A 55,375-nucleotide genomic window follows, 5' to 3' on the forward strand; every position below is an offset into this window, starting at 1 on the left:
AACACTGGAGGTTTTTAAGAAGAGACTGGACAGCCATTTGCCTGAAATAGTATAGGGTTTCCTGCCTGAGCAGGGGGTTGAACTAGATGACCTCCAAGGTCCCTTCCAACTTATTATTATTATTATTATTATTATTATTATTATTATTATTATTATTATTATTATTATTATTATTATTATTATTATTATTATTATTAATAATAATAATAATAATAATAATAATAATAATAATAATAATAATAATTTCTGGGGGCAAGCTATTCCACTGGTTGATTGTCCTCACTGTCAGGAAGTTTGACAATTTGATCTCTAGTTCCTCTGCCTCTTCGAAATCCTGCCTGTACTTCTGGTAATTCTGCATTCAATTGGGCGTATCTTTCTTTTTCTCCCTTGCCTTTCGCTTCCCTCCTTTCCTCAGCTGAATTTTATTTGTTTGCGGTCACAGACCAAAGTACAAATACAACAAGGAAAAACATGGAAAAAGTAAAATCATAAACAATTGGACACCAGAAGCCTTGGCTGGGGGGAATTACTACGTTCTTCTGTAATAGTTACAACTCTTAAAAAATTTTTTAGAGACCTGGGAAGTAATATATGAGGAGCCATCCCCTAAACAATATAAGACCAAATTACTAGCATTGGGACCAGAGGAGTCTATTTTAAGGAGAGACAGTAATTTAGTTCTGCCTGCGTTATACATAGGGCAGTAAAAAAAGACATGGTCCAGAGTTTCAACCTCAGCCCTATCACAGGGGCATAATCACTCGCTAATCAGGAGCCCCTTAAATCGCCCGTCAAGTAGTGCTGAAGGCAAGACATTAAAACAGGCTAGAGAGAAGACTCTCCTATACTTGGGGATAGTTAGAGTATAGAAGTATGAAGCCATCCTCATTCCATAATTATTAGATTAGATCAGAGGGGAGCAGGTTTTGTTAGCTCTGGCTCTTAAATATTGCAAATCTATGTCTACAAGCCATTGGACTACCCTAGATTGGGCATCCTTAAGGCCATAACCTCCCAAGGCATCACCCCAAAAACCTAGCAAGTGGAGTTTCTTCGTCAGCTCCCTCTCCCAATGAGAAATATGAGGGTCAGCAAACACCAGGAAGAGGTAGCTACCAGGGACAGCTGAGAAGAGCACCCGAAACCACCATTTAAAGGTGTTGATCCACGCCATGCATTCGATTGATCGAATGCCCAGTTCCAGGTACATCAGAGCAAAGCCAACACAGGGAGGGAGACCCAGAAGTTTCCTAAGAAAAGCAGCCTGGGTTCTTTCAATACAATCCTTGAAGCCCCATATCCACATGGGAATTCCATAAAGAGTTTGGGCCAAGGTTTTGGCTTTATATATACACAGAGCAGAAGGGATGAGCTGGCCTCCTTGGTTAAAGAAAAATCTTAGAATCTGCTGATGGCTACAGGAAGCCGAATTCACCACCTGGGTTTGATGTCTGGTCCAAGCGCTGGTATTCTGAAATTGAATACCTAGATACTTGAAGTGGAAGACATGACTAACAGCATTACCATTAATAGCCCAGTTGTATAGCTTCCGGGCTCTAGAAAACACCAATACTTTAGATTTGTCATAATTAATGGCCAAGTGGTTCTCGGCACAGTAGGACCCAAATGCAGCAAGTAATCTTTTCAGTCCTAGTCTTGATAGTGATAGAAGGACCGCATCATCAGCATATAGGAGAAGCGGGATCTTTGTAATTGACAGCTTTGGGGCATGGGACTCAACACGTCCAATGTAAGAGGCCAAATCAGATAAGAATAAATTAAACAAAAGAGGGGCCAGCACACAACCCTGCCTTACTCCGCTCTTAATCGGGATAGGATTTGATAGTTCTCCCTGCAAGCCGCACCTGACCTGGCTGGAGATCTGATTATACAAGGATCTAATTAGGAAAAAGAGACGTCTATCAATGGAACTTTTGCTCAATTTTAACCACAGCAGTTCCCTAGAGACTGAGTCAAACGCTGCTTTTAAATCAATGAAAGCAGTAAAAAGTTTGCCACCTGGTGTGATAGTGTATTTATCAACCAGGTGTGCTAGGACAAAGCAGTGGTCCAATGTGGCACAGCAATTTGATCTCTAGTTCCTCTGCCTCTTCGAAATCCTGCCTGTACTTATGGTAATTCTTGATCCACATACTGCTGGAGTCTAGCTTGTAGGATTTTAAGCATAACTTTACTAGCATGTGAAATGAGTGCAATGGTGCGTTAGTTTGAACATTCTTTGGCACTGCCTTTCTTTGGAATTGGAATGTAAAATGATCTTTTCCAATCCTGTGGCCACAGTTGAGTTTTCCAAATTTGCTGGCAAATTGAGTGTAGCACTTTTACTGCATCGTCTTTTAAGATTTTGAATAGCTCAGCTGGAATACTGTCACCTCCACTAGCTTTGTTGTTGCTCAGTTTTTCTAAGGCCAACTTCACTTCACATTCTAGGATGTCTGGCTTGAGGTCAGTGACCACCTCATCGTGGTTATCAGGGACGTTAAGCTCATTCTTGTATAGTTCTTCTGTGTAATTTTGCCACCTCTTCTTAATCTCTTCTGCCTCTGTTAGGTCCCTGCCATTTTGGTCCTTTATCATGCCCATTTTTGTATGAAATGTTCCCTTCATCTCTCCAATTTTCTTGAAGAGATCTCTGGTCCTCCCTATTCTATTGTTTTCTTCTATTTCTTTGCACTGTTCATTCAAGAAGGCATTCTTATCTCTTCTAGCTATTCTCTGGAATTCTGCATTCAATTGGGCATATCTTTCTGGGAAAGATTGAGGGCAATAGAAGAAGGGGACGACAGAGAATGAGGTGGCTGGATGGAGTCACTGAAGCAGTAGGCATGAGCCTAAATGGACTCCAGAAGATGGTACAGGAAGGCCTGGAGGAATGTTGTCCATAGGGTCGCGATGGGTCGGACACGACTTTGCAGCTAACAACAAAATACAATATATTAGTATTTGATTATTTTTTCTACAACTTTCATGACTCTATTTGCCAAATATATAAATCAATGGATTACATTGTTTTTTCAATGTCCAAACTCCTCTTTTTATTTCCTATCTTCTGTACTCTGTAATCATCTTGAAATAACAAGCATGCTTCAGTTAATTACTCAAAAAAAATAGCAATCTTCTGGGATTGAAGAAAAAAAAGAGAAGGATATAAATGCTGATTCTTCTTTCTAAATTCTTCAGTATTGCATCGACAGTTTCTCTTATGATTTTATTAGGGAAAAAACCCCAACTTTGCTCATCAAAGCGAAAAATAACCACTATCTATTTCTTTTTTTTATAAGTTTATTATCTCAAATGTGATCAACAGATATGTAAACTCTAAGAACTGATAGCTGAAAGGAAAGTGAGATTTCAGATTAATAGAGGCAATATTTTGCTCAAATAACTAATGAAAAAAGAAAAAAGCATTGGGAGAGACAGATGAAAAAGAACAGAGATGAATGAAGGTAAGATATTATATAACAAACAATTCAGTTTGTTAGCATTGAATCTATATAAACAAACATATTATATATAGCTTAACCTAAATTTAAATGGTAGAGGACAGGAAGGCCTGGAGGAACGTTGTCCATAGGGTCGCGATGGGTCGGACACGACTTCGCAGCTAACAACAACAACAAAATTTAAAACTTGTTAATTTGCTATTATCTTCTATCTTGTCAATGTACTGTTTACATACATTCATGTCGATTGTCCAGAAGGTACACTGGAACCTATTGATAGATCTCCAAGTGTCCAGTAAAAGGTTAAGGCTGAGAATTGTTTAACAATAACAACAACAGAATGACTTCCCCTAAACTATGTTGTTGAAACAAGGGAAATGTGGCATAATTAAGAAAGTTGTAGCAAGGAAAGACTGAGCAGTCCCACTCAGATTTTGCACTCAGATCAAAAACCCTGGGCTCAGACGTCTTGAATTCTACTTCTGCACCTCACTCTGGCTGTGTAATTGCACAAGTCAACTGTCTTTTTTTTTATTTCCATTTATATCCCGCCCTCCTCCAAAGACTCAGGGCGGCTTACAAGCTTAGCAGTAGCCTTCATTCTATGTATATGCTTGCTTATTAGGGCTTTCACACACACCCCAAGCGGCATTATTACAAAGTCAGCTTAATTGCCCCCAACAATCTGGGTCCTCATTTTACCTACCTCGGAAGGATGGAAGGCTGAGTCAACCTTGAGCCTGGTGGGATGCGAACCTGCACTAATTGCAGGCAGCTGGTGTTACTTAAGGAGGCATTAGCCCACTGCTTACATCTTAACACTGCACATGACAAAGGAGATGGCTCTTTCTTGCTTTTATCTCTCTCTTTATGTATATTAATCAGGTCTGTAAAATAAAATTACTTCTCTGTGGGGGGGGGGTCTGACTGCTGAGGTACCGAGGTACTGAATAGATATGGTTTTGCCTATTGCCAATCTCTCTTTGATTTTACCTATTGCCAATCTCTCTTTAGCCTCCATTGCCTCTTTTCTCACTCAGTGCCAAATGGTGTTGTCTTGAGAGTACACATGCAGTAGTGATCAGAAAAATGAGGGGTTAAGTGCACTGTCTTTCCTGACTTTCCTCCTTTGCTGGCATCAGATGGTGGAAAATGTATGCAGCAGAGATGGCTTTGTCCATCATCTCTAAACTCCTTCCTTGTTTTCCAGTACAGTACAGTACAGTAACCTGAGCTGAATAGATTTTTCTTTTTTTAAAAAAAGTCTGGAATCAAGAAGGGAGCTGTATAATGTACCTTACACTCGAGATTTCGCTCTGCTTTTCCTTTTTCTATGTAGCAATAAATGCCCATTTAGGATTCCTCCGTGCTCCCTGTTCAGTGAAGGGGAAGGAATGTTTTGTTGTTGTTATTTAAATTTGTTACAGCTGCCCATTTTAGTAGACTCTTTGCAGCTTGCAAAATCCAATTTGTTTGCTTCTTTATTTGAACTATTTCTACAGCTGTCCATCTCATGCTACAGTGACTGTAGCTGGCAAACAAGAATTAAAACTGAAACAAAACCTCAGTTTAAATCACAGATACTGTACAAATAGCAAAATAAGTGTAACCATGTAGCGCGGCTGCATCAGGATATTTTGTGCAGTTGTGTGATTGTGACACTTCAAAAAGGATATAGTGGTGCTAGAGATGGTTCAGAGGAGGATAACTAGGTTGATCAAGGACTGAACGGCTTCCCTCTAGAACAGTTGTGGCATTTGGGCTTTTAAATCTATAAACGAGGCAAATGAGAGGGGTATGACTGAGCTGTACAGCCCTATGCATGTAATAAAAGTTGCAGGTGGAAGTATTAGCAATTTATATTATTTCAGTATTGTATAGAATGGGAGTGAAGGGTCTTTTTTACTTCATATTTGTTGATAGTTCAGGTTCAGGGCCTGGGACATTGACTAATGTCCTTTGAATTATAGTATTGATAAGGTGGGGGGGAAGCGATGTTCCTTGTGTATTCTCTGGTTCCAAGATCAACAGAAGTGAAGACATTCATGGATCAAATTAATTCTGCCCTAAGAGAATGATGTGAAAATGTCCTTTGGTTCACAGAGGTGGAATGGATATGAAATCCAATATACTGTGTTCCAGATATAGAAGTTATTCACATTAGGCACAATTATTCCAGCCTTCCCAAAACAGCTAATAATTCTAACGAATGCAGTCCCAACACATCTGGTTAGCACCAAATTAGGGAAGTCTAAGTACTGCAGACTTAATGCAGCATCCATAGACAATGTGTGCACTCCTTCAGTGCACAAATAAAAACCAATGCGTAGGAGGAATATTAATAAAATTGTTTTACGTGAATGAAATTAACACATTATAGAGAAATTAGTGGCAGAATAAGGGATCAATCACCATTTTTATCTGGTGAAAAAAATTATTTCCTATTCCTAAATATGGCGATTATTTGAGTATGAAAATAAAATTGAACTATTGTATTACTATGTTTCTCAAGAGGCTATTTTCTTTCAGCTGGGGTACATTTATGCAAGTTTATGAGTGTTTTATATAGATATCTTAGAATGGGGGTGAACCATACGTTTAAATAACACAAAGTTCTCCTGAGAAATGCATTCTAGAAAGCTGAGGACATGGTAAACTAGATATCACTGAAGGAACATTACAGTGGAATTGGTGGCCAGATGATGCATCTTGGCTGCAAAATCTCTCCGGAGAAAAGAGAAATTGTGAGATTGCTCACATGTACTCCAGACAGCTGTCTCATAAGCAGACTGCCAGAACTGAGGTTTTTGCACAGCAGCTAAGAGTTGAAGGACACCAATTAAGCTCATAGTTGTAATGTAGCCTATATGGACATAATGTTCCGCTAAGCCTTATTTCTTAATCACTTTTGGAATTTTTTTTACAGCTTTCCAAATATTAAGAACCTTTAGAACAGCATGTTCAATCTATGGCATTCACTGGCTAAGTATCTTCATTCTTTCATGAAATAACTTTTAAATACTCGAGGGCATTTTCTTTTAATAAACAGCAAAGGAGTTGCTTCACTTGAAGGAATGTCTTCCTTTACAATTAAATGCAAATGTGGGAAACCACTTGCCTGAATGATGATATATATGCTGCACCTTCTTATAGCTAAATTTCTCCAGATTTCTTTTTCCATTTGATTTCTCTTTCATCAAACTGAATGGGAATAAGCAGACAGGCACCTATGTCTTCACACAAACTTTTTTGCACAGCACCTATGTCTCTACACAAACTTCACTATTCAGTGGCACCAGTTTTCTCTATTTTGCTCACAATCATTTGTAAAAATAGCAGTCCTGAATTCCGCTTTTTTTTAAAAAAAATAATAAGCTCACTTCTTTTTTATCTTAGGTGAACATGGCAAAAATCTCCTATGGGAAAATAAAAGTTCTGTGTCTGAATTCATCCTTCTGGGTTTCTCAACCAAGCCGCAAACGCAACGATTCCTTTTTGCTACCTTCTTAATCCTGTATCTGATGATTGTGCTGGGCAACGGTCTCATTATCATCCTCATTAGAGTAGACACTCGTCTCCACACACCCATGTACTTCTTCTTGGCCAACCTCTCCTTCTTGGACATCAGCTACAGTTCAACCACAATGCCGCAGATGTTAATACATCTCCTTTCAAAAAGAAAAAAACATCTCCTTTGCAGGCTGTACTGCCCAAATGTACATCTTCCTGTCTTTGGGGATAACTGAATGTGTTCTCTATGCCGTGATGGCTTATGATCGATACGTAGCCATCTGCCACCCGTTACACTACACTAACGTGATGAGTAAGTCAATTTGTGTTAAGATGGTAGCCGGATCCTGGGCCTGTGGCTTCCTCTTTGCCACGATGCACACTGGCTTCACTATGCACTTGCCTTACTGTGGCCCAAATGAGATCAACCACTTCTTTTGTGAAGTGCCAGCTATCTTGGAATTAGCTTGTGCTGACACACGTGTTAATGAAGTGGTGGACTTTGTGTTGGGGGTGATCTTGCTCATGACCCCACTTTCTTTGATTGTGACCTCTTACATGTTCATCCTGGGTGCTATCCTGAAGATCCGCTCCGCAAAAGGGAAGTTGAAAGCTTTCTCCACTTGCACCTCACACATCACAGTGGTGACTCTCTTCTATGGTGCTGCCATGTTCATGTACATGCGCCCAGCTTCCAGCTATAAGCCGGAAAGAGACAAGAAGTTTTCTCTCTTTTACAACGTGGTATCTGCTCTTTTGAACCCATGTATTTACTCTCTAAGAAATAAAGAGGTCAAAGGAGCTCTGTGCAAATGGGTTTGCATTCAATAAATGAACATGTATATTATTTATTAACAGAGGAAATGTAAACAAGAGGACTATTTTATAACCATGCTATAATTTATGCAGAATACATGAATGATTCCCCAGCTCACAAGGACACTCCATTTGTCTATCTATATATTGGGCTAGACATAAGAAAATAATTTTCCAGACAGACCTTCTAGCATATTTCTATAATATTCACTTGTATGTTCATGTTCGCTGGAAGAGTGTGAGTTCTAGTTCCATTTTCGGCATGAAGCCAGCTGGGTGACATTGGGCCAGTCCTGATACTGAAAATATTGCCAAGAAAACTTCTGTGACTTTTCCAGGCATTCACCAAGAATCAATACTGATTCAAAGGCACCCCAACATTTTAAAGGTAAAATGTTCTATTGTGTGAAAGTAAATATTATAACCTTATAATTGCTACAGAGCAGATCAGTTTGTTCCTAAGAAGATAGAGGGACTGATTTCCTCAGAGACTTTAGCTAGAAAGTCAAGAAAGAAAATGGAACAAAATAAAAACTAGGATCTATGTTTGATTTTTTTTAAAAAAAGACACATCCCAAATTCTAAAAACTGGGTCAAAATGGCTTTGTTAGAATGGATCGTGGTAGGCGTCCAGGTTACCTGAAGAGCTGCCTCACCCCAATGGGACTGGCCTGCCGCACTCGTTCTGGCAGAAGAGGCCTACTGTGGAGCCCATTGGCCAAAGAATTTCAGCTGCTGGGGTCCAGGAGAAAAGCCTTTTCTGCCAGGGCTCCCGCCCTCTGGACCATCTTGCAACCAGAGGTGAGATCTTTCCTCACCCTCCTGGCCCTCAGGAAGAGCCTTAAAACCTGGTTCTTCCATCAGGTGTGAGGCCCTGAGGGAGAAGGTCTAGGCCGGAGGTGGCCAGTGCAATGACAGAGAAGGTACCACCATCGCTCCATTCCAAACCCTTGCTCTTTTAGACTCTTCTGCCATTTTAATCTCTTTCAATGTTTATAACTGTTTTTATATCTCAGTGTTTCATCATACTGTAAGCCATTCAGTTGCCTCCAACTGCCAGATGGGCAGGATGTAATTTGAATAAATAAAAAAATAATGGGAATGATAAATCAGTTGCAATCCCATCTATAGCGCTATGATGTCTGAGTTATTTTACCGATTATTGTTTATGTTCCCGTCATGCAAATCAATAAATTAATCAATTAACCTCTTTGAAATGGGCTGTTGGTGCAGGAGATTGGAGTCAGAATGCCTGGAATATTAGATATGACCCTTTCCAGTCTAATCATCAAAGGTGATGGTTTGCTGTACACTTAGTCCTCTACTTACAGCCATTCAGTTAGTGACTGGTCGAAGTTACATCTTTGGAAAAAGTGATTTATGACCAGTTTTCATACTTATGATTGTTGTAGCATTCCCACGGTCATGTGATCAAAATTTGGGTGCGTGGTGAATTTATCATGGGTGCACTGTTCCAGGGTCATGTGATCACCATTTTGCCCCCCCCCCCCAGCTGGCTTCTGACAAGCAAAATCATTGGGGGAAGCTAGATTCCCTCAACGACTGCATGATTACACTTAACAACTGCAGTGATTTGCTTAATGACGGTGGCAAAAAAGGTCATATAGTGGGGCAAAACTCACTTTACAACTGCCTTGCTTAGCAGTGGAAATTTTGGGTTCAACTATATTTATACGTCAAGGACTATCTGTAGTTCATTGTCACTGTACTTCTCAACATCTCATGGGCAATTACTCGCTTTAGTGAGTCCCAAATTAAAGCCTCGGGAATAGTGAGTGAAGTCCCCAAAGTTTGATACCTTGGAAGATTTTTTCTCGTCCTGGAGGTGTGAGCCTGAGGCAATAATTAATCAGCCATTCTTTCAAAACAAAACACTTACTTGCCATAGCTTGTTCAATATAACAGAAGTTACTGCACAGAGGAAAGTTATTTTATTGTATGAGTGCAGCTAAAAATGAAGCACCAGGAGAAACCCTGAAAATCATGCATGAAAGTAGTATATACTACCTAGCAGGTAATGATAGGTTTGGGATTGGGATTGGGTTGTTGTGAAGAATATTTGAATTTCTCATAATCATCAGACATCCTTTTAGCCCCAATTTCTTCAGGGAAAAGATTATAATAGAAAGGTGGATGATTAAATTCAGAGGTAAGGAAGCCAGTGTGGACATGAGACACAAACCTGATGCTGAGAATTAATAATTGGAGTTCTGTGGAACAAAATGTCTTCTGTGCATTTCCAGAAGACAAACCTACATCTTTCATTGCATTCATCAATAATGAAAGAGCATCTCTTCAGCTCTGCAATTTTCTCTCAAGAAATGGGTAGAATTTAAAGCCAAGGTATTTTTTTTCCTAATACTGAAGAACTGTTTTTTTTAAACGTATTTCTTAGTGGAAGATACCTCAGCAAAGGATTCAAAGAAGTTCTGACAGCAGGTGTGTGAACTCTGTGTGTGTTTCTCTGTGTGTGTTCATGTATGTGTGTGTGTGTGTGTGTGTGTGTGTGTGTGTGTGTGATTCCTATCCAACTATTACCAGCTTTGATTTTGGTTTTCATCTCAACCACTAGCTTTCTAGCTTTAATTCCAATACAGTATTTGCTGTTATGTTTTCAGGAGAACCCGTAATGGAAATAATGAACAGAACTTTGTGGACTGAATTCATTCTTCTTGGACTTCTGAGTCACACGGTGACACACACAGTTTTCTTTGGGGTGATTCTATTGACTTTTTTGGTTGCTTTACTGGGAAACAGTCTTTTCTTTTTTGTAATCATCACAGGTTCATATTCCAGGGCCCCTATGTACTTTTTCCTCAGCCAGCTCTCATTCATAGACATCTGCCAGACGTCTAGCATTGTCCCCAAAATGTCCATGGATTTTTGGAACAAGGGCAATACAATTTCTTTGGCTGGATGTGGGACTCAGATTTTTTTCACCCTCATGATGGGAGGAGCAGAGTGCCTCCTACTGACTGTCATGTCTTATGACAGGTATGTGGCCATCTGCAAACCTTTGCACTATCCAGTTCTCATGAACAGAAGGGTTTGTGTGACCATGTCAGGTGGAGTCTGGTTTGGGGCTGTTTTTCATTCACTTGTGCACACCTTTTGTGTGCTCCAGCTGCCTTTCTGTGAGTCTAATCGAGTGAATCAGTTCTTCTGCACAGTCCAAGCTCTGCTGAAATTATCTTGTTCTGAAACATCCAACTATGAAAATTGGTTGTTCCTAACTGGCAGTATATTACTCTTTGGTCCCTTCTCCATCATCCTGGCTTCCTACATCGCTATTCTTTTGACAGTCCTGGGAATGCAATCAGTGGAAGGAAGGCATAAAGCATTTGGCACTTGTCTCTCTCACCTCTGTGTGGTGGGGCTCTTCTATGGGGCAGCAAGCTTTAAATATATGAGACCCAGATCTTACCGAACACCAGAACAGGATAAGGTGGCCTCTTTGTTTTGTGACATTGTGACTCCCATGCTGAATCCCTTGATATACAGTCTGAGGAACCGTGATGTGCTAGTAGAACTGAGAAAACACATTCTGAAATGTAAGTTGCATTTTTAACCCACCTAACAAGGCCACATCAGAGCCAATCAATAATTATGTGGAAGAGAACAAAAACAAGGAGAAAAATATTATGTAACAGTCATGAGTAGTGTTGAAAGAAAAGTCGTCATCATGGTTCAATCCAAGCCAGGAATGAACAACATGGCAATAGGAAGAAGGTTGCAGTTTATTGAGGAGGAGAGCCAGACAGGAATATGGCTCTGGAAGAAAAGAGAGAGAGCACATGTAGGGAGTGGGTTTTTCTACCCTCTGGAGCCTTTTGTTTGGAGTTGTTCCTGTGGCATGAACTTTGACCTCAGTCTGAGTGTGCCCTTTAGCATCTGTGGGTTAATCCTATTATGTTCTGTCTTACAGTTTGGGTGGGGTATGTAGATTTTAGGTGTCTTTGTCTTCCTAAGGTTCTAGCTGGGGCCTCCAACCTTCCTGGATTATTTACATCTGCATTTCTACAGAGCTGGTTTCTGCTTGAGGGAGGGAGACTTGGGGCAATTAAGAAAAACTAGGCATCCTTTTCTGCCTCTTTAATATTTCCTTCTCTTGGGGGGGTGGCTTCTCACAGTAGCAACTACTAATAGTCTAATCCCCTATGAAATCATTAAAGCTATTCAATTTAGTGGCTATTGCATCTTGTGATAGTGGAATTCATACTGAAATTACAGTATATGCTAAACTATACGAAGTTGGGACGCCTTTAATTCATCTTATATTATTCTGTTCATATTTTAAAAATGGGAGACAAAAGTCTCCATACAATACATAACTTTACATTTCACCAACACTCTGAGTCATGGAAGATCATTAGATGATTCTATCTCAGCCCAAAGTACATGGAATCTTAAGCTCTTATAAAGCAAGAATGTTCCTATCTTGCTTTCTGGAAAATATGAGAGTGTGTGGTTTCCTAAAATTAAAATTATTCAAGATGTCTAACTAGTTTATATTTTAAAATCCCTATGTATTGCTTAAATGTGCTTTGTAATGTCTGTGTAAGGATGCTGTCATGGCTCTGCTCTCCAAAGGTGGCCCCATAAATTCTATCAAATCAACCAGTGCAACAAGCAAGTTGACAGAGGAAATATGATTGAATTGTGGAGCGGTATATGGTCTTCTGTTAATACATCTTCTATCTTGGGAAGGACAGTGTGATAGTAGGGAATACCAGTCTACTCCCAAATACTTCCCTTGGGACCCAACAGCCTCCCTTTCTCACTCCACTTTTAGATAGTGTTGAAAAAAATTAAACAAGTGTTTAAAATGCTACAGACCAAACAGCTGGTAGTGCTGTATTTCTTTGCAGCAATATTGTGGCCTCCACAAATGCTCCACCAACATGGCAGTGTCTAAAGTAATGTTTTGGGGTAGTCTATCCCTTCCCATAAAGGGGTGGTGGTGGTGCAATGGCTCAGTGGTTAAAGACACTGAGCTTGTCAGCTGGAAAGCTCACAGTCTGGGTTGGAGACATGAGTGCCGCTTAATGGGGTGAGTTCCCATTCTTTGTCCCAGCTCCTGCCCAACTAGCAGTTTGAAAGCGTGCAAATGTGAGTAGATTAATAGGTACCACTTCAGTGGGAAGGTAATAGCATTCCATGCGCCTTGGTGTATAGTCATGCTAGTCACATGACACAGAAAGTGTCTTCGTACAACACTGCCTCCCTCAGCTAAGAAATGGAGATGAGTACCACGCCTCAGAGTGGGACAAGACTTTCTGGAAGTGGCAAGAGCTGTCCCATGGTATAGGTTGGATCCAACATCCATTTGCCAAAGCTGATTGGCTGATGTGCCACGAGGATTAACCCCCATAGGAAAAGGAACAGCAGACTGCTGACAAGCAGGACAATCATGAACAATGTCCTGGGCATGCGAAAAAAGAATATGAAATTGCTTTACAAGAGATTTTGCTGACTGATGAAAGAAGGAATAACTATCAATTGGATTGGAAAAAAGAGAAGCAACATTCCGTAATGCATTATCGGCTACGGCATTCCCTTGGGTGAGAGCTTTATCAGAAGGAGAATGGCTTCGAATGTGTTCAACATAAAGAGGACAAGGGCGCTGTTCTAAGAGATGTTTAAGTGTAAGAAACAAAGATAACAAGTTAATGTCCAATTGGCAGCACAATATGCATAGGGCAAAGTTTGCATCACAAGATAAACATACTGAGTATCTACCACAAGGTTAATAGCGACAGAAGAAAAATGTTGCAATGCAAGAATCACTGCTGCAAGTTCTGAACGTTGTGCAGACACTTGGTAAGAAGTAAATTTAGTATGCCAGTGATTTAAGGAGAACCACGCATCTACTCCTCGAGTTGGAGAGCCATCAGTAAAGACAGTAAGTGTGTTAGCCACAGGCGTCCAAGAAAAAATAGAAGCAAACGGAGGGCTAAGCGTTGCTGTAATAGTGATACGGGGATCTTTGGGCAAAGAATATTCAACACTACCCACATAATTGGCAAGAGCTATCTGATAAGAATCAGACACAGTGAGTAAATGATCATGCTCTAATTTAGTTCTCGTGAAAGAAATAGAAACCAAATCATTGCCTGTTAATGCTAAAGCTCGCCGGCATCACTTAATAATTAGATCCTCTAAAGCAGATTGATATGGATAAATATTGCGTGGAGGGGTGGCAGACAAATGCACCCACTCATGAATATTAATCCTTCTATCAGAACATGGGGTATACAAACATCCTGTAGGTAAGGGGGATGTTGGAATAAGAGCAAGCTGAAGACAAGAGGTAGCACAGGGCAGGCGATCAACAAACCTCCCTTTAAGCTTGGCAAACAATGTAGCCAAACAATCTCGTTGTTTGTCAGAGAGATAAACCAGATCTCCTGGCTGCTTAGGACCCTTAAATAATTGAAAGAGAGGAAGCATTTCCCCTGTGGTGATAGAAAAGAAGGGGTGAGCCCAATTTATAATACCAAGCAATTTCTGCCACTGTACCAATGTATAAGATGATAAAACCTTCAGGTCAGGCAAGACAGGAATGGAAGAATCATGTAACAAACGATGTCCAAGGTATAGATAAGGCTCAACAAGTTGAATCATTTCCTTTGCTATATACAGCCCCCTTTTCGCAACAACAGCCCTCAATGCAGCTTCAGCATTATCAAACTGCTGTTTAATGGCCTTTGACAATCTTTCTACAAAATCTGCGTATGGTTCATTAGCAGCCTGCCATATGCTGGAGAAACTTACTTTGCTTTCTCCAGTCTGGGGAACCTTCAGAAAAGCACGAAAGGCACATTCTGATACCATTGCCAAGGTGGCTTGCGGTAAAGCAAGCTGAGTTGGTATGGTAGCAAAGGGTGCAAACCCTGCTAACTGCTCAGCGGTGTATGCCCCCCCCCAGCCAAGGCAGCAGCTTGAGCATGACGAATGTACTCATTCTCCCAGACTACATATTGCATTGATGTTAACATCATGCGACATAACTGCTTCCAATCTTCTGGTATTATAATATATCCATTCTTAATTCCTTCTAGAAGACCTTTTGTGAAATTACTAGTTAAACCATACTCAGTGATAGCCTTTTTAAGTTCCCTCAGAATCTGATAAGGTAACTCTTCCCATTCTGCTATCTGCTGCCCCTCTCTATATTGAACAGTGCAAACAGCCAAAAGCTCAGCGAGTTCTGCACTAGATAAAGATGGATCCTTTTTACAGGATTCCACCATTTTTTGAAAAGAAGACCTTGCAGGACAAGGTTGACCAGTATCTGTGGGAGCACTGGGACTAATATAAGCCTCAGGGGCTGCTGGTGGACAAATAACTGGTGCGCCAGTTGCGGCCCTATCTGGACTGAGATGCCCTACGCACAGTCACTCATGCGCTCGTGACCTCCCGGTTAGACTACTGCAATGCCCTCTACATGGGGCTGCCCTTGAGGACCACTCAGAGGCTTCAACTGATGCAGAATGCAGCTGCGCGAGTTGTGATGGGAGCTTCCCGATACTCCCGTGTAACACCTCTTCTCCGCGAGCTGCATTGGCTTCCAGTTGCCCTCCGGGTGAGATTCAAGGTGCTGGTAATGACCTATAAAGCCCTAAATGGCTTGGGTCTGGACTATCTAAGGGAACACCTGCTGCCGGCATCATCTTCCCATCATCCTGTGCGCTCCCACAGGGAGGGCCTTCTCAGGGTACCGCCGGTTAATGATTGCCGACGGGTTATTCCCAGGGGAAGGGCGTTCTCTGTGGGTGTGCCTGCCCTATGGAACCAACTACCTATGGAACTTAGGACTGCCCCCGACCGTCGCTCATTTCACCGGGACCTGAAAACCTGGCTCTTCGAGCTGTTTGGCCCAGACTGAGGGGTTTTTAATTTTAATTGGGTTTTAGATTTACTTTTGGGGCTTGTATTTAATTAATTGTTTTAATTGATTTTAATTTTTGTATTTTATGGTTTTAACTGCCCTGTAAACTGCCCTGAGTCCTACGGGAATAGGGCAGTATACAAATTCAATAAATAAATAAACAAAATAACTGGAGAAGTATAAGTCGGAGTAGGAGGTGGTGACACTAATGATACTACATTGTTGCCAAATTTTTCTATAGCATACTGACATAAATGCCAGAGATGTAGAATTTCAACAGCAGCCCTAGGCTCTGCATGTAAAGTAGTTCCAATTTTTTCCCAATCTGTTAATTTTAAAGATCCCTTTTCTGGGTACCATAAACACTGAGCAGAAACCTCCTGAACCAGCCGGGAAAGGCTTCGCTGAGATACCTCATGACTGTCCTTTTTTAATAAAAACCCAAGGTCCTCAACATGCTTCCTTTGCAATTCAGAAAGCGAAGACCCCATACTTACAGAAACCCAAATAGAGGGTTGACGGTGCACCAAGTCCTTGCCGGACAAAGTATTGGGTCCCTGTTCAGGCGCCACGTGTAGTATGAAAGGAGACTCACACGAATCTTGAGCAGCTGTCTTCTTTATTGGTTAACATTCACATATATATATATATATATATATATATATATATATATATATATATATATATATATATATATATATATATATATATATATATATATGTCTTAAACAATAGCTTTAGCGGTTAAACATTAGCAGTTTACATGCCATCCTGAAACTGGTTGTTTTTCCTTATCAATTGCTTATCCCTTTCAATAAATACAAGGATTAATACATGATCCAGTTTCCTGCATTCCATAAGCTTATCTTTCTAATTTAAGATCTTATTTTTCGCATGTTGTCTCAAGCACACTTTGTACACTTCCTCTGTAGTCCTTGTCTGAGGTTCGCCATCCAAGACAGGAACATACAGAACGTATACTTCAAGATGGACTCAGAAAACATGCCTACATAAATTATTCTTCAATAAACAAGTAAATCCTTCAACAATAAATTATTCTTTTATGCATTGTGGATATTGACTGCTGCCCTTATGGCAGACGTCATGGAAGTGTCAATCCAACCATGTGGCTGACTCGTGTGTTCACCAGCAAAATAGATCCTCTCTTCATTCTGGGCCAATATCTGAGAATAATGGGTAGACTGGTATGGGGTGTACGCGCTGAATGCTCCCCTAGAATATGGATCAAGGTTCCATTTTTGCACCACGTATTTTCCACAGACTGATTTGAGATAATTTTTAGGTACTTGATGGATTTCCACAAGATCATCCATCACCACATCAACACACTTTTCATCACTGAGTGCAGTATAGAAATCAGAGTCAGAATACCAAACATAGGATGCTAGAAGGACACCTATTCCATGAGGGAAGTCATGATTTGGATAGTAAATCACTCGTGATGGGAGATCTGTGATTGATCTCCCTCCTTGGATCCCATCATTCTCCCAAAATTTCTCAGTGCAAACCAAGGCAATTTTAGTAGCACTTGCATAAGTCAAAGATCGCAGTGCACGGGTCTTGGGAGTGGAAAGAGGTGGCACAAACTTGATGAGTCGTGTGGCTGGTGCTGTAGCTGTGATGAGGACATAATCAGCAACCAGAGATGCAGAGCCAGTCAACCATTTGTAGAAGATTCTCACTTTGTTGTTTGTGCGAAGTATCTTCTCCACAGTGCAATTGAAATGGACAATTCTAACCATTTCCTGGAAGAAACTTTGAGGAAGTTGATCAAATCCATCAACAATTTCATCAAAACTGAGTTTGAGAGAAGGAAAAAACAAATACAAGTTATTTCTAAGTTATCTCAAAAAAGTGTGCCTTGTTCTTATTTCATTCTTTGACAAAGTGACTAAATTAGTAGACCAAAGAAATGCTATGGACATAGTATACTTAGATTTCAGTAAGGCATTTGACAAAGTAGTACATAACCTGCTGCTTAGTAAGCTAGAAAAAGGTGGGATAGACAACATCATCATTAGATGCAATTCTAGCTGGCTGACAAATGGTACTCAATGGGTATTCCTCAATGGTACTACATCCACATGGAGAGAAGCAAGCAGTGGGGTACCACAAGGCTCCGTCTTAGGCCCAATACTCTTCAATACCTTCATAAATGACTTAGATGAGGGAATAGCTAATACAATCCTACATTGTATAAACAGAGGCATAGAATCAAGGCCATGCAAAGTATCGTACCACTTTATAAAATTCTAGTAAGACCACATCTGGAATACTGCAACCAATTTTGTTTACCATACTATAAAAAAGATGTTGAGACTTTGGAAAAAGTTCAGAGAAGAGCAACTAAAATGATCAAAGGCCTGGAGAGGAAAACATACGAAGAATGGTTGCAGGACTTGGGTTTGGCTAGTGCAGGGGTCGGCAACCTAAAAAAGAAAAAGAGCCACTGGGAACCGGTTCCATCACAAATTAAAAAAAGAGGGAGCCGCGTGCGTGTGTCCATGCACGCGCATGCGCAAAAAGGTTTTTTGCGCATGCGCGGACGCACGCGGCTGCCATTTTTTTAAAAATGAGATGGAACCGGTTCCCGGTTGCCCGACGGCGACGGCCCGTCTGCAAAGCTGCCGCTTTCGGCAGCTTTGCAGACGGGCCCGTGACAGCTTCCTCAAAGAGCGGCGCCCCTGCCCATTCCGAGAGGTGCGCGCGCACCTCTCCGAACGACCGGAGGTGCGCGCGTACCTCCGTGCGAAGGGGCAGCGGCGCCGCTCTTTGAGGAAGCTGCCGAAAGCGGCAGCTTCCTCAAAGAGCGGCACCGCTGCCCGTTCGCGCGGAGGTACGCGCGCACCTCCCCAAAGGTTTGGGTTGGTGCGCGCGCAACTCCGGTCGTTCGGAGAGGTGCGCGCGCACCTCTCGGAATGGGCAGGGGCGCCGCTCTTTGAGGAAGCTGCCGCGGCCCGTCTGCTAAGCTGCCGCTTTCGGCAGCTTCACAAGACGGGCCACGGCAGCTTCCTGAAAGAGCGGCAGCGCTGCCCATTCGCGCGGAGGTACGCGCGCACCTCCCCAAAGGTTTGGGGAGGTGCGCGCGCAACTCCGGTCGTTCGGAGAGGTGCGCGCGCACCTCTCGGAATGGGCAGGGGCGCCGCTCTTTGAGGAAGCTGCCGCGGCCCATCTGCTAAGCTGCCGCTTTCGGCAGCTTCACAAGACGGGCCGCGGCAGCTTCCTGAAAGAGCGGCACCTCTGCCCATTCGCGCGGAGGTACGCGCGCACCTCCCCAAAGGTTTGGGGAGGTGCGCGCGCAACTCTGGTCGTTCGGAGAGGTGCGCGCGCACCTCTTGGAATGGGCAGGGGCGCCGCTCTTTGAGGAAGCTGCCGCGGCCCGTCTGCTAAGCTGCCGCTTTCGGCAGCTTCACAAGACGGGCCGCGGCAGCTTCCTGAAAGAGCGGCACCACTGCCCATTCGCGCGGAGGTACGCGCGCACCTCTCCAAAGGTTTGGGGAGGTGCGCGCGCACCTCCGCCCATTCGGGGAGGTGCGCGCGCACCTCTCCAAACGGGCGGTGCCACTCTCCATTTGGAGAGGTGCGCGCGCACCACTGCCCGTTGGAAGAGGTGCGCGCGCACCGGGCGGCTGGGAGCCGCAAGAGATGGCTCAAAGAGCCGCATGCGGCTCCGGAGCCGCAGGTTGCCGACCTGTGGGCTAGTGTAAAGAAAAGAAGACACAGGGGTGACATGATAGTAGTATTCCAGTATTTGAGGGGCTGCCACAAAGAAGAGGGGGTCAAATTATTCACCAAAATACCAGAGGGCAGGACAAGAAACAATGGTTAGAAACTGATCAAAGCGAGAAGCAACCTAGAATTAAGGAGAAACTTCCTAACAATGAGGACAATTAACCAGTGGAAATCATGGGCACTCCATCACTGGAAGTTTTTAAGAAGAGACTAGAGCTAGACAGTCACTTGTCTGAAATAGTATAGGTTCTCTTGCTTGAGTGGGGGACTGGAATAGAAGACTTCCAACATCCCTTCCAGCTCTATTCTATTCTATTCTATTCTATTCTATTCTATTCTATTCTATTCTATTCTATTCTATTCTATTCTATTCTATTCTATTATTCTATTCTATTCTATTCTATTCTATTCTATTCTATTCTATTCTATTCTATTCTATTCTATTCTATTCTATTCTATTCTATTTTCTGTTCCATTCCATTCCATTCCTATTCTATTCTATTCCATTCCATTCCATTCCATTCCATTTCTATTCTATTCTATTCTATTCTATTCTATTCTATTCTATTCTATTCTATTCTATTCTATTCTATTCTATTCTATTCTATTCTATTCTATTCTATTCTATTCTATTCTATTCTATTCTATTCCATTCCATTTCTATTCTATTCTATTCTATTCTATTCTATTCTATTCTATTCTATTCTATTCTATTCTATTCTATTCTATTGCAGTCCAACATCAATTATTTTAGCCCATCTACTTGAGATCAAAGATTAGTTAATTTCTTTTTCAGTTCAGTAATATTTTAACTGTCATAGTTGCCAAGAAGATATCAAATATAATTTATAATCTAAAAAAGTTAGAGGAGACAAAATTTAACAATCAAAATAAATAACAAGAAATGCACTAAAATAATAATAATACAAGAAATAAACTATTTTTAAAAGTAGCCTTTGGTTTCCCCCCCCCACACACACACACACCATCTCATTTACCTGTTATTCGCAAAGATTAAATGATCCATAACAGAAGGAAGGAATGAGTAATGAAATCCACTTTCTTCATTCAGGAAGTCACCAATCATCTCAACAGCTCCTTTGCTCAAATTTCCTTCCTTAATGAGATATTCCTAAAATACAAAGAATATTTGATGGGGGAAATACTGAATTTTGCCATTCATGAATACACAGTAGAATTCTTCTTTGATTGCATGGACCTAATGCTAAGGCAGATGACCTTAGGAAGTTGAAAACTGAAGTTCCTGGAAAAGCACAGTAGGCAGGTGAAGGAGGCAAACAGCATGGCAATACGTCCATAGGCCACCACAGTGATAGCCAGCCATAACACATGTATCAAAGGTGACACACTATGATGCTTTGGGTGACATGCCAAGGTTCATCAACATCCAACAACAACTATTCTCGAAAGCAGGCCCCATTCTCACAGGATTTTGGGGAACCTTAGAGGTCACGCAAGAGGACTATGCTCCATTTGGAGCCTCTGAAAATCATGTGAGAACGGGCAGGATTTCTCATGGGTTTAGGAGGCTGTGGAAGAGCCTTCATTGAAGACACTTTACAAATGAAGCCTTATGCAACCCAGACAGTGGTGAGATTCAGCCGGTTTGCACCACTTCGGCACAACCGGTAGCTAACCCAAGCCCAGAACGGACTTCCGGAAGCGGCATCCACACAGAGAACCAGTTGTTTGCATATCTGAATCCCATCACTAGACCCAGAGCAACCTCAAGTAGATGGCAGGGTCTACCAACAGAAAGAAAACACCACCTGTGGCAGATGCTGAAAAGTGCAGATCACAGGCACAATCCCCAAGAGCTCATGCCTCAAAATAATAAGAAGCTGTATTGCCAATTCCTCTCTCCCCCCTACAACAGCAGGGAGAAAGGAATTAAATTCTCTTTCTACAAAACCAGTTATGTCGTTAATTGTAGGAGAACAACAGGCAGAATGGGTGAGTGGGGTGGGGTGGGGTGGTTGGAGTTATGTGCATCATCAGCTCAGAGTCATTAGGTTCCCACACGTGGTCCAAATTCATCCCCTTCTGAAAACTCCGCTGACCCTTGACTTGCACCAATGTGATGCTGAGACTTGGCTGACTAGATTCTTGGGAATAATAATAATAATAATAACAACAACAACAACAACAACAACAACAACAATATTGGAAGGGACCTTGGAGGACATCTAGGCCAACCCCTTGCTTAGGCAGGAAACCCTATACCAGGGGTAAGCAACCTTGGCTCTTTTATGACTCGTGGACTTCAGTTCCCAGCATTCTTGAACCAGCCATGCTGGCTCAGGAATTCTGGGAGTTGAAGTCCACAAGTCATAAAAGAGCCAAGGTTGCCTACCCCTGCCCTATACCATTTCAGACAAATGGCTGTCCAATCTTTAAAAAAAAAACTTCCAACTTCTGGAGGTAAGTCATTCCACTCATTAATTGTTTTAACTGTCAGGAAATTTCTCCTTAGTTCTAGGTTGCTTCTCTCCTTGATTAGTTTCCATCTCTTGCTTCTTGTCCTGCCTTCAGGAGCTTTGGAGAATAGCTTGACTCCCTCTTCTTTGTGGCAGCCCCTGAGATATTGCAACACTGCTATCCTTCACCCCTCGTCTTTCTCTTCATTAAACTAGACCTACCCAATTCAGGTAACTGTTCCTTACATGATTTAGCCTCCAGTCCCCTAATCATCTTAGTTGCTTTTCTCTGTACTCTTTCTAGAGTCTCAATATCTTTTTTACATCTTCTATGCTGCAGTTTAAATAGATGGTCCTGATCCTTTGCACTTGACATTAATATAGGATGATGCATAGTGAGTAAAGGAGGAATGCAGGTGTCATTTTTTTATTTTTTTAGTAAAATCATTGTACAATTCTGACACCTGCAGGTTATTTTTCCCTTTGCTTTTTTCCATTGGTAAATTCAACCAGGCAATTCTCTACCATTTTGACCAGTTCTGACCGTGGTCATAATAAAATGCATATGCGTCTGATGTAAATTTCTCCAAACATATTTTTCTTTTCTTTGGAATTTTGATAAACATGGCTAGGCTTGGCAAATCATTTTCTTCAATCTGTTTTGTACATTGCTTCTTAATAAATCCTCTTTTCTGCAAGTTTTCTCTGATAGATTTTTTTAAAAAATTGGCAAACTACATTGCAAACTTGAAAAAGCAGGGACATTAGCCAAGTTGCAGTTCATTCATTAAGGTAAAGGTAAAGGTTCCCCCGCACATGCGTGCTAGTCGTTTCCGACTCCAGGGGCCAGTGCTCATCTCCGTTTCAAAGCCGAAGAGCCAGCGCTTGTCCGAGGATGACTCCGTGGTCATGTGGCCGGCATGACTAGAAGCCAAAGGCTCACGGAACGCTGTTACCTTCCCACCATAGTGGTCCCTATTTTTCTACTTGCATTTTTACGTGCTTTCGAACTGCTAGGTTGGCAGAAGCTGGGACGAGTAACAGGCGCTCACTCATTCATTAGACTGGTTCAAAACTGCATTGTCAGCCAAATGTGACCTTTCCCCTTATCATTAGTGTTGAAAAGCTATAGCAAGCTATTAATATGGTTCACTCCCCTTTAATTTCCCTAGACCGCTGATGTTATTTTTATAATCATATTATTGGAAACAACATAATCATCTGAAGAAGATAGTGAGACCTTTAATTTTGTGAGAAGAATGAATGACACTGTCAGGTTTACCTTTGTCGAAAACGAATCGTATTTTTTCTTCAGAAGGGTACAGTTGTCTGTGACCTGAGCAAGGGAATACATAGAGTTAGTTGCAACTTCCTTCCAGGTGAAACAGTCTTTGTATTTGTCTTGAATTAAGTTGGTCTCCCCATATAAATGAAACAAAAAATAAATAAATCTCCTGTTTTGCTTGTGTGTAATTTGTATCAACTGCTTGAATGTTCTCCTTTGCTCATTAAGTGGGCCTGCTCCAGTGGTGGGATTCAAATAAGTGAGCAACAGGTTCTCTGTGTGGATGCCACTTCTGGAAGTCCATTCTGGGCCTGGGCAACAAAAAATTAGCTACCGGTTCTGCCAAAGTGATGCAAACTGGCTTAAGCCTACCACTGGCCTGGTCCCATCTCTATAAATATTGGTGGGGTTCTGTATTTATAGAGAGACAGCAGCTCCGATCATGCCTTGCTCGAACAAGCACGAAGCCGAAGACACCATATTTGTTAAGTATTTTAGAATACCTTGCTAGGCCCCAAACATGGGACAAATCTTATTTCCTGTTTCAGTCTAACCCAAGGCCATCCACAGGCTGTAGTCACGACAGCTCATATTTGTGTAAATTTTTTTGGATTGCTAACAATCCCTTTAATTCTTTGTTAGCAATCCAAAAAATTTACACACAGACACACACACACACGTGTGTGTCTGTGTGTGTGTGTGTGTGTGTGTGTTTTTGTAGATTTTCGGTCTTGGTGTATTCGGGTCTTTTCCCATTGAAGATTGAGGGTGTCTTGGCGACATTTCGACGAAGTCCCACTCATCATCTTCAGGCTGGTCTCTTCGGCTTTGTGCTTGTGCGAGCAAAGCGTGATCGGAGCTGCCGTCTCTCTATAAATATTGGTGGGGTTGTGCGTGGTGCTGGCTTTGTTGCTGTAAGCAGGTTGGTTGGCTGTGTTGTTACATCCTGATTGGATGATACACAAAGAAGGAATACCACTCAGACCCATAGGCAGCTCCATACGCTGACTACTAGACCTACTAGACCAAACCAACAGGGACCTACTCACTCTTCACCTCAAACTCAGCAACAAAATCCACCCAGCACTCTGGGACAAATCCAAACAATTAGCCCTCTGGAGAGCCGAAACAGAAACCTCCCACAAGACAGACACACACACCAACAAACTCAACAGACTAGAAAAAGGCCAGAAGCCCAACCCCCCCCACAGCAACTCATGAAACAAACAGTACATAACGTATCAGACAGGACCCTCACCATAGCAGAAACCAATGTCCTTTCCAAAGGATTCAACTTTGCAGTCGCCCCCAAACGCATCCCCACTGAAAACATCATATGCGAAGTTGAAGCCTCCCTAACCAAAATCAACCCAGATGAAGCCAGTAAAATCAGACTCGAAGTCACCAACGTCCTCTGCTCCAGCAATCCACCTAGAAGCAACTTACATAAAGAAGAACAAAGAGCACTCACCAACCTGAGGAAAGACAACAACATAATCATTCTCCCAGCAGACAAACGAAACGTCACTGTGGTGATGAACACATCTGACTACCAAGCCAAACTAGCCAACCTACTCCAAGACCCCGCTTACAAACCTCTAAACACAGACCCCACCACCTACCTGGAAAAAACCACCAAATCCAAAATAAAAGCCTCTTCTATCAGTGAAGAGATCCAGCAAAGAATCATCCCCAGAGAGAAATCATCCAGATGCCCCAAGCTCTATGGCCTCCCCAAGATACACAAAGAAGGAATACCACTCAGACCCATAGTCAGCTCCATAGGGTCACCTCTACAGAATCTTGCCAAATTCCTTGCCAAACAACTTCAGCCCTACACAAAATCCATCACCTCAAACGTACAAAACTCCTTCCACTTCATAGAAACAATAAAGAAACAAAACCTGCAACCCAGCGACCTACTCGTGAGCTTTGATGTCATATCCCTCTTCATCCAAGTGCCTATTAAAGAAGCCTTGACAGCTACCCAAAACAAATACAACCCCCCTAAGCACATCCTAGATCGGACCAACCACTGCCTAACCAACACATACTTCAGCCACAATTGACAAAGATACAAACAGATAGAAGGAGCACCCATGGGATCACCTCTCTCACTCGCAAACCTATACATGGAACACTTTGAAACCAACGCCTTAGACAAGTCTGAACACAAACACAAACTCTGGCTTAGATATGTAGATGACACTTTCGTAATTTGGCCACATGGGAAAGAAAAACTGGACAACTTCCTCACACATCTCAACAGCCTACACCCCAAAATACAATTTACTATGGAAATAGAAGCTAACAAGCAACTCCCCTTTCTGGACGTCCTAATCTACAAAAAACCCAATGGTTCCCTAGGACACACCATCTACCGGGGAAAAAACCACACCAACTGCACAATGCACAATCCTACCACCACCCGGCACAGATCAACTCCCTAGCCAAGACCCTCATCTCCAGAGCCAAACGCCTAGCCGACAAAGACCACATGAAAACCGAATTACACACTCACACAAACGTATTAATTTGCAACGGATTCCAAAGAAACACAATTACCAACCTAATCCAAAGGGAGACACCCCCCAAGAACCAAGACACAGAACAGGACAACGGCATCGCCCTCCTCCCCTACATTAAAGGCGCCACAGATAAAATCAGCAAAATTCTCCACAAACACAATATCAAGACAGCCTTCGGCACCGTGAGTATGGTGAGTATGGGAGTGAGTATGGATATGGTTTCTTATAAGGAATTACCGGTACTTAGATTGCAAGGGAATGATTGGCAACTTAAATCATTAGATGAGTTAAGACAAGAAAACATAAGTTACTCTTGGTTTCAATATACCCAATTGAAAGTTAGGTGGAAGTCAGATCAAAAGGTTGACATCACAATTATAGATCAAAATTTAGTAAAACAAATTAGAGATTTAAATAGTGCACATATAAAGAGGATATATAATGCTTTAATTGAATTGGATTCGGAAACGGAATTGGTTAAAGACTGTATGATAATGTGGGCACAAAATATTCAGGAACCAATTTCGTTGGACACCTGGGAGATAATTTGGGTCAGAAATGTTAAATTTACTCAGGTTCAAAACTTAAGAGAAAATTTTTATAAAATGTTTTATAGATGGCATCTGGATCCCAAGAAGTTGTCCAACATGTATCCTAATTTACAGTCTAAATGTTGGAGATGTGGTAGTTTAGAATCTACCTATTTTCACATGTGGTAGAGGACAGGAAGGCCTGGAAGAACATTGTCCATAGGGTCGCAATGGGTCGGACACGACTTCGCAACTAACAACAACAACAACAACAATTTTCACATGTGGTGGACTTGTAGAAATATAAAAGCTTTTTGGATCAAAATTTGGTGGAACATTCAAAAGATTTTTAAGAGAAAGATAAAGTTTTCACAATTGTTTTTATTGGGTATTGTTGTAGATTGTGATGTTAAAGAAACTAATTTGATGTTGAATATGATAACAGCAGCACGGTTACTGGCGGGACAATATTGGAAGAAGGATAGTTTGCCTACTATAGAAGAATGGGTGTTTAAAGTTTCGAATCTTGCAGAAATGTCTAAGATTTCAGCTTATTTGAAAGATCATTCACAGGAAAGATATATTTCAGTTTGGAGGAGATGGATAGATTATATTCAGAACAAATATGGGACTAAAAAGTTTCATTTAGCTTATGAGTAGATTTTAGTGGGATATTGTTATTGGTACTTTGTAGTTATATTAAAGGAGAGCACATTATGAATTTGGTTAATTGTATATTATGCATAATTTTTATTTAGAATATGATTATTATAACTATAATCCTGTATTTAGCTCTGGGAAGTGGGGGGGGAAGTGGGCGGGTTTGGGGTGGGGGAGATTTGGGGATATATTGTAAAACTTTGTTTTTGTAAAACTCTTTAATAAAAAAAAAAGACAGCCTTCGGCACCGACCAAAAAATAGCCAACATCTTAAGAAACCCCAAAGACAAGATCCAGCTTGAAAACCAAGGACTCTATGAAATAACATGCAAAATCTGCCCAGCCACATACATTGGACAAACTAATAGGAGAATAAATGCACGCATCGCAGAACACAAGAACGCAGTCAGAAAAGAAGAAAAAAACTTCCTGCCTTTTCCAGCACCTTAAAGCAACAGGACATGAAATTGACTTTGAAGGAACGAAATTAATCTCGAAAACTGAACACTAAAACGAGAATAATTATGGAAGCCATCGAAATAGAGAACACCCCCACAACATGAATAAACGTGATGATACCTGCCGCCTACCAGACATCTGGAAACTAGCCCTAGTCAACAAACGAGTCCCAGCCACAAAAACCGTCACTGGACCCACAACAACACAGGACACCACCACCAATCATCCTCACCAGACTCAAACCCAAACCCAACCCATAGACGAAATGCAACCACCATCCAGAAGCCAAACCACGGCGGCATCTCCAGCTGTTGCACACACACCCAACCCCTACACAAAGCAAACTGACACACGCCATGAACACAAGGCCAGATCGCAAACTGGAAGCCAAACCAAAGCCCGGGATGTTACACCACAGCCTTCTGCTCAGGACATTACATCACAGAACTCAGGAGGTTACAATGCTAAAGCTCAGGATGTCACAACACAGCCAACCACCCAGGATGTTGCAGCCCAGAACAAAGGATATCACTACACTAGAGCTCAGGATGTCACAAATCAGCCCATCACTCAAGTCGTTACAACACTCAAGTCGTTACAAGACTCAAATTGTTACAACACTCAAGTCGTTACAACACAAAAGACTAATAGGCACACAGCCATCACCTCAGCCACACAGGATGTTACAAAACAACCGACTCAGCTACAAACAATAACTCCATCATCCAATCAGGATGCAACCCAGTGACCTACTCGTGAGCTTCAATGTCATTTCCCTCTTCACCCAAGTGCCTATTAAAGAAGCCTTGACAGCTATCCAAAACAAATACAACCCCCTAAGCACATCCTAGATCTGACCAAACACTGCCTAACTGACACATACTTCAGCCACAATGAACAAAGATACAAACAGATAGAAGGAACACCCATGGGATCACCTCTCTCACTCATCATCGCAAACCTATACATGGAACACTTTGAAACCAATGCCTTAGACAAATCTGAACACAAACCCAAACTCTGACTTAGATATGTAGATGACGCTTTCGTAATTTGGCCACATGGAAAAGAAAAACTGGACAACTTCCTCACACATCTCAACAGCCTACACCCCAAAATACAATTTACTATGGAAATAGAAGCTAACAACCAACTCCCCTTTCTGGATGTCCTAATCTACAAAAACCCCAATGGTTTTCCTAGGACACACCATCTACCGGAAAAAAACACACACCAACCACTACTTAAACGCACAATCCCACCACCACCCGGCAGAGATCAATGTTCTGTACCAGCCTGCTACCGGCCCTGCAGAAAAGGCAGGGACAACCCCTTTTACAAGAAGGCAAGAGGCTGGAACTAAGCCTGCCAAATTTATGGATACAAAAGCAAACAGAACAAGACACGAACCATGAAACAGGAGCTATTCAAGCGGTTGCCTTCAGCAAACCAGCCCTCACACGCATTCCCCTTTTATACAGTTCAGGGCGTGGCTTCTCTCTGCCTCCTTCCGAGGTGCCCCAATGCCTTCCTCTTTTTACTCCTGATTGACTGCCTCCTGCGTCGGGCGTCCTTAAACAGGGCCAGCTGTGGGTCATCTTCATCCACGCTGTCAGGCTCACACAGCTGGGTCTGTGTCGTGACCAGGTGGGAGGGGCCTGGCTGAGGGCTCTCATCAGCAAGCTCTCCAACCCCCTCAGCAACCTCTTCAACACCCCCCTCCTCCTCCTCCTCTGAATCGTCCGACCCAACTGCCGAACCCACAGGCTGACCCTGAATCACAACAATCAACTCCGTAGCCAAGACCCTCATTTCCAGAACCAAACGCCTAGCCAACAAAGACCACCTGAAAACTGAATTACACACTCTCACAAACGTATTAATTTCCAACGGATTCCAAAGAAACACAATTACCAACCTAATCCAAAGGGAGACACCCCCCCAAGAACCAAGACACAGAACAGGACAACGGCATCGCCCTCCTCCCCTATATTAAAGGCGCCACAGATAAAATCAGCAAAATTCTCCACAAACACAATATCAAGACAGCCTTCGGCACCGACCAAAAAATAGCCAACATCTTAAGAAACCCCAAAGACAAGATCCAGCTTGAAAACCAAGGACTCTATGAAATAACATGCAAAATCTGTCCAGCCACATACATTGGACAAACTAATAGAAGAATAAATGCACGCATCGCAGAACACAAGAACGCAGTCAGAAAAGAAGAAAAAACTTCCTGCCTTTTCCAGCACCTTAAAGCAACAGGACATGAAATTGACTTTGAAGGAATGAAATTAATCTCGAAAACTGAACACTACAACAAGAGAATAATTATGGAAGCCATCGAAATAGAGAAACACCCCCACAACATGAATAAATGTGATGATACCTCCCGCCTACCAGACACCCTCAATCTTACACGGGAAAAGACCCGAATACGCCAAGACCTACATACCTGTACCCAGGAAAATCTACAAAAACAAATATCTTACCTCTACGGGGAGGAAACCTTCCGGCTGACCAGGACCTACGAGAAACTGGAAGTCCAAAGAGCCACCATCTTATGTGACCTCACATTCCTACGCAACTGCCAAGACAAAAACGTGATCCCCACATGCTTCCAACTAAAATTCCATTCTAAAACCTCAGCTGCTGAAAGGCTCCTGAAAAGAACTGAATTAGCCCTAATCAGAAACAAACTCCACAGGAAAAGATTCCTACTAGACCAAACCAACAGGGACCTACTCACTCTTCACCTCAAACTCAGCAACAAAATCCACCCAGCACTCTGGGACAAATCCAAACAACTAGCCCTCTGGAGAGCCGAAACAGAAACCTCCCACAAGACAGACACACACACCAACAAACTCCACAGACTAGAAAAATGCCAGAAGCCCAACCCCCCTCCACAGCAACTCATGAAACAAACAGTACATAACATATCAGATAGGACCCTCACCATAGCAGAAACCAATGTCCTTTCCAAAGGATTCAACTTTGCAGTCGCCCCCAAACACATCCCCACTGAAAACATCATATGCGAAGTTGAAGCCTCCCTAACCAAAATCAACCCAGATGAAGCCAGTAAAATCAGACTCGAAGTCACCAACGTCCTCTGCTCCAGCAATCCACCTAGAAGCAACTTACATAAAGAAGAACAAAGAGCACTCACCAACCTGAGGAAAGACAACAACATAATCATTCTCCCAGCAGACAAATGAAACGTCACTGTGGTGATGAACACATCTGACTACCAAGCCAAACTAGCCAACCTACTCCAAGACCCCGCTTACAAACCTCTAAACACAGACCCCACCACCTACCTGGAAAAAACCACCAAATCCAAAATAAAAGCCTCTTCTATCAGTGAAGAGATCCAGCAAAGAATCATCCCCAGAGAGAAATCATCCAGATGCCCCAAGCTCTATGGCCTCCCCAAGATACACAAAGAAGGAATACCACTCAGACCCATAGTCAGCTCCATAGGGTCACCTCTACAGAATCTTGCCAAATTCCTTGCCAAACAACTTCAGCCCTACACAAAATCCATCACCTCACACGTACAAAACTCCTTCCACTTCATAGAAACAATAAAGAAACAAAACCTGCAACCCAGCGACCTACTCGTGAGCTTTGATGTCATATCCCTCTTCATCCAAGTGCCTATTAAAGAAGCCTTGACAGCTACCCAAAACAAATACAACCCCCCTAAGCACATCCTAGATCGGACCAACCACTGCCTAACCAACACATACTTCAGCCACAATGGACAAAGATACAAACAGATAGAAGGAGCACCCATGGGATCACCTCTCTCACTCGCAAACCTATACATGGAACACTTTGAAACCAACGCCTTAGACAAGTCTGAACACAAACACAAACTCTGGCTTAGATATGTAGATGACACTTTCGTAATTTGGCCACATGGGAAAGAAAAACTGGACAACTTCCTCACACATCTCAACAGCCTACACCCCAAAATACAATTTACTATGGAAATAGAAGCTAACAAGCAACTCCCCTTTCTGGACGTCCTAATCTACAAAAAACCCAATGGTTCCCTAGGACACACCATCTACCGGGGGGAAAAACACACCAACCGCTACTTAAACGCACATTCCCACCACCACCCGGCACAGATCAACTCCGTAGCCAAGACTCTCATCTCCAGAACCAAACGCCTAGCCGACAAAGATCACCTGAAAACCGAATTACACACTCTCACAAACGTATTAATTTGCAATGGATTCCAAAGAAACACAATTACTAACCTAATCCAAATGGAGACACCCCCCAAGAACCAAGACACAGAACAGGACAACGGCATCACCCTCCTCCCCTACATTAAAGGCGCCATAGATAAAATCAGCCAAATTCTCCACAAACACAATATCAAGACAGCCTTCGGCACCGACCAAAAAATAGCCAACATCTTAAGAAACCCAAAGACAAGATCCAGCTTGAAAACCAAGGAGTCTATGAAATAACATGCAAAATCTGTCCAGCCACATACATTGGACAAACTAATAGAAGAATAAATGCACGCATCGCAGAACACAAGAACGCAGTCAGAAAAGAAGAAAAAACTTCCTGCCTTTTCCAGCACCTTAAAGCAACAGGACATGAAATTGACTTTGAAGGAACGAAATTAATCTCGAAAACTGAACACTACAACAAGAGAATAATTATAGAAGCCATCGAAATAGAGGAACACCCCCACAACATGAATAAACGTGATGATACCTGCCGCCTACCAGACATCTGGAAACTAGCCCTAGTCAACAAACGAGTCCCAGCCACGAAAACCGTCACTGGACCCACAACAACACAGGACACCACCACCAATCATCCTCACCAGACTCAAACCCAAACCCAACCCATAGACGAAATGCAACCACCATCCAGAAGCCAAACCACGGTGGCATCTCCAGCTGTTGCACACACACCCAACCCCCACACAAAGCAAACTGACACATGCCATGAACACAAGGCCAGACCGCAAACTGGAAGCCAAACCAAAGCCCGGGATGTTACACCACAGCCTTCTGCTCAGGACATTACATCACAGAACTCAGGAGGTTACAATGCTAAAGCTCGGGATGTCACAACACAGCCAACCACCCAGGATGTTGCAGCCCAGAACAAAGGATATCACTACACTAAAGCTCAGGATGTCACCAATCAGCCCATCACTCAAGTCGTTACAACACTCAAGTCGTTACAACACTCAAATCGTTACAACACTCAAGTCGTTACAATACAAAAGACTAATAGGCACACATCCACACAGGATGTTACAAAACAACCGACTCAGCTGCAAACAATAACTCCATCATCCAATCAGGATGTAACAACACAGCCAACCAACACATACACATACACATACACATACACATACGCATACGCATACGCATACGCATACGCATACACATACACATACACACACACATACACACACACACACACACACATACACATACACATACACATACACATACGCATACGCATACACATACACATACACACACATACACACACACACACACACACATACACATACACATACACATACACATACACATATAATTATCTTTATTTGTATATGGTATGCATGTGAATTTTGCTTATTTTACTGTGTAATATGATGATCAAGTAATCCATTTAGTTCTTCAGTTAGAGGCATGGCTTTATACATTAAACATGAGATATGGATAAGGATTCCATACATAAATGTAAATCAAACTTAGCTGGAGGAACCTAGTTGTAAACTTTGGACATATGTTCTAACTCATTGTATATATTTTTTCTTATATTAAAGTACTCTAGTTTATGAAAAAATCAGGAGCACTGGAACCTATCAAAATCTTTCTTGGTATATATAATAAAGTGCCTGAATATATGGCATTTTCAATTTTATGCATTGCATTTAATATAGATGGATTTTTGTATAAGTGCACTTTGATAAAATTATATCTATTAATCTCTTTAATTAGTTATTTAATATGCGAAGTGATTCTAGATGGCTTAAAATTAAGATCATAATATAAAACTATTAAAACTAAAAAAATCCTTAAACTATTAAAATTATGAAAAACTAGACTGAATTGTGTGACTGTTATTTAATGTGCACTTTTCTGTATTTTATGTCATTTGGATTTAACATATTTTGTATGTGATATAAAGTGCTTTATGCACATTATTTCAGTAAGTATTATAGCAGCCTTTCCCATCCCTGATATTATTCTACAACTCTCATAATACCAACTAGAACTATACTAGTACATTAGATTTGTCTGCTTGTACATCCAGTCTACTTCTTAAAACTACCTTGTTCAGCGTCTCCTCAAATAGCTGGTTTGCAGACTTTCCCCGCTCATTGGGGTTAAGTTGATATCCAAAGATTTCATTATTGTCAAGTGCCATTTTTTGTCTGACATTTTGAATTAAATACCAGGCGTTCTTATCAGTCTGATTGAATGGGTGTAGACGAAGTTTAAACTTGTCAATGTATTCACGTACAATTCTGTGAAGGGAAAGAAAAAACCAGATTTATTTGCGAGCTTATTTCTTTATCACAGCAAGCAAAAAACACAAATTTATCAGATTAAGAGTTGTTCTACTCTGGCCTTGTCTGGTTCTCAATAACCACCAAGGACAATTGTCTGTCCCTACCATAGTTCTCCTGGAATTGCACCTTAGAGACACTGCCCATGATCCAGGAAATAGCTTGTAATCCTGATGACTACTTGCTTTGATAGCAAGGCAAGACTGCATAACCCCCACTGTAAAATTATATTTTAAAAAAAGTTTCACACCTCAGTTTTCCATCACAGAAACAGTCTTTATAGGAGACTATGTATCTATCCATATTTTAGTACAGAAGTTTGCAGTAATAGCACAGTTTCCAAAATGACACAGTTCTAGTCCTACTCTCTGGAACTCTCCACCACCATCCAAAATTTAGCTGACCTTGACACAGCAGGCATTTCCGAAAGCTTTAAAAATGTGGCCATTTCCCCAGGTTTAGGAAATAAATGCCCTTGAAATTGGCTACAGCTACCACTATGTAGAGATTTATTATGGCTATTGTTATCAGGTGTCTTTCAATGAGTTTTACTTTTATATGGACCACCCAGAAATGATGTGGCAAGATGTACTAGTGCAGGGGTGTCAAACTCAATTTCATTGAGGGCCGCATCAGCATTGCGGTTGCCCTCAGGGGGCCGGGTGGGTATGGCCAGGGTGGGCGTGGCCTACTGGGTGGGCGTGGGTAGAGTGTGTATGGCCTACTGGGTGGGCGTGGCCAGCTCTACGTCATTCGCATCAAGGGTGCCTATTGGGGCCTGGGCAGGAGTGGGACAGATCTGAGGGTCTCTGGCAGAAGGAAGGTCTCTGGGCCAGGGCCAAGGCAGCGGGGGCCGTTCCCTCACTGTTTCCAGGATGGCTTCGCGGGCCACATGAAACCACTTCGCGGGCCGGATCCAGCCCCCGGGCCTTGTTGTTGACATGTCTGTACTAGTGCAAACTTTCTGGATAGTTTTCAGAGTCAAGTCCTTATCAACACAACTGTTGTCCTCTTCCAGTAAGCATCTTAACAGTTATCAACTTTCTAACAATATGCCTAGCATTTCAGGAAGGCAACAAATTATTAAATGTGAATGAGTTTGCCTCTTACATCAGATGATGGATGGAGAAAGACCTTTCAATCAATCTTACCTGTGTTTTGTGGGCAATCGCATTGGCCCCACATCTACATACCAGCCTCCTTCTCGGTGGGTCTTTATGCGTCCTCCCACACGGTTACTGGCTTCCAAGATCACAACCTAGGAGAAAAGAGTGCTGATGGGGAATGGATTGTTCTAATTTCTCTCTCTTCTCATAATGGTTTGGTGATCTGTACTTAGGTGTGCCTCCTCCAAATTTCCCTTCGATTTCACATGAACATTGATTTACCTTTACAAACCCTGCATCCCACATCCTTATTGCCTGGCTGGAGCTACAGTATATTCTCTGTTGGCTATTAATATATTACAGCAATTATTATAAACTTTGGTCCTTTTATTCCTCCTCCTCCTTTTCCTCTTCCTCCTCTTCCTCCTCCTCCTCTCTTCTCTCAAAGCCTGCTTGGACGAGTCCCTACAGTTTTATTTTCAGGAGTGACTTGCCATTGCCTCTTTCCTGGGTCTGAGAAAGAGTGACTGGCCCAGGGTCATCCAGCTGGCTTTGAGCCTAAGGCAGGACAAGAACTCACAGTCTCCTGTTGCCTTAATGTCTCCTGTTGCCTTAATTTATTTTATTTATTTATTTATTTGATTTATATACCACCCTTCTCCTGAAGGACTCAGGGCGGTGTACAGGGCAATAAAAATAAGAATACATTAGTTAAAATAATATTAAAACCCAAATCCATCAGGCCAGGCCGGCTTGTTCAAATAGATAAGTTTTTAGATCACGCCGGAAGGAGCGAAGGTCAGGGGCCATCCGGAGTTCAGCCGGTAAGCGGTTCCAAAGGATTGGTGCACCCACCGAGAATGCTCTCCCCCTGGGGGTCACCAGCCGACATTCTCTGACCGGTGGTACTCTGAGGAGGCCCTCTCTGTGTGAATGTACAGGACGGAGGGAAGTTGACGCCGGCAGTAGGTGCTCCCGTAGGTAATGTCTATGCTATATTGGCTCTTCTAGGAGGCCATAAATTAAATAAAAATTCAAATAGTTGAAGTAAATATTCACAAACAAATAATAATTTTTAGTCTTTATGTTATTCGTCAAATATAGAGGTAGTCCTCAGCTTACAACCACGATGGGGACCAGAATTTCCATTGCTGAGCAACGCAGTTGTTAAAGGAGGTGGGCCCAATTTTACTACCGGTATTATTATTTTTTGCCATGGTTGTTTGCTTGTTTGTTTGTTTCGATTTATATACCACCCTTTTCACAAGGGATTCAGGGCGGTTTACAGGGCAAATTAAAACAGTGCAATGTACAAATTAAAATAAAATTTAATTAATAGCCCCAAAAGAGTTTAAAATTTTAAATTTAAAACCTTAAAACCCCTCAGTCCAGGGGTTAAGCGAATCACTGCAGATGTTAAGTAAGTCACATGGTTCTTAAGCGAATCCAGCTTCCCCCATTGACCTTGCTTATCAGAAGCCAGCTGGGAAGGTTGCAAACAATGATCATATGATCCTGGGATGCTGCAACCATCATAAATGCATGCCAGTTGCCGCACATCCAAATTTTGATCATGTGATGGGGATGCTGCGACAGTCATAAGTATGAGGATTGGTCATAAGTCACTTCTTTCGGTACCGTTGAACTTTCAAATGGTTGAAAGTCAAGGACTACGTCAACTTGCCCATCCCCACCTATCACAATGACCACTTCTGTTCTGAAACCATCCCAAACACACCTAATTTATCTTTGAATTAACTGACTAAAAGGCAGTTGGGTAATTACCTGATGTCCAGCTTCTCTGAGTAATTTGGCAGCGGTCAGCCCACTTATTCCTGCTCCGACAATCACAACTGTCTTAGGCTTCAAGCTCCTTCCTAGACCATGTCTGGCAACATCCAGCCACTTTTCATATTCAGGATCTTGGAAACAATCTTCCAGGTTGGTAACATGATTTTCTGATCTCAGCACCCCCAAGAATAATAAAAGAAATAGTACTAGAAATAAGCAAAAACAGGTAAGAATTTATTTTTATCCTAATCTCTTCTTATTCTCTACTAACAGCTTTTGAATATTTTGAAGTATGGATAATAGATTGAAAAATGGAGTGCATCTTGTCATGGTTTGGAACATTTCAATCCCTTTGACTCTCCCCCCCCCCAGATTTTCTGTTCTCAACCCAGCATGTCTACTGGGTATCCTCTTTGGGCCCTCTGTGTGTGTGTGTGTGTGTGTGTGTGTGTGTGTGTGTGTGTGTGTGTGAGAGAGAGAGAGAGAGAGAGAGAGAGAGAGAGAGAGAGAGAGAGAGAGAGAGAGAGAGAGAGAGAGAGAGAGAGAGAGAGAATGGAGATTATTGGTGAGTTCTAATCCTGCTTTAAGCACAAAGCCAACTGGGGGACTTTGTGCCACTCACTCTCCCTCACCTCTAGGAAACAGGGAATGGCAAACTACTTCTGAAGTTGTTCCCAAGAAAACTGCATGAGCTTGTCTATATTTTGACAAGGACTGGGGTTGATACTGATGTAAAGACATCCCCAGCAGCCACATGAAAAAAACCACAAACATTCTAGCTACTGCTATTAATGATCCCATATGATCTTTAGGAAAAGTCTCGGGTATGACTGAAAATGGAAAATTGTGTTAATGATGGGTTAAAATATTGTTGATGATGGATTTCCAAAAAAAATGCAATATAAAAGCAAGCCGACTGGATGTAGAAGCCCAGCTTTATATTCTATGTGTTTTACAATGTGCTATAACAGACACATTTTTAAAAATGTATTTTATGCAATTGAACTCATAATATTGTAATTATCCTGAGGATTTCCAAATGGTTTTGAATGTTGTGCACAATGTTCAGAATAATCTAAGCCCAATTAATTCAGTTTCTGTAACATTTAATTTTTATGGCTGCTCTTCTTCAGTAAGCAGCACTGAGTAGTGTACATAGTTAAAGCCAATAATACAAAACAAAATATTAAAAACTAAGGAAACCCAACAAGAATAAAGTAAAAATGTGGAAGTCTTGCTATGTTACTTTGTTCTGTTCTTCAACTCCCATGCTATTCTAATATTTCTTCTTTTATGCCTTCGGGTCATAAATACTAGTTGCCAACTCTTTTATGTGGTCAAATACTTCAGAGGTTGACTGGGAAATATATGATTCATGATCTAACAAGCTTGCTTTTTAAATTAATTAAGGGGCAAAAACTTTCTACTTGAATGATGTAATTATAATAGTTCTGCATCCTTTATCCTACCATTTCATAGGTTCTATCTCACGTGCGTTTATGAGATCTGGAAAACCACAAAAAATCTAAAGATGAATAATCAAAGTAGATCTGTGTCATGAATTTCCACTAGGAAATTTGCTTTATAGCAACATTACGGCAGAAGATAAAATAAATGGAGGAATGCAAGTACTCATATGCTAAGTTCTTCTGATTAGGTATGTGGCAAAATATCTTAAAACAACAATCTTTCATTTACTCCACTAAACAAATACACACAAATTTGAGCTGATTCCACTTTAGAAGTGGCCCTTCCAAGTCAAATATTTCTGGCTATGGGATCCAAATATTCTATCTAATTTTTAAAAATTCATCCTACTACTTAATAAAAGTTTGGTTGGTTGGTTGGTTGGTTTGTTGGTTGGTTGGTTCATTCATTTATACAAAATCAGATTATTGGTCTGCCTGATCCTAACATTTCCCAATATGGTGTCCTCCATACATTAACTTAAGGGACGCGGTGGCTCAGTGGGTTAGGACGCTGAGCTTGTCGATCAGAAGGTCGGTAGTTTGGCAGGTCGAATCTCGAGTGCCGCGTAACAGAGTGAGCGCCTGTTACTCATCCCAGCTTCTGCCAACCTAGCAGTTCGAAAGCACGTAAAAATGCAAGTAGAAAAATAGGGACCACTACGGTGGGAAGGTAACAGCGTTCCGTGCGCCTTTGGCATCTAGTCATGCCGGCCACATGACCATGGAGACGTCCTCGGACAAGCGCTGGCTCTTCGGCTTTGAAACGGAGATGAGCACCGGCCCCTAGAGTCGGAAACGACTAGCACACATGTGCGGGGGAACCTTTACCTTTACGTTTATACATTAACTTCTACTATCATGGCACAATGTATCACACAAAAACACAATAATAAAAGCAGGTTTATCTTACTCTACTACAGAGAAACACAACTCCTGTTCTCCTCAGATCCTTTTCAATAGAAAGATCAGGGACTGAATCTCTGGCTTCTTAGGCTTACTATAACACTGAGATACAAATTTTAACCTGCATTGGAATCTCAGAACAAAATAATTCACTTACAGAAGGATTCCATCATCTTTCCATCAGTTGATAGCTCCAACCGACTGTATTTTATGGAGAGCAAATAGTGCTGGACAGCCTAGTAATGTGGTTGAGAATCCAAGAAAACAGGCTTTCTCACATAAAATCTTTCTCTTGACGAATGTTTTATAAGGCAATCACTTCCCCCAGGGCTATTCCAGCAAATGATGGTTCATGTTATCTGATACGCTTAAGCAAAGTTAGGATTATACATATTTGACAGCAACAATGCCATGTCATGATTTCCTAGAATATTGCCTAGGAAATGCATATTTCATATTTATTGATTTTAAAGTAATAACAGAAAAAGGAAAGGAACAGAATACAAGAACAAATAGTGTAGATACATACATTCTCAAAAAAAAGAAACAATGCATAAAAAGTGGTTTTTAAAAAAAAAGTGAAAGAAAAACTAAAAAAATACAACTGAAAAAACAAATTATAATATATTGTTATAACAGTTCTACAATTCTGCAATATATATGCAAATATTATTCACGTATACACACACACATACACACACACACACACACACACATTACTATCATTCATCTTTAACCTATTGTCCTTTGTATAAACACATCCCATATGTCCTTTGAATTATCCAGGGCTTTTTTTGTCATAGAATGCTCAGAATGGAGTTCCGGCACCTTTTTTGGATGGAACCTGTAATGTAGGCAAGGCGGGTTGTATGACATGTGTGAGTTCTGGCACCTTTTTCTTTTACAAAAAAAGCACTGGAATTATCCATAAAAATTCTACATTCTTAGGCAGTCTATCATAGGTGGCAATCATATCTTCAATCCATTGTATAAATTGGGCCACACATTTAACTTTCCAATGCTGGGCTGTAATAAGGGCATGTAGAATCCATTTATATTGTCCAATTGTCAAATTTAATGAAATAAATATGAAATTTGAGAGAATATTACCCTCTGAAAATTTTATTTTTTGTCACAGTCATATTTATATAATCCACTACTTTCCCCCAAAACCCAATAAGTATTGGACATTGTAAAAAAAAAGCATTAAAGCATTAAAGAAGCATTATCCTTATTACATCTTCAACAAATGCTGTCCTAGATAATCCCCTTCTATACAGACATAATATAAAGTAAATTCTATAGTCTAAATTCTAAATTTTATTTTTGTTATATAAGTTGTAGTTTAAGATCCATTAATTCTTACGATATAGAAGTGAAGACATTTACCCATTGTCTAGCCAATAAAGAAATTTCCAATTCTTAACTCTGCTCCTTTCTTAGAATGTATATATCAAATTCAAATAAAATATCAAATAACAAATATCCATAAAACTAATAATAGCTATTTTAGTTTTAAAGAATTTAACAAACTATTTTAGTAGGTGTCTCTAAAGCTGAAAATGTTGGTGAATCAAACAAAATTGTTAACAAATATTGTAGTTGTAAATATTGCCATTGGGTTACATCTGATAGATGATATATATCTCTTAACACATTAAATATTAATCTATTAGTTGGTCCAAAGTCAATATGCCTGCTTCTATCAAATTTTCCCATATTACCATCTTTTTCCCAATTTTTAAAATCGGTTTTCCCATAAACTCAATTTAGCTTGGGAAAAGGGGTCAAATCTTCTTTTATTAGACATTACATTTCATAACTTTCTAACTGACATAATTGTTTCCAGACATACTAGTTCTAGTGTATTTTGATCCTCATATTGTCCATCCAACCAAAGGCAATATATATTTAAATTCCAAAGCTGTCCAAATTGGAAAATTAATACCAATTCTTGGTTTCCGATATTTAATATTTGATAATAGGAAGTATGATTATATAGCTCCAGATTTGGAAAACCAAATTCTCTTACATTAATTGGTAGTCACATTTTCTGCAAAGATATTCTTGGAATCAAAGAACTCTGTAGTATATGGGATATTTTCTATATATATGAAATTGGATTCCTCTCAGAATATAAATTAATCCATTCTGAAAGTTTCCACCTTTCCCCAAATGAGTCCCATCTATCAATATCAGAAATGCATATTTCATTTTAAGACTATATTAGGAATGACAGAAAATGTAGACAAGCATGTATGCCTTACGGTATGGTAACAAAGAATCTGTTTGCTCTATAAAGATCTATCTGAATATTATGCAGTACCTAAAAATGTGGACTAGATTTGGAATGACAGATAATGTAGAGAAGTATGTATGCCTTACAGTAAAAAATAATTTGTTTGCTCTGTGAAGATCTATCTGAATATTATGTTCTCATATACATTGCTTTCTGTACATGAGAACATTACAATGTTGGCATCTTTATTTGCAATCTGACATTCCAAAGAAATTATAAAAGACAGGTGAAACACCTTTGTGGAATTCATACTGATTTTCCTTCACAAAGGACTAATTTCCAGGCCATATCTGAGTGACAATTTATACTTTCTCACTTAGAGGTCAATAATTTCCCATTTGAGTTTTCTTTAATATCTTTCAGGTAGATGCCATCAGCACTTAGAGATCTGTTACAATAATCAATATATTATGACTGCCTTCTTTCTAAATCATGAATAAGTACTGGATTCCCAGAAATTTCTGGTTGTTCTGCACAGAAAGCATTTGACAATGTAAACTGGCAATTTATGTTCCAGCAATTTGCAGAAATGGACTTTGGAAAAAACTTTATAAATGTAATCAAAACAATTTATTGTAAACAAACAGCTAAAATAATTTTAAATGGAGATCTTTCAGAAAATTTCAACATTAAAAAAGGCACAAGACAGGGATGCCCACTATCTCCATTACTATTTATACTAACATTGGAAGTGCTGAACAGAAGTATTAGACAAGATATAGAAATTAAAGGACTGGAGATAAAAGATGAAAAATATAAACTACAAGCATTTGCAGATGATTTGGTTTTCATATTGGAAGATCCATTGGAAACAAGCACTAAACTTATGGAGAAAATAGAAAAATTTGGAGAAGTGGCAGGGTTGACAATAAACAGAGAAAAGACTAAAGTGCTAACAAAGAATCTAACAGAAAAACAAAAAAATCAACTAACAAAAAAAATCTTCAAATAGTTAAAAAAGTTAAATATTTGGGGATTTATTTAACAGCAAGATGTGTAACAATAAAAGAAGATAACTATGTAAGACTGCTAAAACAAATAAAATTGGATTTGGAAAAATGGAAAAACTTCCAACTTTCAATGTTGGGGAGAATAGCAACAGTGAAAATGAGTATCTTACCAAAAATACTCGTTTTATTTCAAACGATTCCTGTAAGGCTGGGAAAAGCCTTTTTTGATGAACTGAATACAACAATACTGAAATTTATCTGACAAGGAAAAAAAGCTAGAATTAGATTGAAAATGCTACAAGAAGCAAAAGAAACTAGAGGATTTGGACTGCTGGACTGGATGTTATAATACCAAGCAACTATTTTAACATGGCTTAAAGAATGGATAATGCTTAGAGACAAAAGACTATTGTACCTAGAGGGGCATGACCTATAGATTGGTTGGCTTGCCTTTCTGTGGTATGGGAAGAATAAAATACATAGATACATTCAAAACCATTTTATAAGGAATGCACTTCTTTCAGAATCGGGAAAAATAAAAGAAAAAAATTATATTAAGATACCTGGATGGCTTTCAACAATGGAAGCTTTTGCTTACCCAAATTTAATTAACTACAATAAAGTTGTGATTTATAAAGATATTTTGGACAATGAAGGAAAATTGAAAGACAGACAAAATTTACAAGAACAAGGTATTGATCTAGCATGGTGGCCATATCTGCAAATTCAAACGAGATATGAAAACAATGTTAAAACAATGGGATTTTATAAAGAGACAGAATTTGATCAGATATTGTTAAAAACAGATGAAAAGTTGATTAAGAAACTATAGATTTCTGTTAAACTTAAAGATGGTGGAAGAACAAGTAAAAGAAACAAGGATAACATGGGCAAAGAACTATGCATATAATGTAAAATTAGAAGACTGGCAAAAGTTATGGGAAAGAAATGTTAAATTAACTGAAGCAGTGGCATATAAAGAAAACTTATATAAAATGTTTTACACATGGCATATGACACCAGTGAGATTAGCAAAAATGTTTAAAAATACTTCAAACAACTGTTGGAAATACAAACAAAGACCAGGTACTTTTTATCATATCTGGTGGACATGCCGTAAAGCAAAAAGATTTTGGGTTAAAATACATTTATAGTTGGAGAAAATGAGTAAAAAACAAATAGACTTTAAGCCAGAATTATTTTTGTTAGGAATAATAGGAGCAAATTATGAGAAAGATTGCATATATATAATACTACACGTACTAATAGCAGCAGGAATTGTATTTGCCCAACATTGGAAAAATGACAATTTACTAGCTGAAGAAGTACTAATTAAGAAAATTTTAGAGTGTGAAGAAATGGATAGATTGACTTTAAAGATAAAAGAGAAAGAAGGCTCAGTGTATTTTAGAACATGGGATAATTTCTATCAATTTCTATCTATCAATTATTTGGAAAAAACCCAACCCCAACCCCAACCCTAATCTAACCCTAACCCCAATCCCAACCCCAATCCCGACCCCACCTTATTCCTAACCCTATAAAAACTAATAAAATTTATACCAAAAAAGAAAAAAGAAATTTCTGGTTGCTCAAATTCAAGGATACAGAATGTACAGACTGGGTACAGTCTGGAATGGTTCATTGGATGGGGTGGCTTTGAAACCCCAAAGTTGTGGATTCTAAGATCACATTTTTTTTGCAGCTTAATTGCACATCATTCTGTATGAAAAAGATTTCCAGTTCAATCACTATTTTTTTCAAATAGGATTAAGAAAGATATACATGCCTGAGGATGGAGAGAGCATGCATGAGGTAACTTTTAATGAGCCTGAAACACGATTCACATGTTATTTATATGACTGGTATCCTGGTAAATGAAGAAATTAAAATAAAGTAAAAGTGTACAGTATATTAGTGAAAAATAGGGAGCACACATGTAATTAAAGTGCTTTAAAACCATCATTTTGTCAAAAATGGTCATAGTTTTTCAAAACTATCATTTTGTCTTAGAATGTTGTTCCTTCCTCCCTCCATCCCTCCATCCCTCCCTCTCCTTCATTCCTTCCTTGTTTCCTTCCTCCCTTCCTTCTACCCAACCCACCCATCTATCACATTTATATGGCCACCCATCTCACAAGAAGCAAATCTGAGTGCGTACAATAAAGGTCTTAGCAATATTATAATTCTCTTTAAGCTTAAACTGCAGAATGTTTACTTGATTGGTCTCTTGATATGTCCCTTTGTAGAATTTCTAATTTAATGATGGTAAATTTATTGGGGGAATATATTTCAACTGAACTTTTAAAGATACATTGTGGCTATCTTTTCATTTTCAAATAATGTTATTACACTTTGCAATGCATATACATAAAAAAATCATAAGCTCAGAGAAACAATAAAAAAAGAAAAAAGATGAAAGCGTAAAAAAATAAAGAACAAGAAAGGAAAACATAAATATATAGAAAGAATAATTTCCAACTTCTTCCAAGGATATAAAGAATGCTTAAATTCAACTCTTAGTTTAAGACTAAAATAAAATGTCAATTTCCCCCCCCCCAAAAGAAAAGGGAAAATTTTAAAAAAATCTTTTTTCCTTTTGTAAATATTGATAATCATCAAATTCATGTCAAAATTTGATTTTTCTCCATCTCCTGCAAAAAGTCCATCAAAGGCTTCCAGATACAGATGAATTTCTTCATTGATTTTTCTCTTAGGAGGGCTGTTAACTTGGCCATCTTTGCCAGTTCTATAGTCTTTATTAACTGTTCCTCTATTGTGGATATCATAGGATCTTTCCAACACTGAGCATATTAAAATTGTGCAGCTGTTATCCTACATAGCAATAAAATGCCATGTGATTTTCCCACTGTTTTATCCATAACGGTAACCCCTAAATAGTTTACATGTTTCTCAACCTTAAAGCCTGTTTTATTCATTAATTATAAGTGGTCATTTTGTGCCATGTTTTTGGTTAAAGTTTTTGTCATCTGTTTATTAATCTTAAATCCAGCTACTGCTTCAGAGGTCAATGATAACCTGTATAGCTAGGATGTGGTGCCCTATGAGCCAATTGTGATTCAGAAAACTGACTTTGTCAACTGAAACTTTTTCAGTGACCAAACAGTCCTAAGATAGGATCCTTAATTACACAACTATTTGCAACAAGTACTATGGAGAATTCCATGCCACAGTCACACACAACCTACCAATTAACCATTCAGGTCTCTTGTACTGCAAAATAAAAAGAATTATTTTAATGCTAAGGGAAATACAAAGCAAAGTTTTAGCAACAATCATGAAAAAAGATTGAAGAATGTCTCATCTTTTGCTCAGTGCCCTTTTTAGAAGCAGGACCTATTATAAGAGCCAGTGGTGGGATTCAGCCGATTTGCACCACTTATTTTTTATTTTATTTTATTAATATTTCTATACCGCCCTTCTCCCGAAGGACTCAGGGCGGTGAACAGGGCAAGAATAAAATGCGAAGTTACAAATATTAAAAGAAGATTAAATAGTTGCCCATTAAAAAAAACAATTAATACAATACATTTATAAAAACCCCAAAAGTACAGCAATAAAAACCCCACCAATCCCCCATCAGGCCAGGCCGGCTTGTTCGAATAAAAATGTTTTTAGATCGCGGCGAAAGGAGCGAAGATCGGGCGCCATCCGGAGCTCTACCGGTAACTGATTCCATAGTTCCGGAGCGCCCACAGAGAAGGATCTCCCCCTGGGGGCCACCAATCGACATTCTCTGATCGGTGGCACCCTGAGGAGTCCTTCTCTGTGGGAACGCACAGGGCACAGGGAGGTTGATGCCGGCAGCAGGTGTTCCCTGAGGTACTCCGGACCCCTGCCATGTAGGCAAAACTGGTAGCTATTTTTTTGTTGCCCAGGCCCAGAATGGACTTCTACAAGTGGCATCCACACAGAGAACCGGTTGTTCACATATTTGAATCCCACCAGTGATAAGACCCTAATAAGAAATGGTGAGAAGAGTGAAAATAGTCTTTTCATGAAAAAGAGAGAAGAAAGCTTGGAAGTTATTGCGTAACTTGCTCTATCATGATTGTCTGACCACATTGCTGTTCTATTTGTTGATTGATTAATGTAGATTAGATTAGACTAGGTTCTACAAAGGTTAGGAGATATTTTAATGAATTAATTTAATTAATTTAATTTAATACATTAATAACTGATATTATTCATTCATTACATAATACCTTATTGTTACATGCGCTATATTATGTTATGTTATATTTTTAATATAATACACTTTACCAGAATGTTAGAAATAACCCTTCCTTTCTAACAACATGTTGGGGATGGAAATTCTTCTATACAGAATATAGTAGAGCTGGAAGGGACCTTGGAGGTCTTCTAGTCCAGCCCCTTGCTCAAACAGGGGGACCTATACCATCTCAGACAAGTGACTATCTAGCCTCTTCTTAAAAATGTCCAGTGATAGAGCACCCACAATTTCTGAAGGCAACCTCTGTTCCACTGGTTCATTGTTCTCACTGTCAGTGTTCTGCTACAGACACATTGTGTTGCGAATTTAATTCCTTGTTAAGACACTTATTGGTCTGTTTAAGCGAATTTAGTCACATTTAACGGCCCTTTGCAGACAGTGAACTCATAAAGCACCTGGTTCATCTGAAATACCTTTATTTGCATGTAGAAGGTGGTTACAGCAGAGAAGGTGTGGTCAGTTGAACGTGGTTGGAGCTTTAAGGTCAAAAGACAGTAACAGGATTACTGTCCGCATGGCTTGTGTTCAGATGTTACAATGGAGGATGGAACACAAGGGAGCAAGGAGAAGGAGGAAGTCCAACCCAGAAAGGGTGGATCCTAGTACAGCATCATGAGCAGGATAGGAAATATATCACAAAGGGGGAAGGTACTGGCAGACCCAATTAGCATATTGGTAATTTCCCAAGAACAGCCATGTGGTGGCAGCACACTCCCCGTCTGGTATTTCATAATACCACTATATAAATCCCATAACGGTAGTTATGCAAATGCAAATACGTTTGTGGTTTGTTGTTGTCAGAAAACACCTAAGAAATATAAGTAATAAATCTGAGAAAAATATATAAAATAAACATGCATACATATAAATGTAAACTTGAGGGATATTAAAAAAAATAAACATGATATATGAGGCATAAAAACCTGAGAGATATAAGAGGTAAACATGCGTCCATATAGGACATAAAAAACCTGAGATATATAAGTAAACATGCGTACATATTGCAATAATAAAACTGCCATTTCAGGCTGAGGTTTTGCTTGTTGCGTTCAAGACCTGAAAGATATAAAAAGAACATGCATATATATTGCAACAATAACAATTGCCTTTTCAGGCTTCAATAGTCTGGATCAGGTTTAAGGCACTTTTCTTCTGGAAGGCAGGATTCAAGAAGGAAAACAAGTTCAGTCTTCAAGAGGCAAAAGCAGGAGAAGTTCTGCGATGGTCTGGTGAAAGTTTTGGTGTCTTTCGAGTCTTGAGCTCGTTGGACGTTGAACAGAACAAGGTCTCTAACTTGAAGATGGAGTTAAGATGAGACATTTGTGACTGAAGCGTGACTTTGATGCTCCCCGCCATGCTGCTCCCCGCCATAATTTAAAGCAGGGTTGGATACAGGTGGTTGCTGTGTATTGCCTAGAAGTGGAGCAGGATGCATAACCGTATCGTGGTTGTCGCTGCCACATTCTGTGCACTTGATGAAGGCTTTACAATTTTTAGCAAAATGGTCATATGAGGCACAGCACCTGTAGCATATTTGAAGTTTTTGGAGGACCTCTTTCCGCTCTTGTACAGTCATTGCTCTAAGCTGACGACATTTCCTGAGAGGGTGTGGTTTTTTGTGAATAGGACACTGACGATTAGGATCATCATTCCCACCACCTGAATCACTCCATTTAGGAGGAGATGGCACAGGAGGCAAGATGTCCGTCTTTCTTGTAAACACAGCACTATGTGCGTCACTGTGTTTAGTTGTGGTATTATCATGCTTTGATGATGATGATGGAGTAGGCACACTGGATTGAGGGTGGTTGAAACTGTGATCATTTCTTGTCCAGGTGTGTCTGCCGGTGAACCATGATGATAATGATGTAGCATGCGCACTGGATCGAGGATGGTTAAAACTGGGATCTGTGTTCATCCAGGCATGTTGACTTATGAATTCACAAAAAAATGGGAACGGGGGATAAGAAACATCATGGCGTCGTTTGTAGTCTGTGCCCTGCCGTTTCCAGTCCATCTGCATGCTGTAGGGCAGTTTGAACACCAATGGATCGACACCAAAGGAGGAATCCAGGTGTCGTAGACCAACTAGACATGGGTCTTTTTTGCCGATTCTATTTTGGTGAGAAGATCACTTAGTTTCTGAAGCTTATAATGGTCAGTGTTGCTTATCTTTGGAAAGTTATATAGTCTGTCATATAAGGCAGCCTCTAATGCTTCTGGGCTTCCATAGGTTCGGTCAAGTCTTGTCCATGCAGCAGCAAGACCTGTGTCTGGGGAGTCAACGTGTGCTACACTCAGCCCTTCCACATGATCTGCGGACTCTGGGCCTAGCCACTTTATGAGTAGTTCAAGTTCCTCTCTGGCGTTGAAGTTGAGATCAGCAATAGCAGCTTTAAAGGTTGCTTTCCAGAATCTATATTTCTCTAGACGGTCATTAAACTTTGAGAGGCTAGAGTTGAGAAGCTCTCGGCGAAACATATATTTGGCATGATCAGAGCATTCTGACCCTTCAGTCCGTGATGCCAAGGAAGCCTGTGGGACTCCTTGGTTGTGAAGGTTCTCTGGAAAAGAAGGATGAGGTGCACCGGGATGGAAAGAGGTTGCAAGAGCATTCAATTGTGGTGTATGCCCTGTGGTTTGTGCAGGCTGTGGAGTCAACCGTTGATCTTGGTTGGGAATTACGTTGTCAGTGACAAAAGGTGATGCCGTTTGAAGTATTGGCGCACCTGTATTGTGGGGTTGACTAGGTGCAGGTGTCTGCAGGCTTGGGGTCTGGGTGCTGTTTGAAGGAAGCACGGTTGATGCAACTGTGTTGCTTAGAAGAAGAGGTGTAGGTCCTGGCAGGCGCTGAACTTCTGCGGTGTTTGTGGGAATCACAGCTGATGCACCTGTGTTGTTTTGGGGAAGAGCTGTAGGCCCAGGCAGGCGCGGAACTTCTGCGGTGTTTGTGGGAAGCACAGCTGACGCACCTGTGTTGTTTTGGAGAAGAGGTGTAGACCCTGGCAGGCGCGGAACTTCTGTGGTGTTTGTGGGAAGCACAGCTGACGCACCTGTGTTGTTTTGGAGGAGAGGTGTAGGCCCTGGTTGTTCTGTGGTCTTTGACTGGTGAGTGGGGAGTGCCGAAAATGCACTTGTGCTGTGGTGTTGAAGGGGTGCAGGCCCTTGCAGTTCTGGGATGTCTATGATTTTTGTAGGCAGTGTGGAAGATGGCTCTACGTCATTACAAACATTATGCTTTAGGACGTATTGACTGGTACGTTCCATCGGATCTTCCACTTCTGTTGGGATGGAACTATCTACATCGGTGCTTTCCTTTGCTGTCTGTTCATAGACCTTCAGCTTTGCTAAAGCAGCCGCTCGCTCCTTTTCTATTTGCAGAATTTTCATTTGGGCTTCCATCTCAGTTTGCTGGGCTTTGTTTTTAGCTATTTGGGCTTTGTTTTTAGCTTCCATCTCAGCTTCCCTTTTGGTAAAGGAGAGAAGCACGTCCTTCTCTTCTGCAAGCGCGCGGGCCTCTAATAGCTTGTCATGTATTGTTGAAGCCCTGGAGCGAGAGGATCTAGCCGAGCGTCCTGTGTGTCTGCTTGATGTGGATCTATGAGATCTGGTCTCTTGCAGGTCAACAATACGGTCTACTGTGTGTCTACTTGATGTGGACCTATGAGATCTAGTCTCTTGCAGGTCAGCAATGCGGTTTGCTGTGTGTCTACTTGATGTGGACCTATGAGATCTACTCTCTTGCAGGTCAGCAATACGGTTTTTTGCCTTATTCTGTGCCGCTTGCACCAGGAGATCTCTTTGCTGGTTCAGATCCTCAAGTTTAATTAATTCTGTTGAGGAATTGTCTACATTAGACTCCTTCAAAAAACCTATGTATTTTGTAGACAGCTGCTGGTAACGTTCATAAGCTACAGATAGGCGATCTATGGAGTCTATTAATTCAGTAGGATTACCATTAAGGTTGAGCAAAATTGTTATGGCGTGTGCGGTTCTGTCCCATAACTGTGACAGATTACTGGAAAATTCATCTTTCTTTGCCTCATAAATTTCTATGAGTTTCTGGGTTGGTTTTATTGTATGCTTGGGTCTTCCATCTTCTTGATGCAATTCAGGGTTGTCTGGCTGAACCGGTTCTTCAAAATCAATGAGACATTCCACCATGGCTAAGACAGATACAGAAATTTTCTATATATTTTCTGATTAAATTCGGTGAACTTCGCTATTTGACCACCAGGGGCGCCTTCTGTGTGGTCAGAAACTTCAGGGAAGTTCGCCTGTTGGCCACTAGGGGCACTTTTGTGTGGTTAGGGACTTCAGGAAAGTTCACCCTTTGACCACTAGGGGCACTCTACACGTGCCTGAGGACAAGCCTTTTAATTGCTGAGCAGCCACTGGAATGCTGCTTGTGTAGGTGAGTACTTCAATGAACTTCACCTCTTGACCACTAGGGTCGCTGTTTGGATGCAAGCCTGGTATCTTCCCTAGCTTAAGTTGGAACATTAAGTGAAGCAACTGTTCTTCCCTATGACCACAAGTTGTGAGCCGGTTTGAAACCCTTGGAGGAACTGTCTCTCCGTGTTAAGAGCTAAACCGTAGGCTGTAACTTGTCACTGACAGAGGTTAATTGCTCCCTCGTTCCTTTGTTTAAGCTAGTGGGCTGGGTAGGATTGGTTTGCTTGCTGAATGATCTCCTTTTTGGAGATTTAAAACACCTATTTTAGGATTTTAGATCATTTGCCTATCATATAAAAATGCTTGCATAGCTTGCTATAAGTATGAATCAAAGTCTCTCTCTGTATACAAGCTTTCAGATGCGTTTCAAATTTGCAGACAGTTTAAGCGTTTCAGTTTGGCCACCAGGAGTTGCTGCTTGTTACTAGGCAACTAATTGCTTAATGGCTCTTTTATAGTTGTTTCTCAGAAATCTTTATTGCAAAAGAGAGAGAAAAAATTGCTAACTGGCAAACGTTTTTGTTGGAGCTCAACTTTAAAAACAATGGCTAATAGCACAGGATGATCTCTGTAGAAATGCTTGCATGGCTAGTCATAGATTTCATTTGCAACTGGCAAAATTTTGTTTGAGAAAAATTCAACTCTCAAGACAATGGCTATCAATGAATGCTTTTCTCTCTGTATAACATCCAAGCTTACAAGCTGTTGCACAGCTCGCATTCCTAAGGTGGGGGTCTCCTTCGCTGAAGAGCCAGTTACCAAGGCAAAAAATTACTTTATTGTTCCTTCATTGCCACTTAATAGCTTAGCCAGAGAGGAAGAGATCTTTATCAAACAGTGAATCTCTGAAACTTCTAGAGAAAGACTATTTGAAAAAAGGCAGGCAGGAAATTTCTTTAAACTTTCTTTTGGTTTCACAAACTTGAAGGTTGCAAACAAACAGTCATTCTAAATTGCAGGCAATAAGTGGCAGAGAGGCAATGAGATGTTTACTAGCCTTTTCAAACAAGAGTTCACAGAATGTTATCTCCAAATCCTTTGTTACCTCTGCCTTGCTCAAAAACAACATGCACATGAAGGATGCAGAGAGAAGGAATTCAGATTGCATTTCCTGACTGTTTAAACTTGATTGTAGAAACGTTACAGACTTTAAATTGCAGATTTTAGAAATTAAAACGCATTTCTAACTGGACTTTAAACTTGATTGAGGTAAACACATGCAGCCAGTAAGAGTAATTGTTATCCTTGACTTCTTACTTGTAGACAACACACACAATGCAGCCAGTAAAATTGATCACTGATTTTTCACTTAAGTTTTGCAGATAACATGCATACACAATGGATTGCAGGCAGTAAAAATTAATAACTGTCTTTTGACTGTTCTGCTACAGACATGTTGTGTTGCGAATTTAATTCCTTGTTAAGACACTTATTGGTCTGTTTAAGCGAATTTAGTCACATTTAACGGCCCTTTGCAGACAGTGAACTCATAAAGCACCTGGTTCATCTGAAATACCTTTATTTGCATGTAGAAGGTGGTTACAGCAGAGAAGGTGTGGTCAGTTGAACGTGGTCAGAGCTTTAAGGTCAAAAGACAGTAACAGGATTACTGTCCGCATGGCTTGTGTTCAGATGTTACAATGGAGGATGGAACACAAGGGAGCAAGGAGAAGGAGGAAGTCCAACGCAGAAGGGGTGGATCCTAGTACAGCATCATGAGCAGGATAGGAAATACATCACAAAGGGGGAAGGTACTGGCAGACCCAATTAGCATATTGGTAATTTCCCAAGAACAGCCATGTGGTGGCAGCACAGTCAGGAAGTTTCTCCTTAATTCCAGGTTGCTTCTCTCTTTGATCAGTTTCCAACCATTGTTTCTTGTCCTGCCCTCTGGTCCTTTGGAGAATAATATGACCCCCCTCTTCTTGGTGGCAGCCCCTCAGACACTGGAACACTGCTATCATGTCTCCCCTTCTTCTCTTCTCTTCTCTTCTTTTCTTTTGACTAGCCAAACCCAAGTCCTGCAGCCGTTCTTCATATGTTTTAGTCTCCAGGCCTTTAATCATCTTAGTTATTCTTCTCTGAAATTTTTCCAAACTCTCAACATCTTTTTTGTGATATGATGACCAAAATTGTCTGCAGTATTCCAGATGTGGTCTTACTAGGGCTTTTATAATGCGGTACTAATACTTCGCATGATCTTGATTCTATGCCTCTGTTTATACAACCCAGGATTGTATTAGCTTTTTTGCCTGCTGTCCCTCTTACATTTACTTTTTTCAAGCCAGGTTTTGCCCAATCTATACTTGTACCTTTGATTTTTCCTATCTAAATGTAAAACTTTGCTTTTCTCCACACTGAAACTCATTTTGTTGTTGGATAGGGCCCATTGTTCAAGTTTGTCAAGATCTTTTTGGATCCTAAGTTTGTCTTCTGGAGTGTTGGCTACTCCTGCTAGTTTGGTGTCATCTGCAAATTTGATGAGTTTCCCTTCAATTCCCTCATCTAAGTCATTGATGAAGATATTGAAGAGTACTGGGCCTAATACAGAACCTTGTGGTAGCCCACTGTTTTCTTCTCTCCATGTGGATGTAGTGCCGTTAAGCAGGGGTCCCCAAGCATGCCAAGCATCTGAATTTTGATCACGTGACCCTGGGGATGCTGCAATGGTTGTGTGAAAAACGGTCATGTCACTTTTTCAATTGTAACTTTGAACATGAACATGACTTACAAATGAATTTTGTAAGTCAAGAACTACCTGTACTTTATTTGAACAAGCAACCAGAAAGCACAGACATCACCTCAAACTGATAAATATCTTCTTATTAGAACATTTACCTCTAAAGATCACTTTATCCAAAGCACCAAATAGTATCCTACTGAAGCAACATCAGAGCTGTGTGTATTTGCAATATTCCTGTCTCAGGATCTTGTATTCCACACATCTGAAAAAGTAAACTGTGGCCCACAAATTGATCCAGTAATTGCGTTAATTTTTTAAAAGTTGCAAGATTTTTTTGGTTTTGTTTTTACAACACAGGATTAACATACCAGCTCTCTAAAAAATAATTTTACTTGGGGAATTTATATTATCACAGGGGCTTTCCTTGCTAAAATGTAAGAAAAAAGATATGCATAATATACTTCCGTGTTAGGAGACGTTGCATTAGATATTGCATGAGGTCCTTACGTAGATTCCTGTAAAAATTACAAAAGCAAAGTTGATCAATCAGTGTCACATTCCAGGGTCAAAAGTCAGATACAAGGAAGGGGTACAAAGTTCAAATAAAAAACAGTAAGAGGTTACTCATCAATGCAAAAACTCATATGTAGACCCAATAACATTTGATATAGAAATAGGCCTGAGTACTTCTTCCAAATAATGGAAGATAATGTTCAAAGCAAGAGCATCCCAAATATTTAGTCACTCAATTGCAGAACAAGGAGGCCTGCTGCTTACATAATTACAAATATTTTCCTACAGGTAGTCCTCAGTTTACAACAGCAATTATGACCAGAATTTCAATCGCTAAGTGATATGGTTGTAAAGCACAATGACACATGACCATATCACTTAATGATGGAAATCCTGGCAACCCCTGTTGCTATCATTAACCAAATCCCACCAGTCAATCCAGTTTATTCCTGTCTTGGTCCATTCCAGCCCCAAGCCTCAGTAAAAGACTGCCTACTCTTGATCTCCCTTTACCCATCGTCCCCGCCATCACCACTGCCCATTTGGCCACCCTGAATAGTGGCACTTCTTTGGTGGCAGTGGTGGTACCAGTGACCCTGGAGCTGAAGTAGAAACCCAGGATGTTCAGTAGTCTCAGCCCCTCAACTTAAATCACAACTGAGTCATACCAAGTTGCATCTGTGGCATTAAGAAAAAAAAATAAAGAAGAGAAGAATGGTTATCAATAGTAGAAAGATTAGCCCAGGCAAATGAAAATAGGGCCCAGGAGAAAAGTCTTGGCAAGCTTTAGCTCACTGAAACTCTTCAGCCAGGATAACATGGTTTTTGCTGAGCTTGTCGATCAGAAGATCGGCAGTTTGGCGGGACGAATCCTGAGTGCCGCGTAGCAGAGTGAGCGCCTGTTACTCGTCCCAGCTTCTGCCAACCTAGCAGTTCGAAAGCACGTAAAAATGCAAGTAGAAAAATAGGGACCACTACGGTGGGAAGGTAACAGCGTTCCGTGCGCCTTTGGCATATAGTCA

The 55,375-nt window shown here is 40.7% G+C and overlaps 2 protein-coding genes across 2 annotated transcripts; one reads left to right on the forward strand and one right to left on the reverse strand.

Annotated features, from left to right (window-relative positions):
- Nucleotides 1-3,460: 3,460 nt before the first annotated feature.
- On the forward strand, nt 3,461-11,382 carry LOC308662950 (olfactory receptor 10A6-like; the record flags this gene model as incomplete). The annotated part of the gene is given in 5 exon segments (XM_081319096.1): nt 3,461-3,470; nt 6,864-7,147; nt 7,149-7,793; nt 8,486-8,594; nt 10,598-11,382. Coding segments are annotated over 5 exon segments (1,833 nt in total).
- Nucleotides 11,383-16,698: 5,316 nt separating this feature from the next.
- LOC308662951 (L-amino-acid oxidase-like) lies at nt 16,699-50,866 on the reverse strand (the record flags this gene model as incomplete). Its single annotated transcript, XM_081319097.1, has 8 exons — nt 16,699-17,523; nt 20,457-20,590; nt 23,179-23,232; nt 33,692-33,887; nt 35,081-35,187; nt 36,821-37,038; nt 48,970-49,266; nt 49,756-50,866. The coding sequence occupies 8 exons, from the start codon at nt 50,864-50,866 to the stop codon at nt 16,767-16,769; spliced, it is 2,874 nt and encodes a 957-aa protein (XP_081175223.1). The 3' UTR covers nt 16,699-16,766.
- Nucleotides 50,867-55,375: the final 4,509 nt, after the last annotated feature.

Source organism: Vipera berus (genome assembly GCF_964194415.1).
Source record: "Vipera berus genome assembly, chromosome: 2".
Taxonomy (NCBI): domain Eukaryota; kingdom Metazoa; phylum Chordata; class Lepidosauria; order Squamata; family Viperidae; genus Vipera; species Vipera berus.